This window comes from Chenopodium album, chromosome 25 (assembly GCF_948465745.1).
Source record: "Chenopodium album chromosome 25, dcCheAlbu1.1, whole genome shotgun sequence".
NCBI lineage: Eukaryota > Viridiplantae > Streptophyta > Magnoliopsida > Caryophyllales > Amaranthaceae > Chenopodium > Chenopodium album.
The window spans coordinates 17,554,163-17,610,851 of record NC_137858.1 but is presented as its reverse complement, the minus strand read 5'-3'; the positions used below and the strand labels follow the sequence as shown (position 1 = coordinate 17,610,851).

The 56,689-nt window shown below is 35.8% G+C and overlaps 2 protein-coding genes and 1 pseudogene across 4 annotated transcripts; all 3 read right to left on the bottom strand.

Moving 5' to 3' along the window:
- Positions 1 to 3,201: 3,201 nt before the first annotated feature.
- LOC145614953 (uncharacterized) lies at positions 3,202 to 11,100 on the bottom strand. Its single transcript, XM_081670034.1, has 7 exons — positions 10,404 to 11,100; positions 8,800 to 9,219; positions 7,521 to 7,825; positions 6,749 to 7,428; positions 6,347 to 6,484; positions 6,173 to 6,256; positions 3,202 to 4,357 (listed from the first exon to the last, which is right to left on the bottom strand). The coding sequence occupies exons 4-6, from the start codon at positions 7,229 to 7,231 to the stop codon at positions 6,212 to 6,214; spliced, it is 666 nt and encodes a 221-aa protein (XP_081526160.1). The 5' UTR covers positions 7,232 to 7,428; positions 7,521 to 7,825; positions 8,800 to 9,219; positions 10,404 to 11,100; the 3' UTR covers positions 3,202 to 4,357; positions 6,173 to 6,211.
- Positions 11,101 to 11,171: 71 nt separating this feature from the next.
- Positions 11,172 to 28,088, bottom strand: LOC145614951 (protein OSB3, chloroplastic/mitochondrial-like). 3 transcript variants are annotated; one of them, XM_081670033.1, is made up of 10 exons: positions 27,677 to 28,088; positions 23,479 to 23,617; positions 22,486 to 22,570; positions 21,207 to 21,508; positions 16,042 to 16,126; positions 15,258 to 15,559; positions 14,108 to 14,183; positions 13,431 to 13,732; positions 12,360 to 12,435; positions 11,172 to 11,964 (listed from the first exon to the last, which is right to left on the bottom strand). In XM_081670033.1, the coding sequence occupies exons 1-10, from the start codon at positions 28,021 to 28,023 to the stop codon at positions 11,741 to 11,743; spliced, it is 1,938 nt and encodes a 645-aa protein (XP_081526159.1). In that variant the 5' UTR covers positions 28,024 to 28,088; the 3' UTR covers positions 11,172 to 11,740. The 3 variants fall into 3 exon arrangements, with proteins under 3 accessions (XP_081526159.1, XP_081526158.1, XP_081526157.1); XM_081670032.1 differs by having other exon boundaries at positions 15,258 to 15,571; positions 21,207 to 21,502; XM_081670031.1 differs by having other exon boundaries at positions 11,174 to 11,964; positions 15,258 to 15,571.
- Positions 28,089 to 31,667: 3,579 nt separating this feature from the next.
- Positions 31,668 to 33,071, bottom strand: LOC145613815 (uncharacterized; annotated as a pseudogene).
- Between the last annotated feature and the right edge of the window lie 23,618 nt (positions 33,072 to 56,689).

Below are 56,689 nucleotides of genomic sequence, written 5' to 3'. Positions count from 1 at the left end.
GAGTCAAATATTATGTTAGTACTCGTACTATATAATATACATGGACATATACAATATAAAATAAGAGACTAAAAGCAACTATTTGTGACTTTACCCAACGAAATTTGGTTTCAAACCGTTCCACACAGTTCTTAATGCAAGATAACATTATTGCGCCGTCACTCAATCTATAACACCGGCACGCGGGAATGAGTTAGTAAAATAAGTTGGCGTCAATGTTCATCATAAGGTTACAAAATACGAAAAATATCCTTACTCATCAGTAGGTTCTTGGATGTCAACAGGTTCCACCACCCATGTCAACATAGGTCCTTCTTTCCACTTGTCATCCAAGTGCTTCAGAATTTTGTCCATTCCCGCTGACAGGCTAAAGTCGTATCACTTAATCAAAAGTATTACCTAAATCGTCTAACTAAAGTAGATAGGGAAGTAGGGTCGAATCCACAGGGAAACTGGTCTTTCTATTCCTAATTAATTAATATAATCTAAATTATTAAAGTAACCAAATTGTTGTGTTTAATATGAAACTATACTACGGAGATTAAGTTTAGGGAGAAAATCAATAATAAGAAGGCCTAGGGTCACAGGTTCACCAATAATTAATATTGCGGGATAAAACATAACAATCAATTAATCAACATTGCACAGATAACATGATTAACAGGCTCTCGCAATTTATTAACCAACATAGATCTAGCAGGCTCTCGCAATTTATTAGATCTAAATTCCTATTGAAAATAGCCTTTAATATTAAATTAACATCTGCTCGATTCATCAATTCAATATTGCTAAACATTCACAATCAAATTACATCTGCTCGATTCATAATCTAATTGCAAAGAATTATAACAATTTAATAAGAAATTATCATGCAATATAATCAACAATAATAAATTATCCCTTCATATTAATTATGGATCCCCATAAACCCTAGAATTAAACTACTCAGACATAATTAAATCTAAAACATGCAAAGTAATAAAGTAAGACATGAGGAATTGAAAGGAAGAAATTACTGAAATTAATTAAAGTAGAAATCGTACCAAGACGGCGGAATTACAAAGTAGTCAAGAACAAGGGAAAAGTAGAGAGAAAAGTCTAGAGAGAGATAATATTAAGTAGAGAGAGAAAGTAAAAGGGAAAGAGTCAGTAAAATAATTATCCTAAAAACGTACTTAAACAAAAATCTAACAACTCCTAATTAGAAGCTAAGTGCTTCGTGAAACTCAGCTCCCCAGAAACACGCGCCCGATCGGGCTAAGGGCCGCCCGATCAGGCGTGCCTTTTTCTCGCGTTCCCTCGCAGCACACTCCGCCCGATCGTGTTAAGCTTGCACGATCGGGCGCGCCTTGCACGATTCCTCACTTGCTGCTGCATCGCCCGATCGGGCTAAGTCTTGCTCGATCGGGCCCTTGTGGCTCCTCGAGGCTTGGACTTCGATTGGGCTCGACTCCTCGGCCCAATCCGAATCTCCTCTTCGGGTCTTGAATACTCGGTCCAAATACCTCGGTATTCCAAATACCGAGCCCTTAATCACCGGCTCGAAGGCTCTAGCCGGCCTTGGGCTTCAACGATGGTCGTGATCCTATAATTCCCGTAGTCGCTCCGTGAAAAACCCGGGAAATAGCTCCAAAGAGGCAATTTCCTACAAAACTCATCAAAGACTACGAAAACACTAGAAAACACCAATTAGTAATAAAAGTGGCTCGAAAGAGCCAAAAACACTACTAATTATGACCAAGGGACGGGGGTAAATCTCTATATAAAATGGACATATCACCCGCCCTCTGGTTTAATGGAAAAATGTTGGTTACCATTTGAATATAAAAAAATGAAAGCTATTAAATTATCTGTTATATACACACCAACTCATCTAGCACGTCATCGTGGATGAAAGCTGGTTCGAAGTGAGTGGAATCTATAAGCCATATCTTTTCATCCTTCAAGTGAAAGGCCGCACACCACCAGTGATCTTCCTCAAGCACGGGAACAAATACCTTTCCATAATATTTGTAATCATATAATATTAGTTAACATAATATTAGTTATCATAATATGGCATATAAATCAAGTATTAATATGTCAGGCACATGAATCTCTTATTATTAATCATAATATGGCATATATATCGAGTATACAACTCACAACAGTGATATTCTTTGTGAGGACACCACGAAAAGCATCACAATATTTGTCGGTAATGTCTTTAGGCGAAGCAGACTTATCCATAATAGTAAGTTGCAAAATTGATACCCAAGGAAAACACCATTATCTAAAATTGTGAATATATAGCAGCAAAATAAACGTAAAATTATATGTAAATGTCACGTACTGCAACCAAAGGATCGAACATCAGTCTGTGACTACGTCCCTCAAACTACACGGACCACTTTTTTGTGTACAACTTTGCAGCTGCCCTAACATACTGTGTCCCCACTCAGCTTTTTGTACTCAGAACACCATGGCAGAACTCCTTGCATACATCCTGGCCTTCACATGCAATCAAAGTAGGGCCACTGCAAACAAACGTGGCATTTATATTCTGTACATTAAATGTGATGAAATCATACATCAGAATTGCACAAGTGGTCCGATACCTTCCCATATCCGGAGTCCATGACCGGACATAACTTAGATATCGTCGATCTTGTTTCGTAAGCACGTGACCCTTTCTACCAAACTGCAATCCTTTTTCAGAAGGCTTGCGGAGACGTTTTGCTACACTATCCCTCTTCCTTTTACATGGTTTTGTTTGAAACATCCCCAATGTCCTGGGAAATAGCCCCCCCTTACCAGTACTGATGTCATCCTCCATACCACCAGCACCTCCCGCCAGTGGCGGATCCAGGATTTTATGGGTGCTGGGTCACCGCCAACCATCGACCGCTTAGTTTCTCCAAAATCCAAACCCCTAAAGTGGGAGGTTAAATACTATCCAAGATAATTTAACTTGAGTAATTGCATATTTATTTATCACAACTAGTAAAACTGAACAAAGATCATACCCAATTACAAGACTACTATTTGTCAAAAAAAAATTACAAGTCTACTAGTTGCATTATATTGCTTTATAGCCTCTGGTCACAAATATGGGTAAAAAAAATGTCAAACTCCTACAAAATTTGGTACTCCGTATACCCAGATGAAATTTCTTATTATGATTGACAAAATAAGCATTGGGATTAATGGGTAGATCTAAATTGCAAAAATCACAACCAAAGTTAGATAGAACTACTTTGACAAGACTTGATTAATCAAAGAACATCCCTTAGTACATAATTATAGTATATAATAAAATTCATCTATGTACAAAATAAAATGTAAGGAAAATAATTAAAAAGAAAGACACCTTAATACTCTTATCATGCTACAATTCCTACTCATAATAGTATTGCATAAGATAATTTAAAAGAATAATTTAATTCATAAAAAAAATAATAAAGAAAAATTAAAAAATAAAAAAAAAACATTAAAGTGTTTGGTTTGGGACTTGATCCTGCGCCAAACTATGTTAGAAATGTCACTTATAGCTTCCAACCACTGAACCATAAGGAAGCATAGCTAATACATTGTCTTTCAAATTTTTTATATCCCTTGAATTTCCCGATCCTGTGACCCAGCGTGAACAACGCTGGGTCCGCCACTGCCTCCCGCAACACTCCCACCAAATACAGCACTAAAATCAATTTCACCAAGTACCTGGTTCTATAGACATGTCACCAACACACAGCAGATACCTCAAATATCGAAATACAAACAAAACTAATAAAAGGCACCAAACAATCAAGACGTTTAAAAAAAATCATTCCAAACATTACTAGAGACATTTATCCGCAAACTAATAAAAACTAATAAAACAACCAAGGTTAGGTGTAGGTGTCTTTACAACAAGAGCTTAAAAACCAGCACTAGAGTATTTCAGTGTTACAGTTGTGGGACCTCATTCCAGTTGACTCACCATATCTGCAAGGCTCATAAGTGGTTCAGTATGGCCAGTTTGGCCACCACCTTCAGCCTCAATGGGTTGTCCCCTGCCCATTTCAGCTCCCTTACACTGAGCCTCTGAGTTAGCAGCACCCTCAACGACCCTTAAGGATCCACCATCGTCCTTTGCATTTGCATTAGGTTGGGCCTGATGAGAGTCATCATTTTGATGATCAAGGTGTCCTAGCTGTCCATTTAGAGTGCTCGTCCCTACAATCTGCTCATTATGCTCATCAAGTTGATTTTCATCCGAAGACACCGAAAGAACTTTGTGTTCAGCTTTCTTCTCCAAGGGTGGCTGAATAACCACCCGGCTCCCACAGCTGTAAAGTTGCTCGAGCCGATGAAGCCATGGTGTCATAGCCTTCAAAACCTGCAATAAAATCAAAATAATTATGTAAACACAAGCACATAAAGAGGGGGGAAATCTATCAAGTAAACACAAGCACATACCCAACATTTTCTGTAAATTGATGAAAGAGGAACAAAATCCTTCTACCTAAAACTTGTAAGTACTATAATTGGACCATATCAAGAATTCGACCAGCAGCACTTCTGCCTACCAGGTGCCATTGAGGAACGAGCAACTTATTTTTAACTCAAAAACAAAGTGAAAAAAATGGCTCAAAAATTGGGTATGTCCTGTAAATTTTGTTTATGTTTCCTATGTATGTTACTCTAATTGTAAGATAAGAGTACGTCAAATTTTTTGATGCGAGAATAGGGGACTTAGTTAATGTAAGTTGAAGTCTGGAAGTAGTTAATCAGCATAGAACAAAGGAATGGGCACCTTGCTGCCGAAATATGGAACAAGGTGCAGAAGTGGACAGCTTAAGGCAAAAGTCCAGCTTGTTGGAGTTCTACAGAAGTAGTAGCAAGCAGCTTATTGGAGTTCTACAGAAGGAGTAGCAAGCAGCCAAGAGAACTGGCATATTGGGACAAACCAAGGTTAAAGCAGCTTATGCTTGTATATATTACTATCATTCTTCGAAATTTAAATGAGAGGTATAATTAATCAAACCAAGAGCATTAAATCAAATTACTATCTAATTTAAAAAAATATATACTTGTATATATCACTATCTACTAGTGACAAGAACATAATATATTCTATATGGTCCTTTTCATGTCATGTCTCATGATCCTTCAATCTGCCATCATGCATTGTCTAAATCCCTAACTAACTTGACTTTTTAAAATTCCCATTTGTTTTTATCAAACCGTTAAGTGTCGTTTATTAGCATTTTCTAAGGGATGTCCCAATAAACTGTAATTAGAAGAATCTATAAAAGCGACTTTAATTAAGTAGATCAAACATCTTTAGAAAGATAAGCTTAGGAATTGTTTTAATTTTGATTATTTGGAACCACAATTATCACATATTCTCATGTGGTGTACAGCAATCCAAATATACTAGTACCACTATACTGCTGAAAAATGAGTTAAATTAACATATGAGCGCCACTGTATGTGTTCATCTCCCTCCATCTCTAAACGTTCTATTTATTTGAATGGTCCCATAAAGACACAAAAAAAAAAAATTATTTAAAACCTATATGTAACTTTTTTTTTTATTGGAGAGCCACTCAAATTTAAAACAAAATACGTACTACGTAATTAAAAATTATTTTTCCTTTTTACTCTTGATATTTTCCCATTTCATAAGTCTAATCAATCTATTCTTTCTTATTCTATGTACTTATACTTTATTCCAAATTTTACAATTGATTTCGTTAACACCCCTTACCTATATGCTCTTGGTAAGTAATTCAGGAGATCATGAGCAAATATTAATCTGGACCTTACCAGAAACTATGTTCACGATATCATTGGCATCGTTGCTCTGCATTTTACTAATGCCTATTACAGCAGAGGTATAAGCACATGATAAAATTCAGCAGAAATCTTACTAGAAAGGTGCTTTGATAAAGGAGAAAGCAAACAAATTAACCTTACTTTGCTATGTACGACTCTCCTCAATCCCTCAACATCCTTTTAATAAGTTTAACCACTTCACAGATTTTTTCAATAAATTTAACCACTTTACAGATTTTCAAAATAACTCAATAACCATATGGTAATAGAAGACGAATAAACCAGCAATGAGCCCCAAAATTTACAAGAAACAGAAATTACAGCTTATACATATAGCCCCATCATGCCCTACTACTAAATATAGTTTGCCTACCTCATTTGCAACCGTGACTTCAAAGGGCTCAACACTGTCTCACGGGATCCAAGGATGCCTCTCCCCATAAGCCACATCCAATGACTACAGAAACAAGTGCACAACAATCAAAACAAGCGGAAAACACGTAAAATAACAACAAATTACCAATTTCATTACAAACAAAGTACTTACTTTCATCAACCCATAGTCTTTGGATTTCTTCACATCCTTCTCATATCCTTCTCTAATCTTCTCCACAGTCCATACCTCAATCCTCGGATACACACCCCACCTCATCGGAGTCATACAAAGCCGATCGAGGTAGAAAATCTGAAACGAATTTACAAAAATCTCAGCCTTAAAGAGTGTGATATAAAATAATGAAGCCCAAAGACAGAGACAGACCATTTGCATAATCATGTACTTTTAAAAAGTAGCCTTACTTATAAATTTACATGTAAATAATCATTTTCACACAAACAACTACCAGCATAATCAAAATCTTTGACCTCCGTCGTGAGAGAGTAAAGCATGAAATGTCAACGTAGAACCAATATATAAACCAAATAAACTACTATATAAACAATAACTAACCATGAGAAAAAGAGAACATCCACCCGCCCCTGCAGCATAACCAGAAGGTTCAAATCTAGCAGCAAAGTCCCTAGCACATGTCATGAGCCACTCATGCGCCAAAGTGCACCAATCATAATCCCGTGCTTCCACTCCAACACAAACTGGAGGACCCAGAGAAGCTGCCAAATGTTTTCCTCCTGTAGTCGGGCATATCAGCCCCCCCATCATCGCTACCAAAAAACCAATCATGAAATCATCTTGGTCCCTCCTCGTAATAACAGGCATTGTCAGAATTTTCGCAACAGCCAGGTCCACAGACATTCCACACCTACCATTCTTATCTTTAACACCATACAATTTTTTAAGTACATAAGCATATTTTTCTTCGAATGCCAAACCACCATCACTCACTTTCCTTGGAAGGTCCTTACTTTCGGCAGGAAGATTAAAGATGCAACGCCATTGTGTAGGGCAGAGCGGCACCTGCCTTCCGTCGCCCATTTCAAAAAGTCCAGACCATCAACCCTACTCATCAGCCAATAAGCAAACCCCCGACAAAACTTTCCATTCTTCAACTTAATGACATGGAAAAGGTCACCGAAGCCACATCTTTCGATTATCGCACGCCTATTCTTATCCTCTTTCAACTTTTCCAACAATCCACCCATTGCGTCAACTTTGCACTTGAAGTTTGCGAACTAGAACAAAAAATTACCAATGCGTCATCAATAACACAAAGCCCCCTAAAAAGATCATAAGATTGCTGAAGAAAAAAAATTTAGCTTTATACCTTCCCAGAACAGTAAGTTTTTTGTGTAACAACAACTACGCCTTTTTCTTTCACCATTTGACCTTGAGACTGAACACCTTGGCCTTGTGGCTGAAACACTTGAGGCTGAAACACTTGTGCCGAAAATCTTGGGACTGAAAACTTGGAGACTGGAAACCATGTTGCTGAAAAGCTTGTGCTTGTGGTTGAAATCCTTGCGGTGGAAAGCCTTGAGGTTGAAACCCTTGTTGTTGAAACCCTTGTGGTTGAAAATCATGTGGTTGCAAACCTTGTGGTTGAAACCCTTGTGGATAAATTCCTTCTTCCTGCAACAGTTATATGAGCTAATTCAATGACACTAAGCTCAATACTCTATTAGCAGAACTGAAAGTTCAGTAAAGTGTTGACATTAATAAAGAGATTAAGCTATCACATGTCTTCTACCAATTTTGAAAGTTCCCGCAGAATGAGCAAAACATAATAGGAGAGACAATAATTCAAGAAAAATTTCCAATAGCTACCATGGCTAATAGTTATTAATGCTTGCAGACTTTCATGAAAGATATGAATTCCCATCTATCTACCATGGCTAATGTTTGGTCTCGTGCTGATGACCGTGAGCAAGATACAGCGGATAAGTGTAACAAAGTCTTGGGTGAACTATTACAGTTAGATGGCTTAACCCCAGCTGAGGCTTTGGAGGCAGCAAATATTTTAACCGCTCAATATTTTTTTTAATTGTCCCACCTATTTGAAAAAGCAGTATGTCAAAAGTCTCTGTTGCAGACTTGCAGCTACCTTGTAGGAGAGAGGTTCTATGTATTTTAAAAATATCTTGTAAATTTAAACTATACTCCTTCCATTTAATACAAAGTACATGAATAATTTATTACTTTTGCTTTCAGTTTTGCGATTTGACTATAAATAACATTATTAAAGCATGCTAGGTGATATTAATACTAGGTGATAAGAGTTGCAGGGGAAACTGGGGAAAAAAAAATTACTGTATAATGTTGAACATTTTGAATTTAGAGCTGGTTAATCATTAACAGAAGTAGATCTCTGGGCAAATGTGTTCGTTAAATCATCGACCTCAATTTCAGGCATTCCAGAATAATTCACAAATAAGCTCTAACAATCTGGCTAAGAACCTTAATCAAATCCAAACTAAGCCCTGACATTAAAAAGCAATTCAATAACAAAAGTAGCAAATAAATGCGTCCACACATTTACTTTCTAACAAAAATCAGGGATAGCGTAGAAACAAACAAACAATAATGTAAAGGTAGTTCACACACACCTCGCTTATCAATTGGTGTGGGTGTACAGGAACTTCGGCCCGCTTCCTGCTACTAGACAGCAGTGGAGCGGCAGATGCCGTAGGTGGTGCCCTTGGTCGTGGCTTAGATGCTGCCTTTGGTGCCCTAGGTGGTAGTACAGCAGATTTTTTCCGACCAAAACCACTCCGCGTTTCCTGGACATCTGGAATGCGTCTTCGCCGGACCGGAAATACTTCATTATCATCGAATATAACATCCTCACTAGTAGCGACATAATCCTCACCTTGAGAAAAATCATCCTCACTGCCGGAATCAGTATCATCATCATCATAAAGAACATCTGCTTCTGGCTCCAAATTTATTTCCTTCTGCTTCCTTTTGCGATTAGCGGGATTGCTCGAAGAAGCAGGTTGATCTCTCATTATCTCACGGACACTAGCCTGCGAATACACAAATCAATAAAGCTGCACCCCCTAAGAGACTAACTAATAGGTTAAAATTACACATAATACCAATAAAATATATCACTATCCAATTTACTCACCCCAATACTACTTCGTGGTCCAATTGAAGAGTCGCCTTTCTTAAACACCATGGCTGTGGTTGTTTGACACACACACACAAGCCATTTAGATGTTTTAGGACGACAACCAACACAAATACACAAATACAAACCAAACACAAATACACAAATAAGACAAACACCGGCATCTAACATAATATCTAAGTTTTTTATTCACCCCGCCTAATCAAAAACAACATAAGAAAAACTCCAACAAACTAGTTATGATTCCAACATAATAATCTCATATAAACTTTTCTTACTATTTTTCGAAATATAATTTAGAACATATACAAGTTATGATTACAAGCGTTGTTGATGGTACACTTTACCATACCAACAACATAATTATATGTACCAACCACATTACCATACCAACACAACATAATTACATGTACCATACCAACAACATAATTATATGTACCAACCGCATTACCATACCAACACAACATAATTACATGTACCATACTAACAACATAATTATATGTACCAACCACATTATTAATGGTGCAACAACACATGAATAACTTTAATTACATATTCAACAAAAAAAAAAAAAAAAAAAAAAAGACACTACCAACCAAAAAAAATCCATGTATAACAAAAAATTCAATTTGGTAATGGGAATAAAGGGTACTAGAAGTTGGATAAAACCAAAAAACTTATTAAAATAAAGCTTTTTATTATTATAACAATAAGAACAAGAGTCCGAGAAACCCTAAAAAAAAAAAAACTAATCAAATTGCATATCACTTACTTCAACATGAATTTGGGTTATATATTAAGATACTATACTAAGATCAAGCCTTCTAAAATAGTCTATTTTAATACCACTGTCCACCATTTTACGACAACAATTTTCCCCCAAATTTCAAGACACCACTCCATTTGAAACATCAAAACCCTACATACAACTATATACTATAAAATTCCTAGAAAATCTAGCTAAACACGCATAATATAGCATAAACACGCATAATAGAACACAAAATTACTCAAATTCCCCCAAATTACCCAAATCCCATAAACCCTAACTTCAAAATTGCATGTACAAAAACTTACAATTACGGAGGAGATTCACCGGAATTAAGTGTTCGTCGTCCTTCGCCGTCGACACACCGTTCACCGTTCACCACCGTCTTCTTTGCTTTCTTTCTCGCTCTATGTGCTGCTTTCTTTCTCACACTTTCTTTCTCACTCTTCTCGTGTTCCCCTCTTTTCTATGGGATATTCTCTCTCTTCCCTTTTTGTTTCAACTTTCAAACCCTTTTGTTACCTCTCTCTCTCTTCCCTTTTTGTTTCAACTTTCAAACCCTATTGTTACCTCTCTCTCTTCCCTTTTACTCCCTTTTTTTTAATTTACCTGCTGCTTGCTCTGCTTGCTTGGGCCCCACCAGTCTTTTTGGTTTACTCAAATAAAACAACAAAGGCAAGGGAAAATTACTAATTTACCCTTAGTTGAGTCCAAAGTGGATTCAACTTAGTTGAGACCAAGAAATGCTCGTCAATTTAGTAGCATTACAAGAGTTACAACTAACTATTATACCATTACACTATCAATGGCATGATTCCTCAACCTAATGGTACACATTAACTTCAAAAGTACACCACTGTAAAATAATAATAATAATAATAATAATAATAACAATAAATAAATAAATTAGTACCATTACAATAATTTATAGTACTATTTCACTATCAATGGTACATTTTTCACATCTCAAAAATATCAATGATTATTTTTAAAGTATTACCAATATGCTCCATTATGTACCAACAAATATATAGCAATAGTCCATTACTGCTTCCTCATTATTAATGAAGTTTACCACTGTTAATCATTAAGAGCATTTGATAACATTTTTGTTAAACTCAAGAGTATATGGTGAATTTGAAAAGTTTTTGGGTATATGGTGAATAAACATTTGTTGACATTTTTATTAAAACAAAAAGGTATATGGTGAAAAAACCCTAATAATTACAAGTATATTGTTAGGGTAATAATAACCTGAAATTTATTACTAACTGTGCCTAGCATGGGCCCTAAACTAAATTTTTATTTATTTTTTTTAAAAAAAAATAGGGGGGAGAGGAGGTTTAAAGTTTAAACCAACTAAACATGCCTGGTAGTCATTTTACCGCAGAATTCATACCTAGACGTCCAAGACAGGAGGTGCAAGCATAAACTTTTCACCTTTCTCCTTAGGCTTCTGCTACAATGCCATGTACTTTTAATAAATTTGAGTGTTAGTAGCAATAAAAATAAGAAGTAAAAATTTAAAATAGAAATAGAAAAGAGAGATATACAGCTTAATTTCAATTATGTTCTAATGTTCCTGCATCCAAGTTGATAAACACCCATTACATCCTATAATAATTAGCCACCTACAAAAAGCTTTCTAACCGTTAATTGGTTCTCTTGATATTCCAGAATCAAGTATTTTAATTTGTTTTTTAACCCAGGGAGAATCACAACCACCGAGCCATAGCGCTTCACCAGAAGTCTTGTGCTTGAAATCTGGTTGCTTTGGATTCTTCTTACTTTTCCGATTGTCATACCATTCATCAGGATTAGCAAAGAATTTCTTCCACAGTTTCTTTTGCGCGCTAGATTTACTTTCACCTATAAAACCACCAAAAAATAAAAACGGATAAGCCTCCCTGACTTGCACAAAATAGGAGTCTGGGATCAGACAATGACTTTTGCAACCCTAGATCATGATGACAAAGTAAAAATGCATGTTTGTCAATGTACAGAAATATTAAGCTGAGGTATGCATGGCATCCAAATCTACTAACAAAGTTGCGAATTTCAAATCTACATAAGCCTTTTTACAGTTTTACTTATACTCAATTATGACAAGATTTATGCAATTTAAAGCCCTGATTATTATATACATCTCCAATTATATTTATATATTACATTCTAAAAGTGACACATTGTACATAGGCTTGTCACAAAATCAAGATAATCAAACACCAGAAATCGTTTCCTAGCTAGTAATACGTAAAACTTACGAGTTTCTGATCCTGAATTTTCAACACTCGGGAAATTTTCCCCAGGTTCATCCAAAGTCAATTCCTCTGCTGTCACCTGCAGAAACCATTTGAACAAATTAATAATCCTGTGATTGACAATGAAATGTGTGATTCTAAATCTGTGGATCCAACCCATATCAGTTGCAATTAGTGGGTGGAAGGCACATTGTTGAAACATATCACATCCTAATGAGCTTCACTGTTGTCACACTAGAATAACATATGACTAGGCACATCGGCCTCTTAGCCTTGCATCCTACACATTTTGCAACATCTTCTCTTGCCCGTCTACCTCAAAGTGCTAGACCAGAAACGATCAGATAAAAAGTGTTCATCAAATTTGAATATTGATTCAGCTTTAGCACTAAAAACACCATTATCTATTAAAGTAAGAACTCAAGAGGATTGCTTCATTTGTAGATAGTAAGGTGTACTTCAGTTATATACCAAAAAGCTCCCCCTCCCCCTCAGACCTCAGTCCCTTTAAAGTTAGTTGCCTTTGTCTCATCAACCCACACCACCTATATTGCACCTTTTTACACATCAAACCAATATTAAGTCTCTGATACCAAATTTCAATCAGTGCCCTTCTCATACAATATCATGTCAGCAAGGGTCATGTATCATACCTTGAAATTAAAATATCTATAGGAAACCTAAAGTAAGCAAGAGAATAGAGATCATGACAGGTAATGTACATCACAATAACAAATTGAACGGCTCTCTCTCCTAGCAAACAAAAGTTTTTCCAACAAACAACCTAAAACAAACAATAGGCAAAAAAAATAACATAACTCTTGTCTGGCTAAACAAGTCGTATGCAGCATTAAATCAAAGAGCACCTTGATGAATCAATCTTTTTTCGGAAATTGCCTCAAACTAAAAATCGATAATTGATTATATGATATTAACAGCCATGATTTTGGACTATGTTTCTGTTGTCATACCTGTCAAGTTACTAAAGTTCCATTTCATCCATAATTAACATCACTAGACCTAAGAGATAAATCTAGTTTTTCACTTGTATCATTGACAATCTTCATTGCTTACATTAAGGTTTAGCTCCTCCAACAGCTCACCAGACACCCATTTGGTTGGGGAAGATTTGGATGTCGCTTCATTATTTGCTCCTCCTAAAACTCTAGAGCCAAGTAATTCAACTTGTTCTTTAACCCATAGAGGGTCACGTTCACTGAACCAGAGTGCTTCACCAGAACTCTTATGCTTGAAATCTGGTTGCTTTGGATTCTTCTTACTTTTCCGATTGTCATACCATTCATCTGGATTGGCAAAGAGTTTTTTCCACAAGTGAAGCCTGTCATTTTTCTTTTGCAAGCTAGATTTACCCTCACCTATAAAACCACCCAAAAAAACACGATAAGCCTCACTAATTTGCACAAAACATGAGTGCGGGATTAGATAATGACTAGTAATTCCCAAATTATGATGACCAAGTAAAATGCATGAAATATTGCAACATTTAATCGACATATTCAAATATGAAGCAACAAAAAAAACTAACAATATTGCAGATTGCAAATCAATATATGCAGTTTTTTTTTTACTTCTGCTACATATTAGGGCAACATTTACACAAGTTTAGGTACTAATTATTATATACAGCTTCAAGACTCCGAGTAAAGCGACATAATGTACATAAGCTTGTCGGAAAATCAATGAGATAGCCAAAAACCAGAAACCATCTCCTAACTAGTAAGGTAACTTACGAGTTTCTGATCCTGAATTTTCAACTCTCTGGAAGTTTTTACCAGTTTCATCTAAAGTAAATTCCTCTGCTGTCACCTGCAGAAACAATTGAACAAATTAATGACCATCTGATTGAGTACTACAATTATGCGTAATTCAAAATCTGTGGATCCAACCCATATCAGTTCCAATTAGAGGGTGATAGGCATATTGTTGAAACACAAATCACATCCTAATGAGCTTCACCATTGTCACACTAAAATAACATATGACCAGGCACGTTAACCTCTTAGCCTTCATCGGTTCATCCTACACGTTTTGCAACATCTTCTCTTGCGCTTTCACCTCAGAGAGTTATAGACCATAAACGCTCAGAACAACTATTGTTCAATGTTCATGATCAAATTTTTATATTGATGTAAGCTTAAGAATCAAAAACAACATTTTATTAAATGAAGAGCTCCAGATGATTGCTATATTTGCAGATATTATAAGGTGTGCGTCAGTTATATTCCAATAAGCAAACCCTCCCCCTTAGTCTTTCTAAAGTTAGTTTCCTTTGTCTCATCAGCCCACCCCTCCTCTATTGCACCTTTTCACACATCAAACCAATAACAAGTCTCTAAATACCAATTTCAATCAGTGCCCTTCTCGTACAATATCATCAGTAACGGTCATAGATCATACACCATGAAACAAAAAATATCTACATGAAACCTGAAGTAAGCAAGAGATCATGCCAAACAATGTACGTCACAATAATAAATTAAAGGGCTCTCTCTCCTAACAAACAAAAGTATTTCCAACAAACAACCTTAAAAAAAATAATAAAATAAAAAACAAAAAATAATAAAATAAAAAACAAAAAATAAAAAATAAAAAATAAAAAATAAAAAAAACACAGCTGTGGTCTAGCTAAACAACTTGCAGCAGCATTCAAATCAAAGAGCATCTTGAGGATCAGAAAGTGCATCAATCTTTTCTTCAGAGTATGATTCATACTAAAGATGGGTAATTGATTATATGCAATTGACAGCCATAATTTTGGACTACGTTTCTGTTGTCATACCTGTCAAGTTACTAATGTTTCATTTCATCCATGATAAAATTCTTGAAATTGCTAATCTAAGAGATAAATCTTGTGTTTCATTGACAATCTTCATTGCTTACATTAAGGTTTAGCTGCTCCAATGGCTCACCAGACACCAATTTGGCAGAGGAAGATTTGGATATCGCTTCACTATTTGCTCCTCCTATGTTTCTAGAGCCAAGTATTTCAACTTGTTCTTTAACCCATAGAGGATCACGTTCACTGAACCAGAGCGCTTCACCAGAACTCTTATGCTTGAAATCTGGTTGCTTTGGGTTCTTCTTACTTTTCCGATTGTCATACCACTCATCTGGATTGGCAAAGAATTTTTTCCACAAGTGAAGCCGGTCAATTTTCTTTTGCGAGCTAGATTTACCTTCACCTACAAAACCACCTAAAAGAAAGAGGTTAAGAAAGAGGTTAATGTACCCTTCTTCTCAAAAAACTTGTCATGATTTTCCATTTAGCATAAATTTACATGAAGTCCATGATTAGACAATTCATTCCAAGCCCCAGACCACAATTATTAAGTAAAAACAGGCTAGGCTACAAAGTACAAAGCCTACAATCTATAAGATAAACAAATGCTTGCAACAATGTATCAGTGAATTGAAACATCACGCTGAGGTATGCATGGAAGCCATATCCCAAACCAGACTAACAATATTACTGAATTCCAAATTACATATGCAAATATTCACTTATAATAGGGCCAAATTTATATAATTTCAAGCACTATATAATTAGCATTTCAATATACTTTCTGTAACTTCAGCCATCTGAGCCATGTACATAGGTTCATCACAATGTCAATGAGAGAATCAATGACTGAAACAGTCATTTAACTAAAATAAGGAACCTTACCAGTTTCTTTGTCTGAATTTACATCCCTTTGAAAGTTTTTCCCAGATTCATCTGGCTCAGGATCATCTAATTCTTCTTCAGTCACCTGCAAAAACAATTAGAACAGATTAACAACCCTGAGAATAAAGCTCACAAATATGTGTGATTGAACCACTAAGCATAATCCTTGCATCCAACACCTCAGTTGAATTTGGTGGGTAAAAGTCATGTTGTGAGAACACATATCACATCCTAATGAGCACCACCACCATCGCACTAAAATAAAATATACCTCAGCCTGTTACCACCCCCATCAAACATGTTTCCCATGTTGCAATATTAAAGTAATGGAAAAAGTGCTATTTACATGTAACAGAACATGACAGCCCGCCAGTAGTCCTGACCTACACTCAAAGGAAAAGACAAAAGCCAACCAAGGAGGGTGGAACAACAAGCAGCAATGGTGGAACAACAAGCAGCAGAGTAGCAGGTAGCACGGCAAGAGAGAGAGAGAGAGAATTTTCATTGAGAGTGGTGACCAAAAGTCACTAGCTTGGAGAGTTGTAGCCTCAAGCTACTAAATTAGCAAGAAAGGCTTACCTATATCAATTTAAATATCAATCTTTCTCTTAATTACCTGCTTTATTGCATACATACAAATCAACCAGCTTTGAGTCTACTACAAGTAATATTATAGGGAGATCATGGTGACATCAGTCTTCAGCCACTCAAAGTATGGCTTCCTTGGAGAATAAGTTTGAAGGAATGAAAGATAAGAATTGAAGGAGCAGGAGGACGTCACTAGTAGGGAGGTAGCAACCAGGGTGTCACAGGGAAGTCGAGGCTGCTCAAAACTCTAGAAGAAATTGTGGATGTGGCAGTGAAGAGAATAGAAGGGCAAATTGACAGATTTTGAGATAATCCCAAATGACAGTTGCAAGGAGGGACCAAGAAGCTTAGACAGAACTGCCAACTGGGAGGAGACAAGGGAGACCGAGGATAGTCGCTTGTAATATACTTGAAGGGGGAAAACAGCCATCAAGGGTCAAAGTAAAAGAGCAATGAGAGGAAAGAGGAAAAGCGAGAATGGTCCAGCGGAGGTGGTGGGGGTGGCCATTGGAAGTACTGTAAGCTTGAGTCCGAAGGACAAGACCCAAACGGGTGGACAATTTGAAGTGTACTTCAACTTCTACCACCTGAACAAGGAGAAGAAGATGGAAGCACCGGTGGTTTCGATGGAAGGTGATGCCCTGCGCTGTTTTAGAGGGGGAACAGGAGAAGACCGATTTAAAGTTGGTTAGAGCTTGCACTGTAAACTCCAACGTTGGTGGCAGATTACAGGCAAAAGTTTATTGAACGAAGAGCACCCTTGGAAGACGTACCAAAAATACTATGTTGGGGCACAGACACTTCATAATAGGGTTAGAGGAAGAGATTAAGGCAGAATTTTAGGTCTTAGATCCTTATAGCCAGAAGGTAGTCACAGACACTTCATAACAGGTAACGTAATCAGGTAGGGGAAATTGAAAAAGGAATGATGGGGCCGAGTAAGCTGGGGCCCTCTAATCAAATCCTAAGACTTCTGCATTTGGGCTTGGAATCTCTCTGGCAAGTTACACCATCAACACTCACACTGAAAAAAGTTGGCCCAAAAAAACATTCCCAGGGCTCCGTGAACACGAGAAAGCCCTACCAGCACGGACTCCCACGAACATGAGAATTGCAGGAAAAGAAAGCCAAAGGTTTCAGTTTTAGATGGGGAGAGTGGTGGGGACTTCTGCATCAATGTAAGAAAAGGCAATTGAGTGTTCTGTTGGTCGAGGATGACGGAGGAAGAAACGGTGAATGGGGTGGATGAAGCGAGGGAGTAGCAGTCCGTAACAGCCCGGGCAGAAGTTTCACTATGGTCGGTTATTGAATTTTCAAACTCGAAACCATGAGGTTGAGAGGGGCGATTGGCTTCGCCCGCGCAATGGTGGTCGTTATAATAGATCCGGGGGAAACTTAAAATTTTATTAATTCATTTCCACAACGACAGTCTATGTTAATTGACACTTACAAACTTGGAGTATCCTAGCGAATGGAGAGACAAGTTGTGGGAGAGGAGAATGCAAGCAAGTCAAGATGAAACTAGATGGGGGAGTGGAAATTGTGGAGGAATTTTTACCCTTACAACTAGGAAACACGAATGTTATCATGAGAGTACAATGTTAGAGGGTTCAATTGATATGAATTAAAAGACTCATATAATGAGATTTCAAAGCGGGAGCCTCCACAATGATCCAACCTTACAACTCTAGAATAACACTCATGGCTATGCTCCGTACACTCAACAAGGTACAAGGTAAATTGGAGAGGAGGGTAGTAAGGAGGAAGAATACCCGGAAATTTTGCGTGAACTCTTAGACCACCACCAAGGGGTTTATGAAACTCCTACCGTTAAACACAAATGAATATGAATGAGATTGAGAAACACATCAAGAGATGCTCGATGTGAGAATCATTAGCAGTAGTCCTTTTTTCAATGTTATTTAGGTAAAGAAAATAGATGCGTTTAGGGTGGATGACCAAGCCCCAAATAAAGCTCCTTGAAGGTCGACTATCATTAAATATTGATCAAGGCCAACGACACTCACAAAACGGTTTTTTCAAACCCATAAAGGCCATTATGAGTTTTTATTGGTGTCGTTCGAATTGACTTATGCCTTAGCGACTTTTCAATCGCTTACAAATGAGGCATATCGGCCTTGCGAAAATTTGTGTCGGTCTTTTATTTATGATATTCTAGATTATAGAGAGAATGAAGAGAAGCGTGTAGAACATCTACAAAAAGTGTTGAGTAAGTTGGCCGAACATAAGGTTTTTGCAAACAAGAAGAGTGAGCAGTGGCTTACTTGGGCCATATAATCTCGCATGCCAAGGTGGTCGTAGGCATGGAGAAGGTGAAGGCGATGATTGAGTGGCCCATCCCCAAATACTTAGAAAGATTTACAAGGCTTCTTAGCTCCACCGTTCCCTACAGCCGCACAAGAAGACACCATACCTCAAGTATCCTTCAGGTAAGGAAATAGTTCGAATCCGTGGATTTTCTTAGGTCGTTTGGTTCACTAAGCTGGAATGGATTGGTATAGATTCTCATACTTGGGTGGTATAGATTCTATATCCCATACCAATCTAAAGTTGTTTGGTTTAATCATGGAATAGATTCTCATACTTGAGTGGTAGTATGGATTATGAATCCCTGGGGGAGGTGGGTATGAGATTCCAATTTCCAAGGGAACGGGGTGGAGTTAGAATCCCCTAAGTATGAGGTTCCATACTTAAATAGCCCAACCAAACAAATAAAACCATTGGAATGGATTCTAAATCCATTCCAACCCATTCCAAGAAGCTCAAACAAACAGCCCCTTAATCTATTGTATCAAATAGAGAAAACATTCTTCAGACCACCTTTTGGAAGGAATTGTTTCACTTGCAGGGTTTTAAGCTCAAATGAAAAACAAAGATTGTCAACAAGACCCTTGACGTGTATGTGAGATGCTTCTCAAGCGAAGCCGAGGTTCGCAGGGTGGCTCTCTTAGGCAAAGTTCTCAAACAAAACTTTGCCCCACACTTCGATGGGAATAAAACCCTTTAAGGTGGTGTATGGTAGGGACCCACAAAGGGTCACCAAGGTAGGAGTCGGACACACAACAATATAAATTGGAGGAGCGGTTGCAGAGGAGGAGATTCGGATTTCATGTAGGAAGAACTAAGGATGATGCTGAAAGTGCAACAAAAGATGAAGGGGAATGCCGATCAACAAAGGAGAGAAGAATCCTTGAAGGTGGGAGATGAGTTATACCTAAAAATCCAGCCGTAGCAGCAGACCTTGGCCAAAAGACTCTTTGAAAAGCTGCAGACAGGTAATAATGGCCTATTGTGATAATCCCTGAAACTGCCAGACACTTGTAAGCTTCATCCAGTCTTTCATGAGTCCCAATTCCCAATTAAAAAGGGCCATAAACAGCTCACTGTTGACATAGAGCTAGAAGTGCAACTAACGGAGGTGATGGATGTCAGGCATAGGAGGAAGGAGAGTTCAACCATAACTAAAGTCCTAATCGAATAGAAGGAGCTGCAGCCATTTGAAGCCACCTAGGAAGAAGTCGTGACCATTAATGATTCCTTGGTTCCACCTTGGGACAAGGTGAATCTTCAAGGGGGAAATGATGTAACAGACCACAACAGCCCACCAGAGGTTCCAACTACACCCGAAAGAAAAGAAAAAAGCCAACCAACCAAGGAGGAAAGGAGGAAAAGAGCAACAAGCAGCAACAGTAGCACAACAAGCAGCTGAGTAGCAGGCAGCAGGTGGCGGCCCTGTGCACAAGAAGACAAGCCGTCTAGAATCAACCTAAGGAATGTACATAAACAAAGAAATAGAAAGAATAGGCATTTTGTGAGTAAATTTTCATTAAGACTTGTGACCTAGAGTCACTAGCATGGAGAGTTGTAGCCTCAAGCTAGAGTTAATATGTAAGAAAGGCTTAGCAATATCAAAGTATCAATCTTTCTCTTAATTACTACTTTATTGCATAAAGACAAATCAGCAACAGTCTATTACATTACATCATTGAGGACATGCTAGTAAATATAGGGAACTAGTACATTCCAAATGATGTTGTGATGCTAGAAATGCAATAACACTTTTAAATCCTTATCATTTATTATACCAACCATTCTAGCTATTGTCCATTCCATAAAAAATGCTGGGAAATATTTATTGAGGATCAGAGTTAAAAAATAAAAAATATATAAAAAATATATAAAAAAAAAAAGATCTAATGTTTAGATCAAAGAGCACATTTTGATGACTAGTAAAGTGCCAAGCACATCAAAAATCCTCCATTGGAGCCTTAGTAAGTGATAGTGTGATACAGAGTGTCCTTCAAGGAACATAAGCTCCAAAGTGCAAATAAAATCCTTTACTCCACAAGTAACACCACTTACGAATTGTATTTAGTGAATCAATCTCTTCTTCTAAAATGCCTAATAATTAAGATATAAGAAAGTTTGCCACCATGACTTAAGACTAATTCTGTTAAGTTCGTTTCATCCTATAAAATAAATAAATAAATTGTATTGCTAGTCTAACAGATCACTTTTTGTGTTCGCTTGTATAATTGACAAATCAAATTGCTTACAGTAGGGTTTGGCATCATAAACAGCTCGTCCGACAAACATCTGGATGAGGAATATTTGGAACTCACACCATAATTTGGGCCTCCTGAAAGTCTAGAGTCCAGTACATCGATTTGTTTTTTTACCCATGGCGGATCACGTTCACTGAACCAGAGTACTTCACCAGTACTCTTATGCTTGAAATCTGGTTGCTTCGGATTCTTCTTATTTTTCCGATTGTCATACCAGGCACTTGGATTGGCAAACAATAAATGCAACAACTGAAGCCGATTATTTTTCTTTTGCAAGCTAGATTCACCTAATCCTACAAAAACACCAGATATAAAAATTAAAAAATAAATAAATAAGGGCTTGTTTGGCACCATTTTTGGTTTTCAGTTTCCTGTTTTTTTGAAAACTAAAAACCAAAAACTGGAAACAAGAAAAAGGTATTTCCACTTTTTTGTTGTCAGTTTTCAAAATTATTATGATTTTAATAAGTTTAAATAATTTTTTATTTATTATGTGACATATATCATATACTTATAATAAACAAAAAACCAAAAAACAGAAAACCACAGCAATGCCAAACGAGCCGTAAATAAATAAATAATTTAAGCCCCACCATTCTCCCAAATATCTTGTAATTGTATCATACTTATCCATTTAACAGTGAATTTTCAGCTTGGGGACATAGTATTAGAAAATGCCTTCCAAACCCAGATCACAATGCTATAAATCATGCAATAAATGACACGAATTGATAAATTAGGCTGAGATATGCATGGCAGGCATAATAAACAAACAATATTGCAGAATTCTAGTCTTCATAAGTACATATGCAGTTTTTCAGTCCTATTAAGACACTATTCCCTTCACCTTAGAAAAAAAATTTTAATCAAAATTAAATAAACAGTAAAATCAAGTTTAGATCGATACATATAAGATTCAATAGGTAATAATATGTTTTTAATAGTAAAAACTAGTTTAATTTTGTAAGAACAAGTTTTAATCAGTAACTAAATAGAATAAATACAACAAGGAATCAGAAAATATCATCTTCTATCAGTAAAAATTAGCTTTTCAAACATATATACTTCGTACAGTACAAGATAAAAAAATAATTGAAAATAAGTTTTAATCAATCAAAATCAGTAGAAAATGAAATTCAACAAAATACATTGAAAAGAACAAGCATATTTTCAATATTTCCAAACGACATCATATACATACACTTATCGCAATGCCAATAAAAGAATCAATCACAAAATATAACCTTCTGACTACAGTCAGATACCTTACCAGATTCTTTTTCTGGATCCGCAGCTCTTTGAGACGATTTTCCAGGTTCATCCAGCTTTACATAATTTAATTCTTTTGCTGTCACCTGCAAATGCAAATGAACAGGATAAAGACCCTGTGATGGAAAATGTCACATACATGTAATTTGAACCTCTGGCCACATATCTGAAGATTTAACCCGTCCCAGTTACAATTTGAGCCCTTGTGAATGGAAGGTGCATCATAACGTCATTGGGAAGCATATTAATTCCAAATGAGCTTCACCAATGTCGCACTAAACAAAATAAGACAAGGCATATCGGCCTCTTACCCTGGCCGTCATTTACGTTCTGTAACATTTCCTGTACATCATCCTAACAAAGTTACATACCACAAAAATGGAGAGCAAACTCATCAAAAAATTCAATTTGGTGTCAATTTCAACACTTAAGCAATTATATCTATTAAGCTCCAGAAGATTTTATTTCAGAAAGAAAGAGCTTTAAAAGACTGCTTTACTGGCAAAACAATCAGGGGCTCTCTCTCTTCTCAAGTTAATTCCCAGCCTCTGATCACACACCTCTACCACACCATCCTACGCATCAAACACTTGTAAGTGACACTACCAGTGATTATAAATGTCATACCAATCTTCACTCAGTACCCTTCTCATGCAATCCCAATTTAGCACCACTATAATAAAATGACAGAATATAAATGAAGCAATCTGGAGCATCCAAAGGAATGATAAAAAATCAAAGAATCTCCCCCAAAGATATCTTTTTTACAAAGATCTTTCCCCTATATAATGGATGCCAAAACCTTCTAGAGGCACATTCAAAGCCTAAGAAAAGGGTCTTTAATCATGTCATAGCCTTCTATAAAGGGGTTTTAACTTACCTTTAAATAATAATTGCAACATTTATTGCAAAGGAAAAGAAAGGTTAGTCCATTTGTGTCTGAATAAACCGTTCCAAATAAAAAATAAATAGGCAAATAGAGAGAGAGAGAAACCTTATATCTTATACTCTCTTTCCCTTCTGAAGTTGCTTTCGTATATGATCCCAGTTCACCAGATATGTATATGTAATCATTTTGTTTCAAATGCAGCAAAGCTCTCTCAGCCAACTCATCCCACATCACAAGTGTTATCCTGTACAGAAAACAATTGATTTGATATTTTGATCTCTAAAATTGTATTAAAAGTAGATCAGTCTAGAAAATATGTGGCCTAGATGTATTTTAAACAGTCCCAGCACATTGGGTTATGTTAAGTTAAGGTTGAAGTAAAGCTAGCTTAATACGCTATAACATATACTTCCTCCGTTCCATTTTACTCTCACCAGTTTGACATTTGCCACTATTCACATATTTCTGTTCGACCATCTTTAGCAATTGATATGAAAGGCAAAATATAATCAAGTGACATCTTGTTAGATTTGTCTCAAATTATATTATCATAATTTCAACATTTTATAAACTTTACTTTATCATAGTCAGATATACCAATGGTTGAAGTTATACATTGGCAAACGAGAAAGTCTAAAATGGAACGGAGGAAGTATATCAACACTCATCAATCTCTATGCCTCTATGGCTCGTTGTAAAAGGCTATACAATGAATTTGATTTTCATTTAAGAATGAATGTCTCATTTGAAGATTGATGAAAATACAATTCAACCACCATGAATGTGTCTTTCAACACAAAACTTTACATAACATATATCAACACATCTAGAAATTTAAAATGGTAGAAATGTATTGTCTTTTCATTGGGAAAATAAAAGCCTCAATGATGCATAAGGTTGAAGAATGCAATGCACCCACCACCAGCTACCTTGGTGTTCGGCAGGGGACAGAAACAGAAACAACAGATGCAATAGAACAGCAGCAACATATAATCACTCCCAAGCACAAGCAGCGGCCCACTGTTTGGCAGGCTGTGTTATTTAGAGTTTTACAGTGGGTAATTTAGCTACAGGACAAGCTGCAGCAAAATAGCAATTAAGGCCTTTGGCCATTTGTGTAGTACTTGTAATAGTTTAAATAGAGGAGGGCAGTAGCTAGATAAATTAGGCAGAATATTATTGTAGTGAGTTCTTGGAGAGTAATGGCCTAAAGCCATTTACGTTGTACGCAAGCCTTGTGCTTTATCTATCAAATTAACCTTTTGACCAATTTTCTTAAGTTGAGCCACCACGTTCGTTGCAAAGAATCAAACACACACAAGGTTAAGATCAGCCTAATTCTCTAAAGGATTCAACCACCAATTAATTAATCAGGTCTGAAGGCCACGCCACCCACTTAAGCAATCTAACTTACACTAAAAGCTTAGAGATATCTATCACCAGCTTTTAAACAAGAGGAATGAATGTTTTAGCAAGACAAGCAAAGTAATTTTGATTGAACTAAAACTGAAAACATCATATATGAGAATATACAACTTAAGCCTGTTATATAGGACAATTTAAGATTTTAGAACATTCTTAAAATAGCTAAAATATAAAAACTACAAAAACCTAATTATTGATCAGTTTATTCGAAAATAAAATCCTATGTCTAATCTAATTTCCAATCTATTAGAAAAACTATCTGGACAATGATTACTGATTAGCTATATGATTAATTTACCCCTTTTTCACAATCTTTCCACCAAAAATTAGGTCTAGCCATCTAGGTATGTAAGAAGAAGAGTTCCACCAAGTTGTACCAATCATTGGGCATTAATCTGCAAAATAACAAAAGTGGCTAATAACATAAGTGGCATTTCAGCTATTTAATTCCCCAAACCAGTAGCTATTAATGTACATAGCAGCTTCCATACTCACACCTAGATCTAAGACTTTTGACAAACATAAAAATACCAATTTTTAATTTAATCTGTAAAATAATGCAAGCCCAAAATTTAAAAAGGACAATCTATACTAATATATTAAAAGGCGTTTCTAACAACACCGATATGCCATGTAGTCCCCTTTCAATTGTGCCACGTCACCTTTCCAACATTTCATGATGCCACATCATCACTTAAACAATCTTAACCATTATGCCACGTCACCTAAGAAACCAAAATTATTTCGTACAAAAATATAAGGATAAGGAGATTCGAACCCCAACCTTTTATAACAAAGATGAACATTTAACCATCTAAGCCAATTATCAACTATGTTATTAATTTAATTAATATGTATAAAAATTCATATAAATGCAAGCCACAAGGTTCAACAGCCAATCATCAACTATGTTATTAATATGTAAAAAAAATTCTATAAATGCAAACCACTTCAACTTTAAAAAAAAAATATTAAAAACAGATTCTCAAAGAATAACTCAATTTTGGTTTGACAACGACAATTTCAATTTTGAAAATCCTTTACTAAAATTTATCGATAGCACGTCTACAGCAATAGCAACCCGGACTACTCACTAGTTAATTAATTAATCATGAGTATCCACTTTGCTCCCACATCACTCAACATTATTAAATCTTTAGCCTCATTTACAGATATTTTGATCCAAAAAATAAAAGTATTAAAAAAATTACAGAAGGGGCGCCTAACAATTAACGTACAAGACACGAGCGCCTTTGACTTGCACCTAGCACCTCGACTTCAAGGATCCTTTGCACCTTGATGCAGCTCTCACATCTTTTAAAACTATGAGCTAAACATTAACAAAGGTCCACAGCATTGGCAAAGCTGATTACATAAGCATCCTTTGTCGCTTGTCAGCTTGGGCTTAGAGAGGTATATGAGATAGATAATACCAAAAGGTGAGGCTAAGGATTTGACAGCCTCTGGTTATAACATGGAACATTATATAGTTGAAAAATTTCTGCAAATGATATGCAGAAATAGATTTCATCACCAAATACTTTGAGGAAGATCGTAAGATAGAGATAATTAACAGAAGGAGAAGGAACTCACAAGCTATCATATCTCCAACAATATATTATATAATCTATTAGCAACAAACAAAGGATGTAACTATCAATCTATCATCCTTTATTCTAAGGGAAATGAAGACAGAATTCTAAATCCCACCAAAATGAACGTGATATAGGCTTCTTAGGCTTCTTAAGACTCTTCCACAAAGGTAATAGAAAATTCAAGAAGCTCAGCAAATTTCATTTGTTCGTTTCTGGATTTTCTGCAACTGATCAGAAAGAATTAGTTGGCCTTTAAAGGGTCTCAAGGTGGCATGGAAAGGGTTTCCTGGAGGTTAGAATGTCAACAAAAAAGAGGAGGGCCATGAGTATTCTATGGATTCAGAGAAATCCCATTTCAGAAACACATGCACAAATATCTGAACAAAATAATTTGGTTACTGTGAATCCCTAACATCTTACATGACTACCATATTTTCAGCTGGGAGAAGTGAGAAGCTTTTCTTTCTCTTCTGACTCTCAAAAACAGTCTACAACAGGATAACAAGCACTAACATGTGTCCAAGGAGTGATTCTACATATATAAGAGGTAAGAATTTTATAGAAAGAAAAAACTAGGTCGATTCTGCAAGCCAATCAGCAAATCAAAGTGAGGATACTCCCTAGTCAGGCATGGAGTCTAGCTTGATCAACCTAGAAACGAAAGGATCATCTTCAATCACCAGTTAATGTCTTTTAAATGATGATATCTTATTTAAGTGTTTCTGAATTCGAAACATACTTTCCCCCACAAGTCAAAAGCATGGATTACACTATTCTCTGATGTTTCAAAGAAAGATGTCCAATTTGACATTTCTTGTCTAGGAAGTGAGTTTTCCACCTCTGTTTATCTGCCTACAATTCATCCAAAATTAGAACAATTTAGTTTGTAAAAATACTTTACTGACAATTTAAAACCCTCTTCTCATTGATCCCAAACTCGAATCATTTCAAACTAATCCCAAAATTGAATCACTCATTACAAAACAAACGGTCCTCCTAAACCAAAATCATAATGTATACAAGACACAATTCTACAACTTTTCTCTTTTGCATTAACAGCGAAACATCATCATATCAAACACTCACTTCTTTCGCACGGATTTCGCCACAAATGATGCAAACCCCATTACGAAATTAATCAAAAAATGAAAACCCAAAATTGAGATTATTCCAGTTTAAAATTCCATTTCCCAATACTCACAACCAAAACAAAAAAAATGAAAATGAAAACCCTAAAAATGAAAGCAACAGAACAATTAAGCAGAAAAAAAGATGAGACTCACCAAAAAGAAGAATCAGAATTCGGAGAAGTTTTGACACGAAGAGAAGTGTAAACGCCAAAACGGTCATCCTTGGAAGGAAACTTCTTAACAGGTAAATCGACAGTCCCAATAAAACTGACTGAATTGTGAAGTTGCGGTGACCAAGTAACGGTCGAAAGACGAGCGGCTTTGCGAGCGTCAGCGTCGGCACAGTCGACTGATGCGGCAGCGGAGTAACTGTGCGCTTGCGCCGATGCTAGCCCAGGGTGGACAGCGGCGGAGGGAGAAAGGTGGATGGTGCCATTGAGGGTGCGTACGAGAGAGATTGTTGCCGGAGAACGTAGTCGGAGAAAAGCTCGGGAGATCATCGCCAAAGAGGAAGCTCTGGGTTTAGTTGTGCTGTGGCCTGTGGTGTATGCTGAGTGTATGAGTGTGTGAGGCGCCAAAGAGGCATAAACCCTTACTCGTGTAAAGTCACCATTTTATCAAGTGCTATTAATTTTCAAACAAACCAAATTAGGCCTGTTCTCTTACGTTGAAATTCAGTTCAGTTCAGTTCAGCTCAGCTCCTAATATCCTTCTCTTATAAAACATTTAGTTTAGTTTAGTTCAGCAGAGTTCAGTTCAGCTGAGTTCAGTCAATGAGAACAGGCCCTTACTCCATGTTGGAAGTTGTTGAAATAAAACAAAGAAAGTTAAGGTGTTTATTCTTTTGACGGTTGGGATTTAATGGCTATTGGAATCTCTTAATTCTACCTTCCTCTTATTGTTAATTTAATGGGAATTATTGTTAAGTAATGTTGTTACTTAAAGACTAGTCGTTACCCCTTTTAATGCTGATTAAAGCTAGCTCTTATTGGGGATTAATGGGTGGATGTTACACCACTTAATTGTTGACCATTCCCCCTTAATTGCTGGTCATTTTTACTCCCTTCATTGCCTTATAAATCAACCTTATTCACCTCTGAAAGATATTACAACAACAACTCGTCATCCTTAATTTCTTACCTTCTCTTAAAAATATCCCTTCGGTTTTTGGGCAAGTATTCTGAATTTCATTCGGGTTTTGAGTGCACACGAATTCCGGTGTCGTGCTTATCCTGGAGGGCGACCGCTTGATGTCTACTGCACCGGGATAGCGCGGAATCGTCTTTTAGGTTAGTGGTTTACCACGACACGGCAATTGTCAATTGGGCTACACAACATTGAGATAAGTATGTATTTTCGTTTAATTTGCTTATATACTAACAATCTAAAAAACGAGACTTATTGATTCTGAATGTCTAATTATTAACATGTATATTACGAACTATGAACTTTTGCATGTTAGTTAGGATGTGGTATTATGTGCAAATTATTTACATATGAATTGTTCTATGTTGTGTATGTGTAGTTATTGGTCATATTACTAATTTTATGATGAATAATTTCAAGGTATTGATGGTAATTGTTTTATAAGATTGATGGTTGTCCCATATTGTGAGAAGAGTCGCTATAACGTATATGTATTATTGAAATTGATGTCATTCTTGATTGTTTGTATTGAATATGGAGTATATAATTAGTTCTCCACTATTCTTAGTAACTAGTCGTTGGCCCGCGCGTAGACGTTATTTTGTTTCCGTGATTAGTGTGTGATTAGGCGTAGTTTATGTGTTAATGTAGGTTAATTTGGCTAATGATTAGCTTAGTTGTAGGGAAATTTTAAAAAGGTTAGCCTGTACAATATGAATTTATTCATTATTTTTTTTTTGCATTTTATTTAAATTCTATAATAATGTCTGTAATATTTTTGCTGCTTAATACAAAAATATTAAGCCCAAAGGCAACTAATAATCCTACAACATGCAAATTTTGGAAATCATGTTACTTTGTAGTATGATACTCCTTATTGATTAAGATGATTTGTGGTTATCTTAATATTAGCTTAGGTGTGAGTAAACTTAAAATATGAATGAATGAAAAGAAACTTAAATTGTAGGCAAATTGTAAAGTAATTCAACAATAACAAAGCACTATCAAATATTTTTGACATGGATAATAATTGCAATAAAGTTTTTTTTTTCTTTCTGAAAAATGCACTAATTATCGAATACAAATTTATATTGATCGTAAATTGCAAATTCTTCATATTACATACAAAATCTCTTTCATTTTCTCCAAACATGCAAATTCCTCAAAATTAAAGGTTTTTACATGTTGGCGCAATTCTCCCAAGTTTTTTGGTAGGAGTCGGGTGTATTTGATGAAAGTTAATTCCATTTGTTTCATGTAAACACCGACTCCATTTCCTTTAACGCTCAACTTGGGCGTTATTAATAAACTCTAATACAAATGTATTGTTGACGAAGTCAATTTAACCGGTTGCAACATAATTGGACTAAAGAATATTTTTAGGGAATACGTTACCACAAACTTTGGTGCTAACTCCCTATTCTACCACTAACTTTGCTGCTGACCGTTTATCCAATGATTTTATGTAATGGTATTTTGAGGTAAGCTGAAATTGATCTTTGATTGATGAGAGGAAGGTGAGAGTTATTATTTTGTTTGGTTATTTTTTGAGTATTTTGAAACTTAGGTAATGTGAAGGATATGTGTATGATTTAATTTTGGCTTGAGGCTTTTCTTGTGGCTTTCTACTTTGTTATTGCATTATTGTGAATAAGAAAAACAAGTGTTGTATTTATAGTAAGAATATAGTCTTTTCTTCCCCCCTCCCTCCCTTACATATATTACATTGGCATTATTTGATGGTTAGTTTTTTTTTTTTTGTTTTTCAAAGTTCTTGATTTTATTTGTTTTTTGTGTATAGCTTTGTCGGTCAAAGTTTTAATGAGTAAACGTGCTTATCTACATGAAGTGTACCATTGTGGAGTCAATCATTTATTGGTTTTTCCTATCAAAGCACTATTTTTTGGTGTGGGTTTTTTTGCTTTTGCAGTAGCTTTAATAGCTTTTTCATTGTATGAGTTATGTTTGTATAGATTTTAAGCATGTTTGTTTTATTTTTTCTTTAAAATGAAAATGGTTTGTTCTTTCCTAAAGCTGCCTTAGAGATAAAAAAAAAATAAAAAAAAAATAAAAAAAAGCAAATTAAGGTTTAAATTAATGAAGAAAGAAATTCAATTAATTTAGTGTTTATATTTTAATTAGTAGCAGTGTAATAGACTAATTGGACCCAATTAAGCTAAGTCTTACTTAATCTTTATTTCAAATATACGTTAAACTTGAACGTTACAATATAATGAGATTAGTAACAAAAAAAAAATTGTCTATGTACACAATTGTAAATATTACATTCTTTTGCTAAAGTGTTTATACATAATATTGATAGAATAGGCAAGTAGGGTATTTTATATAGTTGTTTAGTATGAATTATTGAATAATTCAAATAAAACATATCTTATATTCTGATTAGGAGATTTATATGTACATGATTTTTCGACATTGCCTCCACCGTAGCTTTTAAGTCTCTTTCACAATTAAACACTAAGAGCAAGGCCATTGGATGACCCAAAAAATTTGGTCATGAAATTGTTTATTAGTATTTTCTATTCCACTTCATCAATGACCAAATTTCATGACCATTCACAATTTTATACCCCAATGGTTGCCCAAGAAAGTTTGGTCGTGAACTTTCTCTCTCCTACTTTTACCATACCCCACCATACATTCTCTCTCTTAAATCTCACCATAATGAAAATTATTATTAATATAAATAGTATAAGTACCATAATTTGTACTCTTAATTTAAAAGAATTATACTTTGTGATATAATTATTAATAAGCAATTAAGAAAAACTTAAATTAGAACCTCAATACATAATAATTATAATACGTAATAATACAAGAACACATTTTCTAAGCATGAAAATTGAAAAAACATACATACATATAAAAGACAACAAAATACATTATTATATTACAAAAAAAACCATAATACATTGTCTAACCAACTAAGCATACTTAATCAAAGGAAAAAACTCTTAAACTAACGATAATACATCCATTACTGCCTATAACCCCCATACTTACTCCATAAATGCTCTACTACATCTGACTTGAGGGTCCTATGCATAAGTTCATCACGAACACGAGCTCTATTAGACATGTAAGTCCTTAAACTTGCTGGTCGATCGCGACTGTTGCTGAATTGAAAAGGTTCCTCCATGTTTCTCCTACGTGAAGACGAAGGAGCAGCTTGATCATATTCATTTGGATCATAATATGTTGAATACGTATCTCGCTCATCTTCAACGATCATGTTATGCATAATAATGCAAGCTATCATAATTTTTCCCAACATACTAACATCCCGAGCTAGAGCAGGATAACGAACTATTGCAAAACGAGCTTGTAGTACTCCAAAAGCACGTTCCACGTCCTTTCGCCTACTCTCTTGCTTTTTGGCAAAAAGACCCTCTTTTTCATTTTGGGGGAGAGATATTGTGGGAATGAATGTTGCCCATAAAGGGTAAATGCCATCGGTGAGATAATACCCCATATTGTATTGGTGGCCATTAACAACATACTGAACAGGAGGTGCTCGACCTTCCAAAACATCATTAAATAATGGAGATCTGTCTAGAACATTTATATCATTACACCTTCCTGGGGTCCCGAAGAAAGCATGCCAAATCCAAAGGTCTTGTGAGGCCACTGCTTCCAAAATCAAAGTGGGCTTATTAACTCTTCCAGAAAACATGCCCTTCAATCTAAGAGGACAATTCTTCCATCGCCAGTGCATGCAATCAATGGATCCCATCATCCTTGGAAAACCTCGGCCCTCCCCATCTCGTAGCAATCTGACCAAATCATCTTCGTTGGGTCTTCTTAAGTATTCATCGCTAAAGTAAGAGACAACTCCTTCAACAAAATGTTGTAAACAGTCTCTCGCCAGAGAAGCACTAATACGTAGGTAGTCATCAACAGAATCAGCTGCACCACCGTATGCTAGCAATCTAATAGCGACAGTACATTTCTACAAAGCTGTTGCACCTAATCTACCAGTAGCATCTGGTCTTTGTTGAAAGAACTGATGGCGTTCTTCTAAAGTTTGCATTATACGAAGAAAGACATGCTTTCTCATGCGAAATCTACGACGGAACAAATTTGGAGGGTAGACCGGCTGGTCAGAAAAGTAGTCATTCCATAAACAGTTATGTCCATCTTCACGATCCCTTTCAACCAAGGTCCTTGGCGCCCTCGGAACTTGATGAATCATTTGGAAGAATTCAATTGGGTTGGACATTATGAATTCATCCATCATCCTATCAACCAAACGATTCGCTTGTCTACGTCTCTCATAACGATGGTCAGATTCATCATCCGAAGAATTTTGGAGGTTGTGATTGGTAGATGAATTGGAAGAATTAGAGGATGAGTTAGAAGAGTTAGTACTTTCATTGGACATGTTTACAGAGATAAATTATTTGTTGTAAGAGGTAAGAAATGGCTTGTAGGCTTTGGTGTAGTGAAGTTGATATGTACACCAATATATAGAATAATAATTGATCAGCAATGTTAGTAATTTAACAATAATGGTTGACACTTTTTCTGAGAAATTGCATACACACTTCATCAGGGTTACATCTCATCACTCTGAAAAATTGCAATTGGCTTATGTGATCAGTGTTATATCTCATCAATGTCATTACTGTATTGCTTTTATTGAAGAGTCAATTCATTTATGACAGTGAGAAATCACATCATATGACAAAGCTTCTGCATTTGTCACAAGTGAATAGTGTCCATAAAATTTTGCCATCTAGTACTTTCAAATGTAGTTATTCATGAACGATACAATAATAATACATTAATTAAAAATGAAAAGATCATACATTACAATAACCATTCATTAAAAAGTTAAAACTACAGCTTAAACACTCATTACCTAACCCTACAACATTAAGTGAAAACTAAATTATTAACTTCAAGGAAATAATATTTTCACTAAATTGTTCCTTCTTTCTTGATCTTCCTCTGATAAGTATGGTTTTGCTTCAAGTATCTTGAACAATTCGAGATTGATTTTTCGCTGCTTTCGTGCTTCCCTATCCTTTTCTAGTTGTGCTAGTCCAGCTTCTTTTTCTCTACGATACTTAATCTTTTCCATTTCGACCTCAGCTTCAGTTTGTCTAGCTAGGTTCATGTGTTGAAGAGTATCCAACCATTGTTGAAATGACTCAGAAGGAACATTCATCACTTTGCTCTTACCTTTACTTTTGTTGGAGTCAGCACTATAGGGGAAGCCGGAACAACCTATGTCACCGCTGGTTGGTGTTTCTGGGTTTGTTGAAGATGAATAGTTACCAGCTTCATTGATCCTTGATCTCTTAGAGACATTTGATTGGGTTGAAGTCTTCTGCTTACACGTCTCAACAAAATTTTCATTTTTGGCCCATGCTTCTTCGTTTTTTAAAATATCCCAAGCATGCTTGTCTTGAAATACTGTACTGGTATTCTTTTTTGATTTGTCGTCTCTGTAAATTTTACGGGCTACCTTAATAACATCATCGTCTGATTGCCCACTCCCTCTTCTTTCCTCAGCATGTGCGTAAGCACCAGCAAATTTTGAGCAATTGGAATTCAACCTTCTCCAACGACATCTAAGCTGCTCCAAACCCCTTACTCTTAATAAATCACCCTTCGTAATGCCATCAGTACCTTGTTCAAAACACCTCTCTCTATATTGTCTAACATTATTAAACATTTGCTCAATTTTTCCCCAAAATTCAGCCCCTTTTTGGTTAGTGTTAGTTTTTTTGTTTTTACTAACCTCAAGCCAAGCTCTTACAAGAACCTCATCTTCGGGGTGTGACCAAAAATTTCTTCCACCTCCTGTATCGTCACCTTCATTATTTTCCTCAATTTCTTCAACCTCGTCGTCATTTTCATCATCTGAAGCAGCGGTAGATCTATAAGCCCAATTAAAATTTGAAAATGCACCTTCGCCTTCACCCATCGAAAAGTGTTGTGACATAGGAAATGTTATTTCATGTTCAGCAAATTGATAATTTTGAACAGATACATTTCCTTCAGATGAAAAAACATTATGAGAATGAGAGGTATATGGATTTTGTGGTGGTCGTAAGGGGACTTCTGTGTTGGACACTGAACTTGCAAAATTCATATTATACATTCCATAATTTGGAAATTGTGGGAAAAATTGAGAGCTTGGTTGTAGTTGAGCATTAAGATCAATTTGACTATTAGAAAATGAAGGTTGATTATTCGGATTATTTAGTTGTCGAGAAGGATTTTTTGATTTGGAGTGATTTTTTTTTCTATTGGATTTATCCATATCCAATATCGTATTTTTGAGTTTAGTAGATAAGAAAATGTTTCTATTTGAAAGTGTGTAATTTAGAGAGATGAATAATTGTATGAAAATACTTCAATATTAGACTCATTTTATAGGGAAAAAAAAAATATAGTCGTTGGAACAATTTTTTTTTTTTATTAAACTTCGTATTTTAAAAATTATCACCGTTATAAGAATTATAACGTTATTAATAACAATGGTTTTGGACCGTTAGATGTATCTACAATTGATGCATGCTAACCATTGGATTGCATGAGTAAAAAAAGATGCATGCCTTTTCTTCATGGAAGTTACAACTTTTTTGTCTTTTGCAAAGTAATTTGGGACATGCAATTTCACGTGGCCTTCTCCCATGCTTTGCCCAAAAATCATGTTTTGGTCATGGTGAAGCCCGGGTCATCAGCCAAATACACCATTTTTTATTTATTTCCATTACTTTAATACTATTTTAAGATTCTCTCTCTTCATGACCAAAGTTTTGGTCATCCAATGGGCATACTCTAAGAATGGTCTCTTGAACTACTACTCACCTCTTCCTTTTTCCATTGTCCTATAGCATCTCTCTCTCTCTCTCTCTCTCTCTCTCTCTCTCTCTCTCTCTCTCTCTCTCTCTCCCTCTCCTCTTCCTTTTTCCATTGTCCTATAGCATCTTGATATGTCCATTTTATATAGTATTTTACCCCCGTCCCTTGGTCATAATTAGTAGTGTTTTTGGCTCTTTAGAGCCACTTTTGTTACTAATATGCATTTTCTAGTGTTTTCGTAGTTTTGGTTGAGTTTTGTAGGGAATTGCACCTTTGGAGCACTTTCCCGGGATTTTATGAAACAACTACGAGCATTGGAGGAGTATGACCGTCGTTGAAGCCCAAGGCTGGCTAGAGCCATCGAGCCGGTGATTAAGGGCTCGGTATTTGGAATATCGAGGTTTGGACCGAGTATTCAAGATCCGAAGAGGAGATCCGGATTGGGCCGAGGAGTCGAGCCCAATCGCAAGTCCAAGACCTCGTGGAGCCACAAGGGCCTGATCGGGCAAGCATAGCCCCGATCGGGCAAGGCAAGCTGCGCAGCAAGCCAAGGATGCGTGGCCTAAGGCGCGCCCGATCGTGCGAGGCTTAGCACGATCGGGTGGTGCTGCTGAGTTGAGTGTGCGAGGATAAAGGCGCGCCCGATCGGGCGGCCCTTAGCCCGATCGGGCGCGTGATTCTGGAAGGGATCCTTTGTCGAGGCACTTAGTTTCTAATTAGGATTGTTAACTATTTTTGTTTAAGTACGTTTTAGGATGATAATTTATGATTATTCTTTCCCTTTTACTTTCTCTCTCTACTTAGTATTTTCTCTCTCTAGACTTTTCTCTCAACTTTTCCTTTGTTCCTGATTACCTTGTAATTCCGCCGTCTTGGTACGATATCTTTCTTAATTAATTTCAGTAATTTCTTCCTTTCAATTCTTCATGTCTTGTTTAATCGCTTTGCTTAGTTTAGCTTTAATTATGTCCGAGTAGTTTACTTTCTAGGGTTTGTGGGAATCCATAAATAATATGAAGGGGTAATTTATTGTTGTTAACTGTCAATGTTAGATTAATTTCTTATTGATTGATTAAATACTCTGTGACTAGATTTGCGCAGATCTTTTATGCATGAGTTTGACAATATTAATTCAAGATTCGAGAGATGAGAATTGATGTTTAGGTCTAGTGTCAATAGGCAGATTAATCTATAAATGGTTAAGTCAAGATTCGAGAGACGAGATTTAATACCGATAGATTAATCCTGTGATCGTAATACGTAGCGAGAGCCCTTTATGATTTGGTTAATTGTTGCATTGATGATTGACGATTAATGATTATTGATATTGCATGATATTATCTTAATGAATCGTTTTAACGCTTTACAATTATGGCTTGTGAAAATATAACAATATTGAATTGATGAATCGAGCAGATGTTAATTTAATATTACAGGCTAATTTCATTGAGACTCAGATCTAATAAATTGCGAGAGCCTGTCAAGTCCATGTTATCTATGCAATGTTAATGGTTGATTATTATGCTTTACCCCGGAGTATTATTTATTGGTGAACCTATACCCTAGTCCTCGTTATTATTAATCTTTCCCTTACACTTATTCTTCGTAGTTTAATACCTTTCCATAACAACAATTTGGTTACTTAATAATTTAGATTATATTAATTAACTAGGAGTAAAAAGATCAGTTTCCCTGTGGATTCGACCCTACTTCCCTATCTACTTTAGTTAGAGGATTTAGGTAATACTTTTGATTAGGTGATACGACTTTAGCCTGTCACATCTCTCTCTCTCCCTCTTTTTCTCTCTCTAGTCTTGTCCTCCTGCTCCCTCTTATGTTTTTAATGGATTTGACAATTATAGGTCATACTTGATCTTCCCTTACTTAATCCTTCCTTTAATGCCTCATATTCTTTCTCTCACTTTTTATTATTCCTTCTGATCCTTATTACATCCTGTAAAAAGCTATGAAAATTATAGGTTGCACTTGCTCCTTTTTCCCTTTTTTTGTCCCGCGATCCCTCTTATTTTTCTCTCTCATATTATCTCTATCTCTAATTTTCTTCCAATATCCCTCTCTTGCTTTTGTTCTCTCCTGGTCCTCCTCTCTACCCATCTCCCTCTTTATCACTCAATCTCTTTATCGGCTACTTTCTTTTTTTATCGCCCTATTTCTTTCTCTTTCAACCCCTTTCTCTCTCATCACCTGGCCCTATTTCTCTTTCTTTTCTTCTTTTCTCTCCAACCCTTCCAGCCATCTTTATTTTTTCTTTCTCTATCTTTTACCGACCCCTTTCCCCTCTCTCCTCTCTCTTATCTCCTTCCCATCCTTTTTTTCTCTCACATTCTCTCTTGCCCCCTCCTTTCTTAACCCCTTTCCTTTCTCAGCATGCCCTTGCCCTTTCCTCTCCTGACATGCCCTCTCTCTTTTTCGACATGTCATCTCTATCTTTCATTACTCCTCTTTCAAACAATTTTTTTTCTTGATTTCCTCTCATTAGGTCCCTCCCTCTTTCTCTCCTTCCTATTCTCTTCTTTCTCTATCTCTCTCTTTCTCTCCCTCCTTTTCTCTCCATTTCATTCTCCTAATGTATCTTCCTCCTTTTCTCCCTCTCTTCTTCCCTCGTCTTTTGCTCTCTCCCCCTCCTCCTGCTTTCCTCCCCATCCTCTCTCTCTATCTTTCTCTCTGTCTCTAAAGCAATTCAAAGTATGATTTTACAAACATAATTAAAAACAAAAAAAACTGACGAGTTCTCTATATATTAACAATTGACTTTTATTGGTTTTACAAAATTTAAAACTAAAGTATTATTTACTCCTTCTTGATTACATACTAAAAAGATGGTTCTCTAAAGATTTCTGCATCAATCTCTTTCTTCTTCGTTGATGAAATAATTCCTGTGATTACCCCCCAATATGATTTCGTCTCGGTGATTAATGTATAATTAGTCGTAGTTTATGTATTAATGTAATTGGTTGCATTTTGTTCGTCGATTTTCTTTTGCTCTGATTGGTTAGTGTATTATTTTATGTGGCAAGCCTTAAATTTAATTTGGCTAATGATCACTTTAACTATAGTAAATAATGATACAGGCGTAGGGGCAAAGGATCTTGTAGATAACCATTATCACTTTCCCTCCTTTGTTCCCTCTCTCCTTCCTTATCTAATGATACAATAAAATTTACATAGATAATCCATACCCCCCTCCCTCTTTCATAGTTCTCAACTTCTCATCCTCACCCTTTTCCATCTTCCATTATATTTTCACACTTTACTTATATGGTTTTACAATATTTAGAATCTTTTCAAAATGTATCGGGCTTTTTACCTAATTCTTGATTACATACTAAAGGTGGTCCTCGATTTATAGAGTTTTTCCTCTATCCTTTCTCTTTTCCAGAATCCCCTCGCAATTTTTATTTCTTCACTTCACATTGTTAATTCCTCTTCATTTCTCTCTTCCATAGCCTCTAAGTCTCTTCTTTAATCAAACACTAAGAATGGTCTTTTGAAGTAGTGTTTCTCATCTTTTCCTTTCTTTATTACCCTAAAACATCTCCAGTCTCTCTCTTTCCCTTTATCTCCCCCTTAACATGGCTTTGCCCCACTCCTCCTAATTTTAAAATGGATTTTAAAAATTATAGGTCGCACTTACTCCCCTCTCATTTAATCCTTCATTTATTGGCTCAAACTCTCACACTTTCTTTCTTTCTCCTTTCCTATCCATGTTCCATCCTCTAAAAAGCTTTGAAAAATAATATAGGTCACACTTGCTCCTTTTTTCCTTTTTTCGTTGGCCCCTTTCTCTCTCTCTCTTTTCCCCTCGGCCCCTATCTTTTTCGGCTTCACTCTATCTCCATCTTTCTTAATTACGACCTCCCTCTCTCGCTTTCTTTCTTTCATGGCCTTTCTATCTCTTCCTTTCCCCCTTTCTCTCTCTCGATCGACCCCTTTTCTTTTCGTTCTTTGATTATGATTATAATCTTAAAAAAAATAGTCTATTTTTAATTAAAGTGCTTTTCATCTCTTTCTCCTTTCTTGAATCCCCTCCTTGTTTTTCTTTCTTCATTTTCACATTCCTAATTTCTATCATTTATCTCCTTTGTCGCGGTTGTGTCTCTCTACAATTAGTACGCAATCCCCCAATTTGGCAATTTCTAATTTTGTTATATATTAGATGATATCATGTGTTTTGATTATGAATAATGTATTAGTGCGCAATCCCCCAATTATTAGTGAAATTTAATAAATTGATTACATAAATTGATTATTACATAAATTGATTATTATTAATAAATTGATGGAAAGATTTAAGTTGTAGTTTCTTATGCTCTAATTATAATAACTATATTAATAATGACAATAATGAAGTTATTTCTGTTATTATTGTTAAATTGAGTTTTAAAAGACTATTAGCATTTTAATAGTATGATGATTATATAAGAAGTGTTTAGTATTCTTTAATTTGGGCTTTTGTTGAAGAGCAATGGTTTATAAAAAAAAAAAGGTACAAAAAAAACTTACGTAGTAAAATTTTTATAGCTATAATTATCTAAGTGTTAATATTAAGGATAAGATATCGTGTATATTTATTTGGATAGTTTGTAACTTCACTTTTCGTAAAAAGAAAACAAAACAGATTGCAAATATCTTTAAAAGGTTTAGGGGTAAAAGATATTATAAATAACCATTATCACTCTCCTTAGTTTGCTTTCTCCCACCTTCCTTATATAATGATATACAAAGTAGTAAGTTTACAAAGCTAATCCATACTTGCCACCCCCCTCTTCTGAGTTCCCCTCCTCACCCTTTTCCATCTTCCTTTACATTTAACACTTAACTTGTATGGTTTTATAATAATTAGAATCTTTTCGAAAAGTTACAATTTACCAAATCTTTGATTATATACTATATAAATGGTCTCGAACTCTAAAGAGTTATTCATTTATCGATTTCTCTTTCTTAGAAGTCCGATCCCTCATGATTTTTATTTTTTCATTTCACATTCCTAATTTCTCTCCATTTCCCTCCGCCGTAGCTTTTAAGTCTCTTTCATAATTAAGCACTAAGAATGGTCTCTTGAACTACTTTCTCATGATTGATGAACACATGATCTATTCATACCTGATCAGATTTTTGACATAATGGAAGCTAGAGAATTGAAGTATCAACTGGACAAAGTAAACATCCCTTAGCTCAACAATCAGAGAGAAGTAATCTTTCCACTTTCCTGCACTTATTTAAATTATCCCACTTCATCCTGAATAAAGAACTCTTCCCGCTGTTATTCTCACTGCTCATAGCACCTCAATCGATATTACAATATCAATTCGATAACTTCACATTCATTCTATTCAATATTGAATCCCTAAACGCTTCCCCCAATAATCCCCATGCCTATCACAATTCATGCTGCTCGTCAAGATATTACAGACTAACTAATCTTTAGATATACTACTTGCATCACAGTAAAAGAACTCCTAGTCCAAATAAGGAATTTAATTATTGTACTAATTTATTTATCATAATGTCTTCATTATTATATATAAAAAAAAAAGCTAACAAAAAAATACAGCTCAATTATCAAAATTTCAAACAAAAACCCAATAATGATCATTACAACCAAAGCTTCAAAATTCCTTAACCTCCCCAATAATTTAATTTTCTAAAAGTTTAATAACAATAATCGCAAAAACAATAATTATAATTCAGCAAACAATGCAACAACATTAAAATAAAATAAAAAACAATCAAATAAAACAGGTTAATATGAAGGTGAGCAGTAGTGGACTGGCGATCAAAGGAGTAGAGAAGGAGAGTCGTCTTGATTGCTGATGGCATGTAAAGCACGTAATTGATCCGATTGTATACAATACAACTGTAATTGAACAAAATATTTACAATTTTATTAAAGAGGAAATATACAAAGTTCACAGATGAATGATTATTAGAATATTTGATTTTAACTGATCAAATAGTAGCCAAACCTGAAAATATACAAAATAAATCATTTCCACTTACTTGGAATAATCTAAAAACCACGTTCAATGGTTGAAGATAAAGGAATCTGCAGTATCACACTATCACATGCTCATATTCTCAAGTCTTAATAGTCACTTAGATGAGAACTCTATAATATCAATTGATCACCAGAGATAAAACAGACAATCAGAACCTATATTCAGAACAATGCACCTAAGGTTCCAATGTAGCTAAATATAAAAAACTAACATCTCATTCAAATCAAGAGATCAATCAAGTAAATGTTTTAGCAAAGGCAAAAAGAGGATTCGTCTAGCTTGAGTATAGTATTAACTAATTACCAAGATAGAGAAGTCATGCCTTGATAGAGCTCGCCAAGGGGAGAATGGCTAACATTGCTTTTGACAAAGGTCTTCCTGTGTGCATCCAAAGACTGATGCTAGGTGATCCTCACAGACCAGACTCGTGTTCATGCTAGGTGATCCTCACTGCATATATCTGTTGGGTGGTTCAGTCATTCGGATTGATCCTCCTCCATGAATTTCTAATTCAGACGAAGCAGCTTGTCTGTCAGGTTAATAACCTTAAATCAATGACACCAAAGAATACAACTTATAGTGTTAAATGCTAATTATCATGTAACTATTGTCGAGATCAATTGGGATAGCCGTACATGGTTCTGTTTTGGGATATTCTGACTCAAAGTGATAGCCGTTTAAATAAAATCATATCCAATAATCCATCATCCAAGTTCAATGCAGCATGCATGTCAATGGCCACATGAGAATCTAATTGATTAGTTTGCTAATAGCAGTGACGAACAATATAACAGGTTAGAAATAGAAATATAGAGAATGAAACATGTAAGAAGAAAAATATCAAATATCAACCTAGACAGAAATTCCCTTGGCTCTCCCTCTGCAAATCTGCAATGCAAACTCGAGTTCGCATTGTAATAGAACTATGTTGTGCCTTGATCTTCCTTAATAAAAATAACCCTCCAATTTTCCATGGGAACTTAAAAGCTCACTAAGGTCCTTCTTAATGCCATTCTTAAGATCAAACTTGGTGACTTGGGCATCTTCTTTTTTTCCCACAAAGTTAGACTCCTATCAAAAACCAACATTGTACTGTATCCTAGTGTATATTGACTCAAAACTGGAGTAGCTACTGGAGAATCAGTTAGATAAAATACTTAATAGATGTAAAGTAAGCATAGCTAAAAGAGAAGAAAAACACATTTTTGGATGGCAACCGATTTTTTTTGCCAGAATAGATAGCTAATGCAAAATAGTTCTTTTCTCAAATTCCTTCTCCCTTGCTAATTCACGCTCCAAGTGCCTCAATTTCATGAATTCTGCAATGTATCAATGATAAAGAAGTGAAAATCACAAGCTCCTTTACCACCATTAAGTCCATTCATCACCTCATTAAAGAAAGAATAAAAAGATAAAATATGTTTGGGCAGCTTCCAAGAGCATTTCTTCTTGAGACATTCATTCGAATTATAAGTGGATCAGAAAAAGAGTAGTAGGGATAGTTACCGGTAGTCTTATAGTAAATCTTATTGCGGCAGGGATACATGTAGGGTGCAGAGTCTTGAGAAGGCCAGCAACCTGCTAGGAACTGACATAATTGCTTCCTTGCACAATCCTAGATATATGAGGGCAAGACATGATGTACCCTAGTCTAACGTAAAGGAAACTTTACGCTTATCCAATGGTTCTTTTGTTGAACTTACAGCTTCAGAGTATGCAGCTAAGACACTTACATTTGGTGCTATGATATCAGACTGCAGAGCCACAAGAACAATTATTACTTCTTTGACTCTTTGATATGGGTATGAATATTGAATGCTCAACACTTCCATTTATATCAAAAAACATGGAATATTCATTCATATCAAGTGTAGTATGATACTAAAAACTCGTGTCATGGTTAGACATTATACCCGAGTCCAAGTAAAATAAAAGCTTAGGACAAATTATTATTCATATGTCCAACTTCAATCAGACTAAAGTTTTTCAACAATGATGAGATAGAAGAAAGACAATAAGATACATGACTATTTTTGTTGTTTGATGGATTTTCTTCAAAGGCATCAAACAGAGCCTCAAAGCCCTAGAAATCATGCACCAGCAAGTACAATTAGATCATTAATCAATGAGCACAAAAGACCATTCCTTCTATCAACTTAAATATAATTGGGTTAATCCTACTTACAATGCCTTTCATGTTAGTGCATTTTTCCAAATCCCTGACAAATCTCCTAGTATCACATGGAAGAGAAGTTGACCACTTCCCAGCGCTCTATCTTTAATGGTTGAAAAGTTGCTGCAAAAAAACAAGATATTAAACAGCAGAAGTACAGACAAACGTAAGTTATCAAACGAACTTTGCATAATACGTAGCTAATGATCCTTTATTCAACCCTATTTTGAGCAAGTTATACTTGCTCAGTGTTACTTTTGCGAAAGAAACATACAAACTGCACTATCAGGATCAGCAAGCATGGCAAATATTACATCACAAGGCACAACTACTTCTTCTAGAGAGGCTTTAAACCTGCATCAGTGACAAACCTTTAAGATGAACTTTTCAAGGAAGTTACTGAGGATAGAGGTTCTTCTTAAACACTTCAATTTCAATTTTGTTTGTTATATATTCAATATTATGATGTAAAGGCCCATGGTCATCGTTAGAGTTTAGACTACTACATGAATCTCATATCAATCGATCATCTGGTTCTGTATGTAACAAAAAGTATATCAAATAGACCATCTAGGCATCTATGTTCTGCTAGTTTGAAGGTTAATAAGCACGAGGGAATAATGAAGTTATAGTATAAGCATACAGGAACTTATGTAGCACCTAGGCTGACTTGTATCCTTGAGGACCCCGATCTTTCTATATCATCTTAGCCATCACCTAGTAACCCCTCTCTCTCTCTCTCTCTCTCTCTCTCTCTCTCTATCTATCTCTCTCTCTCTATCCCTCCCTCTCTCTCCCCCTCTCCCCCTCTCCCCCTCTCTCCCTCTCTCCCTCCCTCCCTCTCCCTCTCTCTCCCCCTCTCTCTCTCTCTCTCTCTCTCCTCCTTATCCCCCTCTCATTCATTCATTCTCTCCCCTTTCCTCTTTCTCTTGCTTATTATGCTTCTCTACACCCCCTCTCTTTCTTTAATGGTTTTAACAATTTTAGTAATCGTAATCTTACGTCCCCCCCTCTCCCCCTCAATGAAATGGAAACCCCTATTATGATATGGAAATTGAGATGAATTCACGTTAAATATTAAGAAATTAAAAGAAAACCTTGGACATAGATATGGAGTATGGAGTATGTTATAGACTTATAGTATGAAATATCAAAACATGGGAAATCAGTTGTATTAATGCTCACATTTACTGTATTAAAGCTGAATTGTTTTGATATTTCATACTATAAGTCTATAACATACTGCAACGTAAAAGGGCACCTTTCACAATAATATGCTTGTGGGTGATCACATCACTATAGCACAAGGAAGACAAAACTAAGAAATTTTTTCTAATTAACAGAAATTTAGCCTTTAAATATATACCTCCAGGTGTTCTATAAAGAACATCAAACATGTAATACCCCAATAATTCTCTCTTAAAAACCTGTGAGAAACCTGTAAATAACCTGAACAAATCCAAGAGAATTACTGGTGTGCTACCGCCACGTGTTCAAACGTTAAGGCTATCTCAGAAGTTAGCAGCGGAAAACCAAACAGTTTAAATAAACCTCAAAGCAAAGTATTTAAATCAAAATGAGTATTACAAGTTGGAACCTTTAAGGCCCTTATTCAAAACCCAAAAGTAAAAGTAAGTAATTAAAATTCAGTGTTAAAACAAACTTAAACCAAGAGAAATAGTGTCAAATAAAATCGAGTTAAATAAAATCAAACTTGCAAGAAACGCGAAAATAAGCAACCAACTCTCTACTCAAGATCCCACAACCCTGATGAATGCTGCATGTGAGAGAACCTGTGGTTAATCTGCTCCCCAATATTACAAGTGTAAAAATTGGATCGTCACAGGGTCATTTGAAGGCGAAGGCCATGACCAAAGAAGGACACACACACAAAAGCACGCAATCAGCAAAGCTGAGTACATACAAGCTGCAAAGTAAAATAAGGAAGTACTTAACATGCTACTAATAATCAATCATACGCATAATTAAATCACAAACTCAACACACGACTCGATTATTTAATTTATTAAGACTCCACTAGCTAATAGTAGCTAACTCATTTCAATTTATTCTTTGGATTTAGCAATAGACAAGGTTGTCCAACCCATGTCCCATTTGGAACATCAGTAAAGAAAAACCCCATGCCTCCTTTCGGAAACATCAATAAACATCCAACGACCACGGGCGCGACTCTGTGACCGTAGTTAGTATGAGATCTCACCTAACTCCTAGTTTTATAAAAAAAAGTATTTGAAATAAGAGACTCGTAGATCAGACGGCCTCGAGAAAAGTACACGGCTAATACCCCATGTACCCCAACCCCTGATTGTCATTACTCCAGAAGTGCACCAATCCAGAGTTTTATTGCTCATCCATCTTGCACTTTACGTGATTTACAGGTTTAGACTTGGTGATGACTCACATGCATAATAATTCAATCAATCCAATATCAATTCAATCAAGTAAAACAACTTTTCAATTTCAATTCTTGATTTATTAGTGGCAAGCAACATTTATTATTTATTCCTTTACTACCTCGGTGTATAAACACCTTGAGTGCATAAGGCACCCCAAACTCTTAACCTTGTCTTATAAGACATGAACCATTCCTTTACTCATCCTATTTCATTAAATCATGAATGAGTAGTAATTGAATCATTTCACCAATCACATACCTTTGCCTCTAAGCATACCTTGCATAATTAGTACATAACCAATAATTGCAATAATAAATGATGCACATCAAATGAATTTCACAATGTATAACCAAACAATTTAACCCAGTCATCCCTAGACATGGTACTAAGTTCTCGATCCATCCTTAAACATGCACCTAAAAGCAAGGTTTTGTAACTTGTACGTACCTTGAGTAAACAATTCGATTGGCCACTTTAAAGACTAGAAATCGCCTTCTACAAAGTCCTCTCCTAAACCAAATAATAAGGAATAAATCAATACCAAAGCAATTAAAATTACAGCAATACTAAAGTATTTAAAAACCTCTCAAACCATTAAAATAAAGTCCTTAAATTAATCCAATTAGCCAAAACTAATAGTACAACATCCCAACTACAAGTTTAGGTGTTAAAATCATGAAAATATAGTGTTTAATAATAAATTACAGCAACTTTAAAGTGGTAAAATAAATCTGAAAATTTGGTTTAAGCATATAAAATAATCCCATAAGCATAATTATTTGAAAAAGCCATCATATAGTAATTTAGAGTGTTAAAAACCCAAAAATACATCAATTCAACGCAATTAGAGGCTTCAAAATAGAAGATACAAAATCTAAAAATTTAATAATAATCAAAATAATTGAACTTAAACATAATTTACATATAATATAGTTAGATAACTTAATTAGTACGTTTTAAACCCTAAAACCATGAAAAATCAACATTTAAACCCTAAATTTATAATTAAACCAAATCTGAAAATTTATTAAATAAATTAAACATGACGAAACTCATAAATTTATAAACTTTAATAACCCAAGTATAAAATCAAACCATAATAATAAGAATTCATAAACAAAATTTAATAAAGACCAAAACTTTAATTAAAAAAAATAACAAGAATAAGAGAAGGAGAAATAAGGGAAGGAGAAGGGAGGAAGGAGGCAAACTGCTGGTGGTCGGCTGGGCGGCGACAAGGTGGCTGGCGGCGGTGGTGGCTGGCGGCAGCAGTTTTTTTTTTTTTTTTTTTTTTTTTTTTCTCTTCTCTTCTCTTCGTGAAAGCAGTAGGAATGAAGGAGAGTGTTTTTTTTTTTTTTTACGTGAGATTTGAGGGAGGAGAGGTATAAGAGTTTTTATTTTGGGCTTGTTAATTTCCTAATTAAATTAGGAGTGGTATTCCTAAATAGATTAGGATTATTGTAAATCAAAAATAAAAAAAAACACTACTTTATTTTAAAAAACTTCCATAAAATAATTTATTTAATAAAATTACCATAATTATAATTACAAGAGTAACATATAATTAAATTGTAATTAAATTAAAATGTGGGGGATTACAAAACACAACTAACAAAATGAAATTTATCAACACAAATATGAAATTATAAGGATTGTAGATGCAAGCACAATCTCATGTTCATGTACTCGAAAAGACAATAAAGTGTTTGATTATCAAATCAAATAATCCCACAATTTTCTGATAATTATATGTTATTACTATGTACATTATTTAATATAAGTATATTTTCATTCGTATCAAATCTAAAAAAGATTACATAGTAATTAAGGTTGCGTCACGACTCTACCTCCTCCATGTAACAGGCTACATAACTACATTTTGTATAGGAAAGAAACAGCAGCCTGATCACAACTTTCAGCCACCTACTAATATAGGAAAGAAGATAAAGGCCATAAAGCTCAACTATCTTTCGTACTCCTCTATCCATTCTAATACAAGACTTATAAGGCATTTTACTCACTTCAAGCTAGCATTTGTTACAAGAACGTTCCATACAGCAAGCTTTTCCTTAGATAAAGATATAGGATAGTGTCGATAATTCCAACAATATCAATTCATGGATAAGCCCTATCTTACAAATTATAATGTAGTAGAATGCAAAAACCCATTAAAATTATCGTGAAAACAAAATGACCCAGCAAATTATCATGAAAATCAAAGCAAAATCATCATAATTATCAAAAAAAAAAACAAAATGACCCAGAAATTTAAAACGTCAGATCAATATAATAAAAAAAACAATCATACCCACATAAACCCCAATTAAATCCAAAAAACCCACCAAAATCAGCAAAGGAAAAGCATAAAATTCAACCTAACAGTAAATGTGAGCATTAATACATCTGATTCCCAATTTGATTTTCTTATATAAACTCCAAACATTGTTTTCAGAATTCAAAATGACCCATTCAGGCTTGATCTCAAAATGACAAGCTCCAACTACACACACAGATCATCAACACACAATCAACCTCAAATATGAAGAATTCATCTACCAAATGTCAGATCATTTCCTACTAACTCAACGGAAAAACAGACATTTTTAAACAACAACAACAAAATCAAAATAAAAAAGGTAATAGAATTCATACGATCGTGTAAAGATAGCCATAGATCGCCACCAAGAGGTGAGATAAGAAGACTTATTTCTGATCTTTCGAAAAAAAAAAGAAGACTTATTTCTGAAAGCTTGTTCAACAATGGCGGAAGTAGATGAGGTAGGACAAAGAAAAGATCGACATGCGTTGGAGTATTAATGGATTTGCTGAGAAGAAGAAGAAGGAAGTAGTAGTGTGTAATTAAGGTCTTGCAGAGTTATTGATGCCATTTTTGGCGATTTGAGGAAGAAGATGGGGAATTAAATTGAGATAAGCATGAGAGAGAAAATGGGGCAAAGAGGCAAATGACGGTGGAAAGCAGGAACAAGCCACAACGATGGAAATAAAAAAGACAATCCTACCCCTGGAATTTTGGTGCTTTAGCAACAGAGGCAAAGGGCAGGGGCGGTATTTCCCTATTCCTAATGAACAGTAAATTTGGAGCATTTTTAGTGCAACAGTAAGTTGCTTCGGGAGTTTTATAAGAGTTAAGGATAGAAATTTCGCTTGGTTTATTGGCTTCTTTACATAAAAAAAACCCATATATTTTGATTCTATTTGATTTTGCTTTTATACATGGACATAGTTTAAGCATTTAACATACTATGGTTTATTTGCACATGGGTTTGTGTTTGTATGATGCGTTGAGTTGCTTATCCTCACTAATTATTTAGTGGGTTTATCATATTATTAATTTGGTATATTACATAGTATATACGTTAGTTGTTGAACGTTGAGTTGTTGAGATAAAATTTTAGTTTATGAGCATGTGGATGATATTGAGGCAATGATGCCTAAACTTCGGCACTTCGTTTTTACAAAGAGCCCCGTGAATCTATGATGGAGCTGGTGAGGGGGTTCTAATTTAGTACATGTAATCTTGTTTTGATATTTAAGCTAGTATTTATTGTTGCTCAGAATATTGTGTTGATGACTACTTATCATCTAGTTGAATGATAAGGCATGTTTGTTAATTATGTTTTTTATTATTCAATTTTGTGGTTATACTTGTATACTATCTTTTGTGAAGATGTATTTTGCATATAATTGCTTATTGAGGATTGTGATTTTATTGAAGGAGAAAATTTGGTAGTTGTACTTGTTTAGGGTAAAAATTACCCCATAAACGTGGTCCAATCCCATAGTGATATGTGGCCCAGTCAGAGGGCGACGCGTCTCCCTATGGGAAGATGACGCGTGTTTGATGCCCAAATGAGCACCTGAAATTAGCAAAAAAGAGGCCCTTGTCACATCAGGGCCTGACAGGCTAAAGTCGTATCACCTAATCAAAAGTATTACCTAGATCCTCTAACTAAAGTAGATAGGGAAGTAGGGTCGAATCCACAGGGAAACTGGTCTTTCTACTCCTAATTAATTAATATAATCTAAATTATTAAGGTAACCAAATTGTTCTTTTTAATATGAATCTATACTACGAAGATTAAGTTTAGGGAGAAAGTCGATAATAAGAAGGCCTAGGGTCATAGGTTCACCAATAATTAATATTCCGGGATGAAACATAACAATCAATTAATCAACATTGCACAGATAACATGATTAACAGGCTCTCGCAATTTATTAACCAACATAGATCTAACAGGCTCTCGCAATTTACTAGATCTAAGTTCCTATTGAAAATAGCCTTTAATATTAAATTAACATCTGCTCGATTCATCAATTCAATATTGCTAAACATTTACAATCAAATTACATCTGCTCGATTCATAATCTAATTGCAAAGAATTAAAACAATTCAATAAGAAATTATCATGCAATATCAATAATCGATAATAACAAATTATCCCTTCATATTAATTATGGATCCCCATAAACCCTAGAATTAAACTACTCGGACATAATTAAATCTAAAGCATGCAAAGTAATAAAATAAGTCATAAGGGATTGAAAGGAAGAAATTACTGAAATTAATTAAAATAGAAATCGTACCAAGACGGCGGAATTACAAAGTGTTCAAGAACAAAGGAAAAGTAGAGAGAAAAGTCTAGAGATAGAAAATATTAAGTAGAGAGAGAAAGTAAAAGGGAAAGAGTCAGTAAAAATTACAATCCTAAAACGTACTTAAACAAAAACTAACAACTCCTAATTAGAAACTAAGTGCCTCGACAAACAAGGCCCTCCAGAAACACGCGCCCGATTGGGCTAAGGGCCGCCCGATCGGGCGCGCCTTTTTCCTCGTAATCTCTATGTAGCAGCTCCGCCCGATCGTGCTAGGTGCTCACACGATCGGGCGCGCTTAGGAACGCACATGGCCTTGGATGCTGCCTTGCCCGATCGGGACTATGCTTGCCCGATCGGGCCCTTGTGGCTCCTCGAGGCTTGGACTTCCGATCTCCTCTTCGGGTCTTGAATACTCGGTCCAAACCTCGGTATTCCAAATACCGAGCCCTTAATCACCGGCTCGATAGCTCTAGCCGGCCTTGGGCTTCAACGACGGTCGTGCTCCTTCAATGCTCGTAGCTGCTTCATAAAATCCCGGGAAAATGCTCCAAAGGTGCAATTCCCTACAAAACTCAACCAAAACTATGAAAACACTAGAAAACACATATTAGTAATAAAAGTGGCTCTAAAGAGCCAAAAACACTACTAATTATGACCAAGGGACGGGGGTAAAATACTATATAAAATAGACATATCAGGGCCCAAATCTCGAGAGATACCCTTGAAAGCCGCAAAACAGCGCCCTCGTATCACACGTGGCGTTCTTTGATTGCGTAGCCAATCATGTCACGGAATTTTAGGGCATAAACCCTAGAGGGGCACAAACTCCCACCCCTATAAATACCCCAATCATTTATGATGGGAGGGGTGGATTGTGACACAAATTAAAAAAGAGCATTAAAGAGCTCCAACTTCTGTCTACTTTCTCTCTCTAAATTTTCCATTTTCCAATCACTAACTTGATCGCCGGAGGTGAATATTCCGGTATAGGAATATTCGTTCATTTTGCAGGTGTTCGAATCTCGTTGTCTGAAGAGCGTGACCAGTATCCGAGAAGATATAAAAATACCCCGAAACATTTGGCGCCGTCTGTGGGGATACTCGTCCGTTATGGCAATAGATGGTCAGAAACCTAGTATCGGCCCTCGTCCAGGCGAGGACAGACATGTAGAGGATATAGTCGCTACAATACACTCCAGCGTTCCGCTGACTGCCTCATTCCTCGAGGCCGAGCAACCTCCAGTTATTGCAGCTACTCTGCTGGCCGAACTCAACAAACTTTGTCAGGAGTTTGAGAGCAACCTCGCCTCTGCCTCAGTGGTACTTCAAAAAGTTCCACTGGAGTTTTAGTGGAACAAAATATAAACTCAGTGGTAGTGGTCCTAAAAATTTTTGTTCGTTTTTACACGTGATATATGTCTGAAAAGTTTTAGTGCAGCCCACGCCACCTTTTTAACTCATCCTATCTCTCTCCTCCTTTCTCTCTCTTCTTTTTACTTTTATGTTATTTTAATAGTTGTGAGACACTTCTCATTTCTCTCACAACCCTGAATTTATACGAGTAGTGATAGATGAAGGAGTTATGTCTTCGTCGTGTGCAATTACTAGATATATAATTGGATCAAATTATGGAGATAATTAAGTCCGGACATTTGGGTCGTCGTTTTGCCATAGCTAGAGGTACTTACGATCTTTGGACTAGTAAAATAGGCCAAAGCCCAATTGGACGGATCCTATAAGGTCACACAAAGGGGCTAGATCGAGCATTAGAGGACGAGGCCCATCATGGGCCTCATCACTCTAGGTGGCCGGCCATGTAGGGGCTTTGAGAGGCTATTGGGCTTCGTGCACTAGTCTAATTATGATGAGATTATAAATAGACTAGGTGCCTAGGTTTGCATGTATGGAATTAACTGATCATTTAGATCAAACCCTAATTAGCAAACACGAAACCAACCCCTCTCATACTCCCTCTCTCACGTCACTCTCCTCCCCCCGGTGCCGGTGGTGTCTCGTGGTGGTGGTGGTTCGTGCGGTGGTCGGTTGTCCGAAAAGGTGGTGATCGCGGTTTTCCTCAATCACTCGACCAATCTAGTATTGGTGGACGGCTCGTTCGAATCTCGTGGACTAAGTAGAGGAGCAACACTTGGGGCTCTATTCTCTCCCTGATTTGCCTGTCGAATAGCTTCGTGGAATTCACGCTTCAAAGGTATGATTATGTGTCTTGTGTGTTATGCATGCGATTCTTGGGATTAGGTACTTTATTGAATATGATTCATATATGTTATTTCCGCTGCGTAGTACCTATAAACTCCTACAGTGGTATCAGTTAGCCTCTTGCATTAACGCGCTAGATCATAATAATACGATTATTTGATGTCCACGTTAATTTTATAATCAATTAAGAGGGAGAAATTAATTTAATTATGGTTCAATTATTATATTTAATGTGATTAAACTTTTGGAATCGGTTAAATGCGATTTAATTATGCTCAAATAGCCATAAAGAGACTGAATTATGCCCTAGTATTTCGAAAATTTCGAAAACCCTAACCCTAAATTTCGAAAATTCCAAGCCCTAAAATATGATTTTTGTGCTTGACTTTGGTTTTATTCGATTTGTTTTATGTTTCATAATTTTAATTGGATTGATTTATGCATAAAAATGTTTTATGTATGATCATAGATTTAATTTTAAATGTTAAAATTAAATTGGGATTAATTTTATGATGAACCCTAATTTTAAAATTGAATATGATTTGATTTTAATCTTATGGACTAATTTAATTTAATTAGGATAAATGTTATTTTAATTAAATTAAAACACAATAAAAAAAAAATTAATTTATTTTGGCCGGCAACCGCGGCTGGGTGGCGCAGCCACGGCGGTCGCCGACCAGGTGGCGTCCAAGAGGGGGGGGAAGGGAGGGCGGCGGTCTAGGGTGGCTGTGGGCAGCAGCGTGCAACCGTTGCACGGCTGCTGCCGCGGCTGCCAGCTGGGTGCTGCTGCTGCCTTGCGCGACAGTGGCTGCTGCAAAGCAGCCAGGCACCGTGGCTAGCCTTGGCTGGCCACGCACGGTGGCCTGCAGCCCAGCAGTAGCTGCTGCCACGCTGCTGCCCCGCGGCAGTGGCTGCTGTCATGGCAGCCAACCACCGTGGCTAGCTTCGGCTAGCCAACCACGGTGGCCGGCGTTTGGTGGTTGCGGAAATTCAAAAAAAAAAAAAAATTCTGTTTGAAAAATTTATTTCAGGATAATTACGAATTATTTTGGGATAAAATTGGTTTTATTTTGGATAAGTTCAAATATTTTCAAAATATGATCTTTTATTTCAAAAGATAAAGTTGGTTTTATTTGGATAAAATCTTTTTGTTTTAGGATAAAATCAAATATTCAAAAGTTGTTATATTTGATATTATCCATATTCAGTTTGTTATTTTGATAATTATCCTAAATTAAAGTGGTTAATTAAGGATAAGATTGATTAGGATATTCTGAGCATATTCCAAAAGGATAATAATTGATTTAAATAATGTGATTATCCCATAATTAGATTAGGATGTAATTGATTTTAAAATTATTTGATTGGCTAGTAATTAGGATAGAATCTCCTAAATTAGTTAGGATAATCATGGAAGATTAAATATGATTTTATCTTTCTAGATTAAAATATGATTTGATTCTATCTCATGACTAAATTAAAAATATGATATTTTATGAACCGTCATGAATAATAAATGATATTATCTAATTATGATTAAAATATGTAAGATATTTTAGGAAATGCGTTGTCTTTATTATGATCATCAGATGTTATAGTTTAGACAAGCATGTTGAGTGATTTATTATATGGCACTTTTCTAATATATGATATTATGTTGCTATATATAGACTAGTATGGCCCATAGATTCTTAAATACGATATGCGTATCGTGATGTATTTTTGTAATCTAAATACGGTCTGCGTACCGTTGAGTATTTTCATAACTTTTATTTAATGTAAATAGAATAGTTATTTAAATGGTGTTAGCCCAAAAGAAGCCCATGAAGTGAAGGCCCAAAGGAGCAAAGTGGATGAAGATCCATGATGATTCAAGTGGGAGCATTTTCATTTCTAGTTTTCTTAGGACTAAGGGGCCATACTATGTCATATTTTATTGCATTAGAAGATTATGCATGTTTAGGTTTATTTATGTTGTTTGATGATGCGCTAGAGTTCACTAAATAATCACAACATAATGACTCTAGATCCCAGTAATATTGATGCAGCTTTTCCAATTAAAAACCCGATGAAAACCTTGATCGTTTGTGATGGGTCGGCCTCAGCAGAGCATCATAATATATCTTGGGGAAGTGGGGGTAGATCACGTTCTACACTTTTAATTGGTTAAATTCAACAAGGTTACCTAAAGATCAGTTTAGAACCTTGAAGCTAAGGGTAATAATTAAACATGTGATGGTTAATTATTCAACCAAGAATTACAAGAGTTGTAATCAGTAAAGAGTTTACTCACCTTGAAAATGTAATGGTTGATGGCAGGGCCTCAGTCCGGTCAATTATTGCACAAATAAAGGATCTTGGAATCACTTAAAATTCAGTTGGGATCATTTAATTATTGAATAAAGTGTTTTAAAGTTACCAAATGAATATGTTTTTATGGTGCTTTAATTTATTAAACATAATTATTAAACTTTGCCTTATTTTGACATAGATGGGTAGCCGTAATAACAATGACAGCAACGTTTACAATTTGCGACCATTCCTTGAAAAGGATAGGTTGACAGGGGAAAACTTTTCCAACTGGGAAAGAATGCTAAGGCTTGTTCTGAAATCTGAAGGCAAGGAAGATATCATTGATACCCCATTACCAGGACCTCTGCCAGAAAATCCAACTGCGGCAGATATCAAGAAGCACAAGGAAGCTCATGATAGAGCTATGCCTATCACTTGCTTAATGATTGCTACTATGGAACCTAGTCTTCAAAAGCGTTTTGAGGACCTGGATGCCTATTCAATCATGGAAGAGCTCAAAGTTTTGTTTAAGAAACAAGCTAGAGTTGAAAGGTATGAGCTTCATCGTGAGATTATGGATTGTAGAATGGAGAAGGGTGACACAGTTCATGATCATGTTTTCAAAATGATCGGCCTAATTCAAAGTATGGAGAAACTGGGGTACCCAATTAGTGATGATTTGGCAACAGACATCATTCTCCATTCACTTCCAGAAAGTTTCAACCAGTTTATCATGAACTTTAACATGACTGCGAATGCAAAGACTATGAGTCAATTGCATGCAATGCTGGTTAGTGCTGAGAAACAAATCCCTAAGGAACCTAAGAAGGAAGTTCTTATGATTCAAAAGGGAAAGGGGTTCAAGAAGAAGGGGCAAAAGGCTAATGCCAAGAGCAAGGGCAAGCAAGTTGCCAAGGCTCCTGAAAAGCCTAAGGAGAATCCAAAACCCAAAGTTGCAAGTGAGAGTGAATGCTTTTACTGCAAGAAGAAGGGGCATTGGAAACGCAATTGCCAGAAATACCTTGATTTCCTCAAGAAGAAGAATGGAGCATCAACCTCAGGTATTAAGTTATAATCATTTTAACTTTCACTAAGGTATGTGATACCAAGTTGCAGTGCTTAACATTATGATGTTGCGCAGGAACTGCAAACAAGTGAAACTAGCATGGAGATGGAGCTTGAAGGTGCACTAGAAGTATTTGAGTGGCCAGAGATAGCTTCATAAGTTTTAATTTCTGATTAGTTTATCATGACATTTAGAACTATTTCCAGTTTTTGATGAGACAATATTTCGGTTTTCTTGTTTTGAATACTGATCTGGTTTTACTTGGCTTGGACAAACGTTGATTCATGACCAAGGTAATAAATTGTATTCATTTTTCTAGATATGAGTTAATTTTATTTATAACATTGATATAAGTAGATCACAAAAGTAAATTTAGAT

Excerpts from the sequence above, each read along its gene's own strand:
- LOC145614953 (XM_081670034.1), bottom strand. The coding sequence starts at position 7,231 with ATGGGCGACGGAAGGCAGGTGCCGCTCTGCCCTACACAATGGCGTTGC. Across the intron at positions 6,485-6,748 it reads GATGTTCTCTTTTTCTCATG|ATTTTCTACCTCGATCGGCT; the intron begins GTTAGTTATTGT and ends AATTCGTTTCAG. Across the intron at positions 6,257-6,346 it reads AAGACTATGGGTTGATGAAA|TCATTGGATGTGGCTTATGG; the intron begins GTAAGTACTTTG and ends TTGTTTCTGTAG.
- LOC145614951 (XM_081670031.1), bottom strand. The coding sequence starts at position 28,023 with ATGATCTCCCGAGCTTTTCTCCGACTACGTTCTCCGGCAACAATCTCT. Across the intron at positions 23,618-27,676 it reads AATTCTGATTCTTCTTTTTG|GATAACACTTGTGATGTGGG; the intron begins GTGAGTCTCATC and ends TTTTCTGTACAG. Across the intron at positions 13,733-14,107 it reads AAATTCAGGATCAGAAACTC|GTGAGGGTAAATCTAGCTTG; the intron begins GTAAGTTACCTT and ends GTGGTTTTATAG.